General features: G+C 44.3%; 1 long non-coding RNA gene across 1 annotated transcript; it reads right to left on the bottom strand.

Moving 5' to 3' along the window:
* Positions 1–13,290: 13,290 nt before the first annotated feature.
* Positions 13,291–22,736, bottom strand: LOC107966948 (uncharacterized). The gene is made up of 4 exons (XR_010147019.1): positions 22,181–22,736; positions 20,259–20,330; positions 18,211–18,439; positions 13,291–13,551 (listed from the first exon to the last, which is right to left on the bottom strand). It is a non-coding gene; the product is annotated as an uncharacterized LOC107966948 (long non-coding RNA).
* Positions 22,737–67,310: the final 44,574 nt, after the last annotated feature.

The following is a 67,310-nucleotide window of genomic DNA, read 5'->3' as shown; positions in this document are numbered from 1 at the left end:
CCTCTCGAGAAGCTAGGACTACAGGTGCGTGCCACCACACCTGGCTAATTTTTGTATTTTTAGTAGAGATAGGGTTTCACCATGTTGGCCAGGCTGGTCTCAAACTCTTGACCTCAGGTGATCCCCCCACCTCAGCCTCCCAAAGTGCTGGGATTACAGGCTTGAGCCACCATGCCCGGCCTCCTTTGCACTTTGAATAAAATCCCCATTTCTTATGGAGACCCTGCTTGATCTGACCTCTGTTTACTTTTCCAGCCTCATTTTGTGCCCTCATCACTCATGTGCTGTTCTTCATAAGGCCAGGGACCATGTCAGTCATGTCCATTGCCCGATTTTTATGTCCTCACTCAGGACCTGGTGCAGAGTAAGCATCAGTAGCTGGGATTACAGGCATGTGCCACCACATCTGGCTAATTTTGTATTTTTAGTAGAGATGGGGTTCTTCCATGTTGGTCAGGCTGGTCTCAAACTCCCGACCTCAGGTGATCCACCTGCCTTGGCCTCCCAAAGTGCTGGGATTACAGGCATGAGCCACCGCACCTGGCCTCTGATGAGGTTTTTATAAGATAAATGCAACTAGATGGGAGGATGGATTTAATAACAGGCAGAAGCAGAAACAGACAGAGCCAGGAGGGGGCTACCTCAGCAGGTGAGGCAGGAGATGGCATGGGCTTGGACTAAGTCAGAGGCAGCATCAGGGAAGGACAGTGGGCAACCATGTTTGATCAAAAGATAGTAGGCCCAGCACTTTGGAAGGCTGAGGCGGGAGGATAGCTTGAGGCCAGGAATTTGAGACCAGCCTGGGCAACATAGCAAGACCCCATCTCTATGTCAAAATATTAAAAATTAGCGAAGTGTGGTGGTGCACATCTGTAGTCCTGGCTGCTTACAAAACTCCTAGCTGTCCCAAGCAGGACAAGGTGAGGCAAGAGGATTGCTTGAGCCCAGGAGTTGGAGGTTACAGTAAGCTATGATCATGTTACTACATTCCAGCCTGGATGACAGAGTCAGACTCTGTCTCTTAGGAAAAATAAATGAATAAAGACAGACAGAAATCCCTCTCTTGGCTACAGCTCATGGCCAAGCCATGGACTCCAAATTCAGAGGTGCCTCCCTATTTCCATAAGGATCCCTAGCTTTAAGTCATTGGTGGTTCGGACTCCTGTGATCTACGAAGTTTGGAAAGATAGGAGCCATTGATGCAGTACAACTTGCAGCCTCCAAATGTGGCACAGCCCAGTGTGAATTAAACACCTCAGAATCATTGATCTGCCCATTTGTACTTCCTTCCTTTCTTTAATCTTTCAGTGGGGCTTCAATCTTCCCTCTCACATTTTAAATTTCCTCTGTTTAGTGGTTGTCTATGGAGGAGAGTTTATCACACCCGTGCATCTCTCCCATCCCATAATCAGCTCTATGGAAACACAAGTCAGCCTCCTTGGATCTCCAGCCTCACAAACAGCACCTGGGCCATGTGATGCTTCTTGTTCTAAGTGCATCATTGATTTATTAAACATTTTTGCATAAGATTCTGCATGCATTTTGCATGTTGGAAAGCGACCCCCTTCCCTTCTGTGTAATAGAAAACCTGAAAGAGAGCAGGGATCTTGAGATTTGGGTGTCCCTTTCTGTCTCGATTTGTTGGCTTTCTGAATAGAGTATGCTGTGATAGTTTCAAAAGCCTTTTTACTTTTGAGGAAGGCAGACCTCTGAGCACCTCTCTAAAATGTACTTCTAGACACTTCCTGGCATTGCCATCTTCCCTAAGCACATTTGTATGCTAGCTCTGTAGTGTGCTAGCAAGAGCCTGGGTTGGCATCAGACAGAGTCAGCAGAAAAGCCATTTACTAGCTGTGTGATCTTAGGCAAGTCACTTAACCTCTCTGAGCCTGTCTTGAATAAGTTTCGTGTGATGATATATTTCCGATGATATATTTTTGAGATGATATATGTGAAAATGCCTGGCACACAGTAGGTTCTGGATCCATATTCATTTATCTTCCTCTCTTTTCCTATTGCATTGCTTGATTTATTTCAAATTTATTATGAGAACCATACATTTTCCTCCAAATTGGCATGATAATCGAAAGAGCAAATTTTCATAAAAGGAGTTAAACAAAAGTGGAAACAACACCACACACAGAGCTGTGTGGTTCCTCTCCCTGAGTCATGCATTTATTCACTCATTTTAGAAGAATTGATTGAGTGCTGGGTAATACAGAATCCTAAGATGCATAATATACTTCTGTATCTGTTGGCGAAAGCCCAAATAGGCAACTCTGCAGACACTTAGGCAACCAGGCCCTGGCCAAGGCCAACTCCTACCCATGAAGGATGCAAAAGAATTGGAGGTAGGCACGTGGGAAGCATGATAAGTGTGAAATGGCTTCCATCAGTCATGACAGGCTAGCTCTCAGCTGCTACCCATCCTCTACCACACAGTCCAATCTCAGGCCATTCAGTGGAACCAATCGCCATTTTGGTGATTATTACCTATTACCAACAGGTATTTATTTATTGTGTTCCCAGTATCCAGTTTGGCTCTGTGGATAGAGAGGGGAGAACAGACCTCAGCCATGGTCATCTTCTCCATGCCTCAGTTTCCTCACCTGTGACATGAAGATAAAAATAGTACATACCTTATGGGATTGTTATGACAATGACATGGGTTAGGATGTGTAAAGTTCAAAGTGCTTGGAACCATGCCATCACCTAGGGAGTGCTCTGAGAGCATTTGTTAAATGATCCACCTTCTGGAGTATCTATGGCAGGGGCTTCAAATATTGCTATTTAAATGTGCATCCATGGTGCAGTTCATTAGCATAAAGAATGTTAAAAAATGCATTTCATTGACGAAGTGAGCAATACTCAAGGTAGATGGTTAGGGCCGAGTGCTGTGACTCATGTCAGTAATCCCAGCACTTTGGGAGGCCGAAGTGGGCAGATCACTTCAGGTCAGGAGTTCAAGACCAGCCTGGCCAACATGGCAAAACCCCGTCTCTACTAAAAATACGAAAATTAGCCAGGTGTGGTGGCGGGTGCCTGCAATCCCAACTCCTTCGGAGGCTGAGGCAAGAGAATCGCTGAAACCTGGGAGGCAGAGATTGGAGTGAGCCGAGATCGTGCCACTGCTCTCCAGCCTGGGCGACAGAGCAGGTCTCCATCTCAAAAAAAAAAAAAAAAAAAGATAGCAGGTTGGCTAAAATGACTGAACAGACACTTTTGCCCTGGAATGTACAAGATAAAAGAATCTGGCAAAGCTGGCTGCCTGACACTTTCAGAGGAAATTTCTAGGTCTAGACCTCCATTTGGTCTTTCTTCTGACTTCTGGTCCAACCAGAAGGCCAGCTGACCCTGCTGTTGAGCTATGACTGCAAAATGATTCTTTCCTGCAAAATGTGTGTCAGAGTGCTGCAGAGGCAGAGTGGGACTCACTGGGACCCACATGTGGGTGATTTTCTGCCTCTTTGTACATGTGACAGAACGACTTTCATTGTAAAACCACCAGGTAGCAAGGTTGATAGGGGGAGATGTATAGCTCCCACCTTCCTCTAATTATCAGAGACCCCTATTATTTCCAAAAAGAGCCTGACAGCTGTTGAATGGGCAAATTGGCTTAGGTCAGTTCACAACAGCTGAAGTGTTTAGAACAGTTCCTGCCACATAGCATAGCTCTCCCATGTTCAGCCATTACTACCCAGTAGCATAATTAGAGAATGGTCAAGTGTTAGATCACATGGAACAGATGACATTTGAGAAGCCCCAGAATTTGCAAAGAGCAAGGTCAGGAGAGTGTAGCCAGAGTTAAACTTGGCCTCCAGGGACTGGGATTTAGTGCCAGTTCCCTTTCGTATCAGCTTTGCATTCCTGGGCAAATCAGAAACGCCCCTAAGCCTCAGTTTTCTCAACTGTAAAATGTAGTTCATTTGATCCATTTTTGCCAATGTAGTAATTAGGGAGCTGGAATGCTTCCTAAACATAATGCCTGGCCCAAATGTAGGCGTTTCTTATTTCCTTGCCCCTACTGATCTCCCTCTTTCTCAATGTTGATTATTGATCCCTGTGCTGTCACGGTGCTTCGTGTTGAGCAGCCATCCCTGCGATTGTTTGCACAGTCAGTTTGTGCAGTGCTTATCAGTTGGCCTGGAGACAGGTGATTTTGCCCTGAATAGTCCCCTTTCTCCAGAGTTCATTTTCTCCTCCAACCCACCCAGTCTGCAGGATGTCAATCTTCCAGCTCTCAGGCCTGGCTCACCCCCAGGCAGGGATCTCTGCAGAGGACATCTGCGGGACACCTGTTTGGGCACCCACAACATATCCCTTGCATCTGTCCTCTCAGCACTCTCTCACTGCCCTGCCTGTGGCTCAGGGTCTCAACATCTCTGCCTGGACCTTTGCAGTAGCCTCCAATTTCTCAGCCCTGCCCTCAAACCCAGTCTTCATGGTGCCAGAGGAGTCATCTTCTAAAATACCAATCTGGTTGTGTCACTTATCTGCCTAAAACTCATCCTCCATGCCTCATTGCCTATGGGACTAAGTCCAGACTGATTAGGGTGACACAGAATGCCCTGCCAATCTGGCTCCTGGCAACTTTTGCTTCTTCTTCTCTCCACCCAGCTTTATTCCTCACCATCTCCGCTTCCCTGATACATATCCTAAACTCTAGCCTTGTCTGATACCTTCATTTATTTGCACTCTAGAAGAGTCTTCTTCCACCTCTGGTCCTTGGAGAGCTCTACTCTTTTCTCTTTAAAAACACAGCTTGAGGCATGGCGCTGTGGCTCACAACTGTAATCCCAGCACTTTGGAAGACTGAGGCAAGTGGATCTCTTGAGGTCAGGAGTTCGAGACCAGCCTGGCCAACATGGTGAAACCCTGTCTCTACTAAAAATATAAAAATTAGCCGGGCGTGGTGGTGCATGCCTGTAATCCTAGCTACTCGGGAGGCTGAGGCAGGAGAATCACTTGAACCGAGGAGGCAGAAGTTGTAGTGAGCCGAGATTGTGCCACTGCAGTCCAGCCTGGGCAACAGAGTGAAACCATGTCTCACAAAAACCAAAACAAGACACAGCTTGAGGGGCCCCTGTGTGAAGCTTTCTTCCCCTAGAATCAGAGTCAGCTCTCTACTCTGAGGACTCCTCTGGCCTCTTGTGAATTTATGGTCTTGAGACCCTGGTGTGTCACTTCTGAGGACACTTTGAGGCCTTGACTGTGGTTCTCTCATCTTTGGATGCCCAGCACATGTGGCATACAGTAGGTGCTCAATCATTGCTGAATGAAATGGATGTGTTGATATCACCTTAGGGGTGTGTGCGATAACAGGGATCTCAGAGGGGCATTTAGAAGAATAAAAACGGAAGGAGAAGGAGGGGCGTGGGGAGGCAGCCTTAGAAGCCAGGAGATGACGGGCCCACAGATCCAGTTTATCTTTCACCTCTTTAGCCTCGGGGCTAAGTCAATAGAAAAGGCAATGACAGCACATAAGTAAGGGACACATTTGTCAATAGGCTCCTGGGAATTGATTCTTGCAGAAACAGAGGCCTCCCTGGGCTGTCAATACTCTGGTTCCTGCGGGTTCTGGCTCCAGTCTGACTCATCCCCCGGCTCCCACGCAGATCTTTGCTGCGAGCTCCTCTCAAGGGCTGGTGATCACAGGCAGGAACGATGGAGCTGGAGAAGAGAAGAGAAGAAGAGAAGAGAAAAGAAAAGAAGGAGAGATTCCAAGTATGAGAAAGACTAGACTTTGGAGGTAGAGAAAGGAGTTCACGAGCCAAGGACATAGGTGACCTCTAGAAGCCGACAGCCAGCAAGAAAATAGGGATCAGCGACACAGCCCTGCTGACACGTGTGTCTGACTTACAGAACTATAAAAGAACAAATATGTGTTGCTTAAGCCACTAAGTATGATCATTTGTTATGGTAGAAATAAAGAACAACCAATAGGCTAAAATTAGTTGCTAAAGGAGAAATAGGGAAAACAGGCAAGGGTAACGGCATGAGCAAAGGCTTGGAGGTAGGAGGGAAGTGCATGTTTAAAGAATGGAGAGGAAACTCCTCCTCCACACGGAGGTCTCATGAGGAAGCAGAGTGGGAGGGAACTTGGGGAGGGCAGGTCTGGGGCTCTGTGTGGTGCCAGGCGAGCTGGTGGCAAGTGGCAAGGACAGAAACAAGACAGTAGGTGAATGAGACTGGGACCCGCAAATGCAGATGCCTACAGGGCAGGTCATCTGAAATGAGTAGAACGAGGGAGGCAGAGGAACACAGCCTGAGAACTGGGACAAATGACAATTAACTGGAAGGTTGGGGGATCACTAGGGAGTGGTGGAGACTACAGCTAGCTGGGGATCTCAGGCCTGAGGTAAGGAGGCAGCCCCATCCAGTGTCAGCATCTTTGCCCTGCAGGAATGTGAGCCTCATGTGGCCAGACAGCTCATTTTTCTTTCTTTCTTTCTTTTTCTCTTCCTTCTTTCCTTTCTCTCTTTCTTTTCTTTCCTTTCTTTCCTTCTTTCCTTCTTTCTTTCTTTCTCCTTCCTTCCTTCTTTCTCTCTTTTCTTTTCTTTTCTGGCAGAGCCTCACACTGTTGCCCAGGCTGGAGTGCGATGGTGTGATCTTGGCTCACCGCAACCTCTGCTTCCTGGGTTGAAGCAATTCTCTTGCCTCAGCCTTCTTGAGTAGCTGGGATTACAGGCACCTGCCACCACGCTGAGCTAATTTTTTGTATTTTTAGTAGAGATGGGGTTTCACTATGTTGGCCAGGCTGCTCTCAAACTCCTGTCCTCAGGTGATCCACCCGCCTTGGCCTCCCAAAGTGCTGGGATTACAGGCATGAGCCACCGTGCCCGGCCTGACAGTTCACTTTTCAAAAGAAGCCAGAAATTCAAAATGCTCCTGATACCCAAAAGTTGATAACAATTCATTGATGTTTAACCTGTGTGGGGCGACATGGTGTCTGTCACCTGAAGCACATCTGCAGGCCGGCTTCTGACCTGTGTTTTCCGCTCCCAGCTTTCTCTCTTCCTGGTTTCTGGATTCCAGGCTGATTCTCCCTTTGGACTGAGTAAGCCCCCAGGGTGATTACACAATTCAGGAGTGGGAGGCTTGAGGGGTGCAGAGTCTGGACTTCCCACTAGCAAGGGCCCCAGTGATTCATTATTAAAATAAGAGATGAGATCATCCTTCCTCTTCCCAACCCCTCTCCCCAAGCATCCCCCAAAGAAAAGGAAAAGAAAAAAGAAAAACACTTTCTGGCATGCTTGCTCTTAACTTTTGGGGCCAAATGGTGACAGTCAGGGGTGCAGGTGCCAGGTAAGGATGACTGGGCTGCCATTCTCAAAACATGCTTAAGGCTTGCATGGCCTCGGATAAAGCAGTCCCTCTGAGCCTTAGTTTCCTTACCATACAGGGTTTTGGTGAGCATCACATGGGGTAGACCATGCAATATGCTTTGCTGTTGTTTCTTGATGTGTTGTATTTATGAACATGCAACCTAGACTGCATGCTCCCGAAGTGAAGCATGCATATGCATGCATTACTTATTAAAAGTAATGCAAAAACTGCAATTACTTTTGCACCGTCCTAATAAATACCTGCCGACTTCCCTTTAGACCCTGGCCTTTGGTGCTGAGGAAAAACAGGCCCGGGTGGGGGCTTGCTGCCTGGGTTGAGGGAGGGCAGGGACAGGACAGGCAGCCACAGTCTTCCCTCCTGGCCCCGCCCAGACTTACCTGGAGCCTTTGGGAGGGGTGACAGAAAGGGAGGGCAACTGTTTGGATTTCTTGTCGGCAACTAATTTATGCTGCATTTTAATCTGAACTGAATTAAATATTCTTCTTCCCCAAAGCTATCATCTATCCAACTCTCTACCAACTTTCTATCTATTGTAATTAATTCTTTTTACCTTTTGCTTTTGGGATTTTTTTTTTTTTTTTTTTTTTTTTTTTTTTTTTTTGAGACAGAGTCTCACTCTGCCGCCCAGGCTGGAGTGCAATGGGGCAATCTCAGCTCTCTGCAGCCTCTGCCTCCTGGGTTCAAGTGATTCTCCTGCCTCAGCCTCCCAAGTAGCTGGGTGCTCACCACCACGCCCGGCTAATTCTTGTCATTTTAGTAGAGACGGAGTTTCACCTTATTGGCCAGGCTGGTCTTGAACTCCTGACCTCAAGTGATCTGCCCACCTCAGCCTCCCAAAGTACTGGGATTATCGGCGTGAGCCACCACTCCTGGCCTTCTTTTTACCTTTTCTATGTTACTAGGCTGAGTGTCACTGGGGAAGCAAGTCTAAGTGCTAAAGCCTATATATGACAAAAATTCAAGTGGGAGCAGCTACCCTGGGGTATTTGTCTCAGAGTTTGCCCTCCTGAAGGAGCAGATCTGAGTTACTGAGAGTATAGTCACCTTCAGCCACTTCACAATGTGGCAACACCACAGTGTCATTTTTCTTTTTCAACTTTTATTTTAGATTTGGGGGTACATGTGCAGGTTTGTTACACGGGTATACTGTGTGATGCTGAGATTTGGGGTACAAATGATCCCGTCACCCAGGTACCGAGCATAGTACCCAACATGCAACCTAGACTGCATCCCCGCATTTTCAACCCTTGCTCCTCTCATTCCCTCCCACTTCTAGCAGTTCCCAGTGTCTATTGATCCTGTCTTTATGTCCATGAGTACCCATTGTTTAACTCTGAGACTGCAGTTTGACCAAAAGTCTCACTTGAGCTAACTTTCAGGGTCGAATGGGGTCAGTCAGGAGCGCAGGTGCTGGGTAAAACTGGCTGGACTGCCACTCTGGAAACGGGCTCAAAGTCTTGTGTGGCCTCTGATAAAGGATAAAGCAGTCGCTCTGAGCCTTAGTTTCCCTACTTTACAGGGTTTTGGTGAAGATCATATAGGGTAGACCCCCCTCCGCCCCCCTTTTTTTTTTTGAGACAGAGTCTCACTCTGTTGCCCAGGCTGGAGTGCAGTGGCATGATCTGTGCTCACTGCAACCTCCGCCTCCTGGGCTCAAGTAATTCTCCTGCCTCAGCCTCTCGAGTAGCTGGGTTTATAGGTGTGCACCACGATGCCTGGCTAATTTTTGTACTTTTAGAAGAGACAGGGTTTCACTGTGTTGGCCAGGCTGGTTTTGAACTCCTGACCCCAAATGATCCACTTGCCTCAGCTTCCCAAAGTGCTGGGATTACAGGTGTGAGCCACCACGCCTGGCCTTGATGTGTTATATCTATGAACGTGCAACCTAGACTGCATCCCCACAAAGTGAAACATGCACACTGTTACAGCAAACTAAATATGGCCTGAGAAGGACTCTGTACTTCTATATTTGAGTCCTTGCAGATGAACTGTAACCTAGTTTAATAGTCAGACAAAATCGAAAACCTAACTTAATAGTATGCACCCCTAGCAATAGCTGAGTGTTGGCCAATCCCAACAGCCATACTTCAACCACTCATAGACTGCTGAATGTTCAAACTGCGTTCAAATAAGGCAAACGCTGAGCTGTAACCAATCTTGCTATTTTGTAGCTCACTTCTGATTCCTGTATGTCACTTTACCTTTTTTGTCTATAAATTTATTCTGACTATGAGCCACCCCTGGAGCTTCTGTGAATCTGTGATTCTAGGGTCTGCCGATTCGCGATTCATTCATTGTTCAGTTAAACTCCTTTAAATTTAATTCGGCTGAGGTTTATCTTTTATCAACACGCACACACACTGTATGTGACGTCTGCTTCTTCCTGGATCCACTCCCCATTGCTGCCTGTTCCTCTGCTGCCTTACTTTGCACTGGAATGAGCTATTAGGTTGGTGCAAAAGTAATTGTGGTTTTTGTCATTGAAAGTAATGGCAAAAGATTAGACTCTATACTCAAAGGAATATAAATTATTCTACTATAAAGACACATGCACATGTATGTTTATTGGAGCACTGTTTACAATAGCAAAGACTTGGAACCAACCCAAATGCCCATCAATGATAGACTGGATAAAGAAAATGTGGCACATATACACCATGGAATACTATGCAGCCATAAAAAAGAATGAGTTCAGATTCTTTGCAGGACATGGATGAAGCTGGAAGCCATCATTCTCAGCAAACTAACACAGGAACAGAAAGCCAAACACCACATATTTTCACTCATAATTGGGAGTTGAACAATAAGAATACATGGACACAGGGAGCGGAACATCACACACCAGGGCCTGTTGGTGAGTGAGGGACAAGGGGAGGGAGAGCATTAGGACAAATACCTAATGCATGTGGGGCTTATAACCTAGATGACAGGTTGATAGGTGCAGTAAACCACCATGGCACGTGTAGCAGACCTGCACATTCTACACCTGTATCCCAGAACTTAAAAAAAAAAAAGATCAGGCTCTCTTTCTGGCTTCCAGATGGGTTTGGCCACTGAGGGGCACTAATGAAAGACTGGTGGACAGAAGGAAGTGCAAAGTTAGGGGATCCTTCCCCTTCCCTTTGCTTCCTGTGGCATCTCTGGAAACTTCTATGTTTCCATGATCTCAGCTTCCCGAGAATCTGGTGGAATTTTACTGGTTGCTATGACAGGGAACTTCCTTGAATATGTCCACGTGCTAAGTGCTTCACATGCCTCTTAATATTTTTTAATCCCCTTAATAGCCCTATGAAGAGGATGCTACAATCCATATCCCCATTTTACAGATGGGGACACTGAGTCTCAGAGAGGTTAACTTGCCCGCTGTTGTCCCACTGCCAGTCAACAGTGTAGCCAGATGGTGAACTGAAGCAGTGTGACTCCAGAGCCCGTGCTCATTTTACTCACCGAGGCTGTCTGTGTTACAGGTAGTCTGTGCAGCCAGCTCAGGCCTCGCTGTAATCAGCAAACCACATCCCTAACCACCAGGCTGAGCCACCCCCAAAGGCTGTGGCAGTTAAAGTTTTAACAGACACAACTAGCTGGGCCAGAGAAAGACTCTGCAGCTTTGATGGGAGACAGGATCCCATCCAGGCAGTTCCAGGAGATGGCTTTGCTTTGAACAGATAACTCAATATAAAGGAGAAGAGAAAATGGAGGGGTGGAGAGAAGGGAGAGGTAGGGAGGGGGTGTGGAGAGAAAGTCCCCTGTTTCACAGAGCCCAGCCCCGAGGAGACACTCTCTGATGACCAGGGGGAAGGCTTTGAAAAGTGGAGGGGCAGCACCTCAAACCCTGCTCCCTGAAAGTGGGGGTGGATCCCGGCAGAAATCACATGAGGACCCCTGCTGTGGAGCCGGGAGACCGGAAAAGAGTTCAGGTGATAAAAAAAAAAAAAAAAAAAAAAAGATGTTAATAGAGTAATAGAGGACTGAAATGCATCTGTCTGTAATTCCAGTCTTCTAATTCCAGTTTTGAAATCCTGGAGAGAGAGCGTTGGCAAGCTGCTGCATCCTCCAGCCCAGCCAGGCTCTGCTCACCCCAAGATGCTGCTCAAAGCCGGGCACATCTTTTGTTGGTTTATGATGGGAGAGTCGCCACGTTAAATGTGGCCAAGCAAGCATCTGGGTTTGAGCCACTATCTCCCTCCGTCTCCCAGATCCCTGAACTCTTTGCTGGCCACAGATGATAACATCTGGAGGGGACCCCTCTTCCCACAAAAATGGGTTCACAAAAAAGGAACCCCAGCCGGGTGTGATGACTCATGCCTGTAATCCCAGCACTTTGGTAGGCTAAGGTGGGCGGATCACTTGAGGCCAGGAGTTTGAGACCAGCCTGGCCAACATGGCGAAACCCTGTCTCTACTAAAAATTAGTGGTGGCACACACTTGCCATCCCAACCTGGGAGGCTGAGGCATGAGAATTGCTTGAATCCAGGAGGCGGAGAGATTGCAGTGAGTCAAGATGGTGCCACTGCAATCCAGCCAGTGAGACTCAAATGAAAAAAAAAAAAAAAAAAAGGAACCCCAAGGATGCCTCCAGTCCATTCTCCAGAAAGAACATTTTTAAGCACAAAAATTGGTCTTGTCTCTCCCCTGCTGGAATTCTTTGGTGACTTCCTATTCTGCTTAAAAAAAAAATTCAAACTCCTTACTAAGCCAACTAGGCCCTGTGTGATCTTGCCCTTGCCTTCTGGAAACCTCACCTTGGACCACTCTCCCCTTCGTCTACCAAGCTTCAGCTGATCAGCCCCCTCTCCATTCCTTAAACACACCCCACTCCCCATCTCTACCACGGGCCTTTGCACACCCAGCTTCCTCTTCTTGTGCCTCCCTTCCGGCTGCTCCCTGGAAGCCTGGCTCCTTTGCATTCTCCAGCCTCAGCTTACACGCCTGGTGGCATTTCTCTTCAGAGATGAGGTCTATTCTTTTCTGTCTCAACATCCTTTTTAGTAATCCCCCATTACGTGGTTAGTTTATGTATTGCCTGTCCCTTTCCCTGGCCTTGCAGGATTCAGGGAACGTCAGGCTTGTCTGACTTGCACAAGCCCCTCCCTCAGTGCTCAGTGCCTAAGCACAAGGTGGGTGCTCAGTGGATGTTTGATGATTCCATGACTGGCTGAAGGAGGACAGGGAGCAGGAAGCAGAGCTGGAAGCTGCTGCAAGAGGAGTGGGACCTGCCAGAGGTGACCATTCCTGGAGGGGCAGGGACGCAGAGTCAGTAGCCAGGGGTTGGCTGGCAGAGAGGGGACTAGGCAAGAGGCAGCCTCTGCAGATCTGCTTCCAGGGTGCCCAGCCTTTCTGTTGGCATCTTACCCTCCACTGGCAAACCCTGTGTGTGGTTAGATTGGGTGGATGTGGGCTTTGATGCCTTCGTTTTATTTGGGTTGGTTGGGCCGGGGATACTAGCTTCTTACGCATTTCGCTCTTTCCTTCTTTTTGCACATCTATGCAACAGCAATAAAGCTGTGAGTGGTTATTCCCCATCCCACCATAATTTTTCGACTATTCTGAGATCATGTCAGGAAAGCATGACAAGAGACATGATAAGGCCAGGCGTGGTGGCTCACTCTTATAATCCCAGCCCTTTGGGAGGCCAAGGCAGGTGGATTGTCTGAGCTCAGGAGTTCGAGACCAACCTGGGCAACACAGTGAAACCCAGTCTCTACTAAAATACAAAAATTAGCCTGGCATGGCAGCATGCGCCTGTAATCCCTGCTACTCGGGAGGCTGAGACAGGAGAATTGCTTGAACCCCGGGAGGCAGAGGTTACAGTGAGCCCAGATGGCACCACTGCATTCCAGCCTGAGTGACAGAGCGAGACTCCATCTCAAAAAAAAAAAAAAAAAAGAGAGATATGATGAAACACAGAAAAGACACTACAGCATGCACATACAGACATATAAATGTGTGCAAATCATACATGTTCAAAATAATACATATTATTATTTAATATGTATGCTTTATTTACACAAAGGTGACCAGTAGAAGAATTAAGAACTGATTTAGCTATCTTGGGAAGAAGGATGAAAGAGAGGCAGGTGAGTTTTTGGTGAGCTGAGTCTTCATTTATCCCGGTAGAAGGTCAGTAGATAAAGTGCATAGTTGATAAAGCAAGAAGTGGTGGTAGAAACACATTATTTGGAGATATGGAGGTGATCACCAGAACTAAAAACAGAAACAATTTTAACATTTAAAAAGCAGTTGCCTCTGGGTTTGAGAGGGGAGGATTATTTTTCATTATGAGCCAGTTAGTGCTACTTATTTTTGAAATTATGTGTACATATAACTTTGGTACAAAATTTACATTTAAAAAGGATGCAATTCTGTGGTTTTGATAAATTTTAAAAATATTTTATATTTTCTAAAATAGTAATACATGTATTTTGTTTTCTCCAAAAGATAGGACAAGTGAAACTGCAGCAGGAGGATGGAAACAGGTTAGAAGGAAGAAATGCCACTTAAAAATCTGGAAAACAGGCCGGATACAGTGGCTTATGCCTGTAATCCCAGCATTTTGGGAGGCCGAGGCAGGTGGATCACGAGGTCAGGAGATTGAGACCAGCTGGGCCAACACGGTGAAACCCTGTCTTTACTAAAAATACAAAACTTAGCTAGGCGTGGTCCCAGCTACTCAGGAGGCTGAGGCAGGAGAATCGCTGGAACCTGGGAGGCAGAGGTTGCAGTGAGGTGAGATAGCACCACTGCACTTCAGCCTGGCGACAGAACAAGACTCTGTCGCAAAAAAAAAAAAAAAAAAAAAAAAAAAAAAAGTCTGGAAAACAGGTCAGATACAGTGGCTTACACCTAAAATTCCAAAACTTTGGGAGGCCAAGGTGGGTGGATCACTTGAGCCCAAGAGTTTGAGACCAGCCGGGGCAACACAGTGAGCCCTCATCTCTCTCTCTATATATAAAAAAATCTGGAAAACAAGTTAAGACTATGCAACTGTGCATGCTGTGCCTCTCCCAGGCTTTTCGGGCTAGTTGCATGGACTGTTGCTTTTTCTGGCATGTTCTCTCCAGTTCCACTCCATTCTGTGTTTCTAGGAATAACTCAGATCCTGGACAGCCATGCAACCCCAACATCTTTCTTCACCATACAATTGTGGGTAGAGAGAATTAATTACAGAGAAACCCACATTGCCCTGAGCAGCATCAGTAAACAGTACATGAAAATCAAAAGGTCCCTGAGATGTCCAAATCCCTTCAGCAGAGTGTCCTTCCTTGCAGAGCCGAGGGCAGTGCAGATGGGGAGCTCAGGGTCTTCCTGGGGCACCTTCTCCATGTAGCCCCACGTTGTCACCTTCCTGCAGTCTCGCTGAGTCCTGCAGACATTGCTGCCATTTCCCTGCGTTCTTGCTTGGCTCCTGGACTGTCTGAATTCTACGTGGCATTCCTCGAAGCTTTAGACAGAAAGGAGAACGAGCGACTCCAGTTTCTCCTTTAGCCGGGAGCCATCTCCCCCTCCCCTACTGCTCTTTCCCTCTTCTCCCGCGGGTCACTCACACTGCTCTGGGAGCTCCGCTTCTCTGACAGCCCCTCCCTGCAGGGCCCTTCCTGGGCACTGGGTTCTGCCACATCCCTGCTCCTGGCTGCTGGGCCTTGCAAGGCCATGTCTGCAGACACTGTAATTCGGTCTTTACAGGTGTGACTATAAAATCATATGACTGTTAATTTCATTTTTTGACATAGGGTCTTACTTTGTCACCCCACTGGAGTGCAGTGGCGCAATCTCTGCTCACTGTAGTCTCGATGTCCTGGGGTCAAGTGCTATGCCTGCCTCAGCCCTCTGAGTAGCTGGGACTACAAGCATGCACCACCCTGACTGGCTAAGTTTTGTATTTTTTTGTCTTACCATGTTACCCAGGCTGGTCTTGAACTTCTGAGCTCAAGTGATCCACCTCGCAAAGTGCTAGGATTACAGGTGTGAGCCACCACACCTGGCCTGACTGTTATTTTAAGTCATCAACACTTCCAATGTCCCCTTGGAAGCTCTCAGGCCCTTTGGAAAACTCAGAAATTCCAGTCAGGCTGCCATGAATCCTGTGGGGATCCACTTTCAGATCCCATGTCCCAGTAGCTCCTTGGTGCCAATCTTCAGCCTTCAAGCACAAACATGAGTCCTTTGGGGGCTACAGCCTGCTTCTCTCAAAAAGGCCACAGGTTGGAAACCAGGCATGCTCAAGAAAGGGGGTTACCTTGCTCGTGTGGGTGTGACAGTCCTCTGTGAGTGTCCTTGCCTGAGACTGGAAGCAAAGCCGGCCTTCCCAGCACTTGGTCTTTGCATAACCCAATGTGTGTGCTTTCTATGGTGTGAGCCCGGGCAGGTCAGTGGTCCCAAGGCTCGGTGGGGAAGACGCCATGATGCTTTGTCAAAACATGGAGTCATCACCCATGTGGCCTCTGCTCCTTTCCTTTTCCCTCTCCTGTTTCCCTGACCGTCCTTAAGGAAACTCTCACCCTCTATTTGTCCTCCGCGGTCTTGTCTTTCTGTCCTTTGGCGGCAGGGAAAGGACGCAGTCGGCATTTCCACAAACAGCTCAATGCCCAGGCTTTGCCAAGGGGCTTTCTCTTATCTCTCGGCTCTCCTTTCTCAGAACGATGATCAGGGCCGGTTTCAATTTGGGGATTAATCTAACCAAAGTACAGAATCTACTTCTCTGCATGGAGAATGCGCTCCAGTCTTGTTTATCTGTCCTCCTCTTAACCCCTCCCTGTTGCACCCTAATCTTTGGAGCTTAAAAAGGCTTAAAATGCTTCTTAGGCATGGGATAGTTCTAATACAGCAACTATTGATGAGCTAAACAGAAATGACTTCGAAACTTAGTGTGTGAACTTTCCATCGTGACCGTGTCGCTGCACGTCAAGCAAAAGGGGAAGGAAAGAGTCGTCCTGTTGTCTCATTTTGTCAGATATTTTCTTCCTGGGAAAATGGTGATCATCAGGATGTTCAAATCTGGAACCTTGACTCTGCCTTTGAGGCAGTGATGCAGAGCCAGTCCCCTCCCTTCACTCGCTCAGCTGATAAGATGGTGACAATCAGCACAGTGGCCTCACCCCAGCACAGCCTAAGCCCAGGGACTCTGAGCTTACCCTTACAGAGGAGTCATTTCCTTCCATATCACCCACTGTTTCCACTGATACACAGCAAAATGTCATAATATAATGTAAACATCAGGTATTATTATTATTGGAGCAGAATCATTTTTTTTCAAGACAGGGTCTCTGTTGCCCAGGCCAGAGTTCAGCAGGGTGATTACAGCTCACTGCAATCTCGACCTCCCAGGCTCAAGTGACCCTCCTGTCTCAGCCTCCTGAGTAGCCGGGACTACAGGCACACACCACCATACCCAACTAACTTTTTTGATTTTTAGTAGAGATGGGGTCTCACTCTGTTGCCCAGGCTAGTCTTGAACTCCTGAGCTCAAGCAATCCTTCTGCCTCAGCCTCCCTAAGTGTTGGGATTACAGATATGAGCCACCGCATCTGGCCCCAAGTTGCCCCTTGCAGTTTGAAAACTGCTTTCACATGCATTATTTCATTTGCTGCTCAGCACAACCCAGTCAGGTAGGTACAAAGATTCCCATTTGCCAGATGAGGAAACTGAGGCTTATAGAGGGGAAATGATTTTCCCAAGGGATCTAGTTACCAAGCTATTGTGTTAGGATTTGACCCCAAGGTTTTGAATCCTCAGCCCTCCTGTGACCCACTCCCAGTCCAGCTACTTCTGGTAGTGATGGACAAAGTTGCAAGGTCCATGGTGATGGTGGGCAACTGTGGGCAGGGTGCAAGCACTTGGCAGTATCAAGAAAAGTAACCTCCATGATTCATTCTCAAATCAAATCAGTTGCAGGCTCCATTCAATAGGATGGGAAGGGAAAGGACCCAAAAGGTATCTGAGTTGAAATGCTCATGTGAAGAACATCTACCTTGTGAGTTGGGGAATTGGAATCCAGTGACATTCAAATCATGTTGGGTATGTTAAGCTTACCATGCACATGGGAAGGGGGCTGGAGAATGAAGGACAAGGCTAGATGATTGAGAGAGTGTGGATCCTTCTTGGGGAAACAGAGGTTGGGCATCTCTTGATAATTCTATGCCTTTCCCCTCACTCTGCATTTAGACAGGCTGAGCTGGACAAAGAAGGAGAATCTATGAAATGCTATCTTGTCCTGGTAGCCTTCATCAAAGCTGATTTCAGAGAGAAGATGCAGAAACACAAGTTTTGAGGTTGGAAACCTTTGAGGCTGACATTAGCTTCTGAAACTATTGCTTGCATTGTTGAGGAAACAGTAAATACCCCATGCTTTCTTTTGAAATGTTTGTATATTGTACTTATGTGGAAAGACAAAATTGGCATGAGGTGAAAAGAAAGGAATTTAGTAATCAGAAGAGAGGCCAGGACATATTTATGGAAATCTGTGGATATTTTTTCCCCAGTTTTGGAGGAACGAGGCCCCAGGCTGTCTCCTCTAAATCACCCGAGGAACATGTGATATCTACTCTGGGACTCCTGGAATACCCAGTGGTGTCCTAATGAAATAATAATGAGCACATTCCCCCCTCCTCAGCATTTCTAGAGGGAAGACTTACCGTTACCCCAGACAGGGATTAGACCTAATAAATTACACTTCAGGACGCAGGATACACACACAACATCAGGGCTGCGTACACACATGGATGGCCCTGAGCACAGAAAATCCATCATCCTCAGCTTAGACACACAGCAGGCGCCAAGCAGCAGGAAGTGGCCTGGAATATGTCCCAGTGAAGTAGTTCGTGGAGTAGAGAAGGAAATGCCAGCAGTAATGTGGAGGATATTTACCTCTGGGGGATTCTGTGGCCAGAGAGACTTGGGCACTGCATCTGTGAACCGCTGCCATCTTCCTAAGAGCCTTTTGCCCATCCTTGGGTCTACACAAGGGCTTCTTAACCTTGGCACTGTTGACACTTTAGGCCAAACAATTCTTCCACCAGGGCCCAACTCTGTATGGGACTAAGAGCTTGGCTTGGGGTCTAACTGATCTGTGTTCAAATTCCTGCTGTGGGTCCTGCTGAAAGAGTCACACACACACTGGCTGTTAGATCTTTGGTAAGGTGCTTACTTCTCTAAGTCTCAGTTTTCACATGGAGGAAATGGAGACAACAGTGGTCCTTTCCTGGCAGAGTTGCTGGGAGGAAACCATGAGATGATGCCTACAAAATGCTTAGCACGTCCCAGGTGCAATAATAGTGACCCTTGGTTATATATCAAGGTGTGAGACACAGGGCTGATCCGCAACGAACTTTGAGTCTCATTTCATTAGAGACTAGCAGAAGTCAAAAATAGAACCATTTGGAAATCTTCAATGTCAAAGAGGGGCTAGAAGGCCTCAGAGGAGAGGAGGAAGCACTGGGTGGCAGGTGGTGCTCACCACAGAGGTGGGACGGAGGAAGCTGCAGGAACAATTGGCTCATAATCATCTCCACTTACACTGCACTTGATCTACAAAACTCTTCCTCATCTGTTGCCTCATTTGATCCTTACAGCACAGTAGGGCAGACCCCAAGAGACCCCTTTCTTTTCCCTATAACCAGGAAAAAGAGGCTCCCAGATTCTAAGCCAGTTTTTCTAACTCCAAATTCACTCCAGTTTTCAAAGAATTAGAGTATGGTTTTAAAAAAAGTACTTAATACTGTTATGATAATAGCTACCATTTGTTGCAGGCTGCAATGTACCAGGTGCTATGCCAAAAGCCTTGAAGACATCACTGCATTTCACTGTCTGCAGAGCCCTACTAGGGAGGCCCTCTTATCATCTACTCTTTGCAGTTAGGGAAGTGGAAGCTCAGAAAGATTAAGACACTTGCTCAAGGGCGCAAAGCTGGGATTTGAATCAAGATGGATCTGTCTTCAAATCTGAATGTCTGAGCTCTGATATTCTGCCTGCCCCTCCAAAGAGAAGCATCTCAGAGCTCCCTGTCCCCTTTCTCCCCATGGCCCAGTGCTGCTTGTATAGGTTGGGTGATGGTGGGGAACAGAGGAGAGAGGAATAAGTGTCTTTATGCCTTCAACTCGGACAAGCCCCGCCAACTCCAAGGCTCCCTGAGGATGAACCAAGAAGCAGGTGTTAGCCGAGTGTAGGGTCCAGGGTCAGTGAGCACCCCATTCAGTGGGGAACCCCGAGGGGTGCCTGCTGCCACCTACCTCCTCCTAGCCCTAAATAAGGTCACTTTGCTAATGTGTCTTCCCAGTGGGGTCAGAAGTGAAAGCTCCCATGGGTCTCTGAGCTTCCAAACAGCGACTTGGGGCTGTGTGATCCTCCAGCCGGGTGCCTGGGTCTCTCTAACTAAGAGCAGGCTCCTTGGGGAGCATGTCTATTTGGACTTTGCACCCCCAGCTCGCGGCAGTGTTCTAGGCCCAGAGAAAGCTCCCAGTGAATGTTCCTGGAATAAATGAGTGAATCCCTGAATAAGTGAATGTTGGTCTTTTATTTCATAGCATTCCTGGCCTCACTTGTGCTCAGGATCCAGGGATAGAACAGCATCAGAGGTCCCTATGCACCATCCTCCAAAGACCTGTGTGACCTGAGATACCTCTTCATAGTACTCTTTATACTAGTGCTACCTGAGATTCATCCTGAGACGCTAAGACGCGTCATCGTACCTTCATGCCAATGGCTTCAAGAGACCACTGTGCAAATCTCATGTCCCCTCCCCTGGCATGAACCCTTCAAGCTCCTACTCCTGGAGCAGGGGATCCTGGGAGCAGAAGTCCCTTCCTGCCACTCCAGCCTTGCCCTCCCATTCTCAGGGTCTTCTTTAGAGTGGATAGGGAGGTGGGGACAAGTTGGCACATCCCTCGGTTACACTTTCAACAACGAGAGCCACTCACCTCCACTGGGGCCATCTCCAGCTCCTCATCAGTTGGGAGGAGAATGATGTCACAGGGATGTTTTTACCTTTCCTATTAAGATGTTTGGGGATGAGAAGAATATCTGAGTAAATATAGGAATCAGAGAAATTCTCTCCGTATCCTATTTATTCCCAGGAAGAGGACAAGGAGATGAAAGGACAGGAGCCCTGAGAAGAGTCAGTGGCTTCCTGAGGATGACTCATCTCTGGGAACAGCTAAGGGAACAGCTCTTTATCTGGGCTCAGGCTCTAGGAACTCAGGACTTAACGGGCAACTCCTTTACCAGCAGAGCCTCTCTTCAGAAGCTCAGGACCCCCACGACAGCCCTTCCCCTTCAAGTCTGAAGCCCAGCCCTGGCATAGGGCTACAGCACAGTAGTTAAGAGTGCAGGCTCTGCAATCAGACTCCCTGGGTTCAAATGTTGCATCTGCCCCTTAGTAACTGTGAAAGCTGAGGCAAGCTATTTAACATCTCTGAGCATCAGTCACCCATCTGTACAATGGGGATGGTTATTCCCTGATAGGTCTTAGTGAGGATGGAGTAAAGTTGGAACATACTTAGAATAGTTCCTGGCACATAGTAATTGCTCAGTAAATGTTAGGTATTATTATATAGCACACTTAACCCTTCCGCAATACATTGTCTTTCTAGCCTAAACTGGAACCTTCCAGAACCTTCCAGATTTTTAATTTTACCACTGATGCTGGCCATCAGTGGTAAACATTCTCCAAAGATCTCCTCAAAAATAGGCCTGAGGCAAGAAGACCTTCTCTGTTTACTGGCCATGGCTTAGAGATGTCTCCTTTGGTTTGGTAGAGCATCCCCACCTACAGGTCAAGGGGCCCATAGCACAGGTCCACGTGACCCCTCAGGAATGCCTGCGTCCTGTAAACCGGTAGAAATGGCAAAGACGCAGGAGACCAGACAATGGAACCCTCCAGCCCCTCCCAGAAGAACACACTGATGGACCATGGCCAGCTGCTGTTAATCTATGGATTCCTGAAGCCCCTCCTACTTTGTCCCTTACTGGAGGACTTAGACAAAAGAAATGCACCCTGTTGGTTCATGTCAGGGTAGATTTTCTCTGTGTCCCTCAGAGGACTTCCCAGAAATCATGTCAGTGATGAAAATATGCACTGTCTGTTTAAAATCTTTTAAAATGTTAGGTATTGGATAGAAGACAATTCTCATGCACTCAATGCTTGTTATGTGTCCAGTACTAGACTAGACTTTTATATGCATTATTTCATTTGGTTACCACCACAGCCCTGTGAATTAGGTACTCTATTATCTCCACTTTATGGATGAAGGAACCAAGGTTCAGAGAGGTTAAGTATCTTGCCCAAGGTCACACAGCAAGGAAGTAGTGGAGCTGAGGTTCAAATCTAGGTCTGTTTGACCTTAGAGTCCAAGTGACTTTATTACCCATTAGGAAATGGAGTCTTCTAATAAAGGAATTGTCCCTCTGACCTCCCTTCTGATTGTTCGGGTATTTCAGTGAAAGATGTACTTTCTTTCTTAGCAACAGGGACATTAGGAGTCCTGTGCAAGAGACTTACTGTTCCCTGTTACCAAAAAAAATTTTTCCTACTCATTTTAGGTGTTATTGTGAAAAGGATACTTGACCCAGATATGCAGTGTCTTTTGGAATAACCATATCGCAGTGAATGCCTCTTAATTAAGCCATGACCTTCGCCCAGTTCGTCTTTTTCCTGAATGTGCTCTTTCTTTTCCTACCCAAACTGCTTTGAGTAAAAGCGAGGCTGGGCCCAGAAAGCATGAACTATTTTTCTCTCTTTTCTTTCTAATATCTGTAGCTCTAGCTCTGGCTCCAGTCTCCCATTTACAGCTGCCCACAGGAAATTGCATAGATGTCCCAAAGGCTCTCCAAATCCACATGCCTGAAACAAAGCACATTCTCTCCTCGGTGCCCAACCACACTTCCTGGTGGAGGTGCTGTTATTCTCCCAGCCTGTGGAGGTCAAGGTCGGAGAAACCATTTGGATGGCACCACTTTCTTCATTCTTAATGTGCCAGGAGTCAGCGCGTCCACCAAGCTTTCCTTTCCAGCATCCCTCAGCACCTTGTCCTGAGTTCCAGCCCTCCTACTCAGTCCCTTTGCAATCCACCTGGCACTGGCTGCCAGAGACATCTTGCCCCCATAGGACCGTTACCACGGTTACTTGCCCAGCAGCCTTTGGCGATTCCCTGTTGCCTACTGCTTTAAGTCAGCCTGAAGTCAAGGCGCTCCATAACCCAGCCTGTCTTTAATTTCCTTCCTTTTCCTATCAGATCTATCTCTCACTCATAATTCAACTTCCTTTACTGCCTCCAGCTAAAATGCTCTCCTCCTTCCTCTATACATCTTTAATCTACCCATGTGCCAAGAGCTGGAAAGGTAAATTAGATTGTATGCCATTTTCCCATTCTGCTTAACTGTTATAACTGCCTGGAGCTGTATTATGAGAATAATTCTGAAATTATATTCATGATCTATGTGAAAGAGATCTGTAATCGATTAGTGATGTCTGCCATGCGTAAGGCGGGAAAGAGTGAAGCAAACAGACTCTGGCTAGAGCCAACTGATAGCAGCCTGCCTCCTCCATGCAGCCTGGGACAATGGCAGCCCTATGGATCACCTTGCCCATGACCAATTTATCATATTAATAATAAACACAGGATTGCAATGGGCTCTGAGAAGAAAAATACCTGAGATATCTGCCTTTAAAAAAGCCATGGTGGTGCTGGGCTCCGTGGTTTATGCCTGTAATTCTAGCACTTTGGGAGGCTGAGGCAGGTGGATCGCTTGAGGCCAGGAGTTCAAAACCAGCCTGGTCAACATGGCAAAACCCTGGCTCTACTAAAAATACAAAAATCAGCTGGGCATGATGGCACATGCCTGTAGTCCCGGCTACTTGAGAGGCTGAGGCAGGAGAATTGCTTGAACCCAGGAGGTGGAGGCTGTAGTGAGCCGAGATCGCACCACTGCACTCCAGCCTGGGTGACAGAGCAAAACGCTGTCTCAAAACAAAACGAAACAAAACAAAACAAAACAAAAAACGAAAAACAAACAAACAAAAAAACAAACCATGTTGAAGAGTCTATTTACCCATGTTTTTATCACATCTCACCCGGTTCTCTCTCTGCATCAGACAATTAAAAACCTTACTTGTAACAATAATGGCTAGCTTTTATGAGAACTTACTCTGTGCTGGCACCATGCTAAGGCTTGACACATATCATCTCAGTTAATCATTATAGTTTTGCGAAGGAGGAAGGGGGTACACCTAAAAGGCCATCTTGCAGATGAGGAAACGACATTCAGAGCAATGAAGTGACTCCTTCGAGGTCACCTAGGCAATCAGTGGTGGGGCCAGGATACACATCCAGGGCCATTTGATTCCAAACCTTGGCTACTAGATGAATGGGTATTTTTGTTTATTAGTGTATGGTATTGTTCACTTTTGATGAAGTTGTTAGAAATAGACAGCAAAGTCTCTGAGTGCATAAATTTGTCACACACTTTGTTATATTTTTCCCTTCCACACCCAAGTACCTAACACAGGCCTAAGTCAGAGTTGATGGAGTCTCTAATGCTCTTTTTGCGGCTGCTCAGGCCCTATCAATTGCTGTTTATTATTTATTTTAACATATTTTCAAGGCCTGAGAAGGAGGATCACATTACATACAGTCTATGGGGAACTGGGCTCAAAATGACTCAGGGATCCCAAAAAGATTGTGCTCCAATAGGTAAAAATATCCCCCTGTGGCCTCATTGAAATTGCCAGCTTTTCCAGATGCAGCAGCAACTTTTGGCCACAAGAGGACAGTAAAGACAAGGCTACCAGGACCAAGTCCGCCCAGCCTCTCCATCCAGGCTTCACAAGCGAGCAGAGACCTTGGCAGCAATTATTGTTTCTTTTATTATGACCACTGTCATACAATCTTCAGATGAAACGCACTTCAACAGGCTGATGCAAAGATCTAATGACTTCCCTGCAACTTCCAGCATAAACGAAGCTAAAATGGCCATTTATGCATGCATGCATTTGTTCCACCTGCATTTATTGAGCACCTACTGTATTACAAGCACTGTACTATCTAGGGGAGATGATGGGCAAGTACACTGAGAGCCCTAGTACAGGTTTCCAAGAGGCATCAGAAGCACCAGAGGAGGCACTGTGCTCTAAGAGAGTCAGGAGGGCATCTCTGAGGAGGTGACATTTGCACAGGGTCTTGGAGAAGGTCTGGGAGCTCACTAAATAGAGATGGCAGGGGCCAGTGCGGGGGCAGGGGCAGGAATCCCAGACAAAGGGAGGAGGGAATGGCAGCCAGAGACATCACGGGAGCGGATATGAATCTTTGTACTGCTTGCTGTGGGCTGGAATTTGAAATTTGATGGCTATTTTTGGAATGAGATTCCTGAAACTCTCCCCTGTCTTCTTTGGTCAGGTTTATAACCATCCATGGGAGTGGAGCTCTAGGCTCTGGCTAAAAGGGAGCAATGGGGACCTCCTTTTCTAGAAAGTTCTTGTGATGATAGCCTTCCTGAGCAGATCTGTGGGAGTTTCCAGCCAGGCCATTCAGGATCTTCCTCTGGAGCAAGCCCAAAGGGGCCTGTGCAAGGCTGGGTAGGAACATGAGGGGCCCTCCCAGCCCCCTCCTGCACTGGGCTGGAGGCGGGCTGAGGGCCCAGCTCTGTCCTCAGAAAAGCAGCCACAGTCCCCGAGCAGGCAGGTTTCCAGCCCTGCTTTTTCTCCCTGAGCTCTTTTCCCCAAATGGCCCTTTCCCCTTTTCTGCTGCTTAAGCCTTGCCCAGATTCTATGGCAAACAACAGCTATCCTGCCAGTTCACCTGAGTCACTGGGTATAGGAAGGGGCCAGAGCTCACATGGCCATTCAAATCTAGGCTTTGTCTGCATCTTGGCTGTGTGAACTTGGACTTGACACTTAACCTCTCTGGGTCTCTGTTGGCTTGTGGTGAGGTTGACAGAATACAGAGGTAACTGTCTGTATACTTGGGTCCCAAGTAGGGGCCTAAGTTGTGGACTCCAACTTGCATGAGTGTCTTGGGGGCACATTAGGTATGTCGGGGTGCTGGGAGCACCTGGGCAAAGGGCTACAACTTAACCTCCCAAGGACCCCATGGGGGAAGCTGAGTGCCCTCCATCCCTCAGTAGGAAACCCCAGTGTGTGAACAACACCCAGACACTATTGGGCAAGGCTGTCACTGCTGTTTCCTCTGGTGCTGCCCCTTAACCCACAAAAGCTGGGAGTTGAGAGGCCCGAAATGAACGAAGGAGGAAGTGCCATGTGGGAGCCGGCCCCTGGGGGCGTTAAAGGTACCGTCACGGCCCCTCTCAGCCACCTCTTCACAGAAGGGGCCATTCTCAAAGGGAGCCAGAGCCTGGGCATGCTGGGCCTGTAGAGGGTTTGCCTGGATCGCAGTCAGGGCTGCACCTCCGTCCAGGAGGGTGAGAGGGAGGACATCCACCCAGCAACTGGGGAGCAAAGTGGACAGGGGTGGCCAAGCCCCAGGAGGGGAGAGTGTCAGAGATGTGTGACAACTGAGAGAAGGCCCTGCTGGGTCCATTCATCCTCATCATCTTCTTCATCATCATCATCATCCTCAGGATAAGATATAAGAACAACAGTAAAATAGTAACTTTGATTAACAGGCACCTACCATGCCCCGGACATTTTCCACACACAAAATCTTCACAGCAGTACTTCCAGGTAGGTGGCGTCATTGTTCCCATCTTACAGATGAAAACACCGAGGCTCAGAGAGTCTAGGCAACTTGCCAGCTTGCTTTTAGCAGCAAGAATCAGGATTCAAACCCGGACGTACCAAACTTCAATCTTTGGCCTCTTTCCAGTTCCACACTGCCTCCCTGAAAGAATTAGTCACTCTTGATCCAAAAGATTCCCATTATTTTTTTCTTTGATAATGTGGTTACTCTGAGTTAAAGTGACTCTAACTCAGAGGCAGATTCTGAAAACTAACAGATGCTTAAGAGCTAAGCAGTGACAAAAACAGAATCTTGTGTGCAGGAAACGGAGACCAGCCCTGTGCTGCCGGTGTCCCATCACCGCACTTCCCATTCAGTAGCCCAGCAGGCTGGGCCAGATTTGCAAGCCCCCCGTCCCTCCTCATGCTTGCCTGGAGAGTGGACATTCCCTTTCCTGCAAGGATGGGACCTCCAGCTCTAGTCCCACTGAAAGCCAGTGACTGAGAGCCAGATACACCTTGTTTCAAGTCCAAATAGTGGCTGTGTGGCCTTGGGCAGGTTTCCTAACCTCTCCAGGTCTCATATGTAAGATAGGGTATAGTCCGACTTGCAGAAATCAAAGGTGCCACAGGTGATAAAATGCACTATTATTTTAAATACCACTGGAAAAAGTAAAAAAAAAAAAATGTTGTGAATTAAACTAGGATTTAACGCTGACATGCCATGAATTGTAAGAGACATCCAAATGTTGGTGATATCAGAATATGAAGTGGAGTCTTGTTTTAGAATTGATAACAAAGCATAATGTTCCCCACACTCAGCCTCAGCACAGGGCCTGGCTCAGAGCCATTGGGGGCCAGGGTGGGGTTTTGTTATCTGCATCATCCCTTGTTTATAGGGTCCTCATCAGAATTCCCTCTGCCCCTGGGGGCATCTTCCCAAGCACACGCTCTCTCTGCACTCCCTGAGCTCTCAGGAGCAATTTTTCTCTGGGCAAGAACTTGGACCCAAGTCCCTTCAGAAATGGAGAGAAGAAAGTAACTTTAAAAGTTCTCAGGGAAGATTTGATTTTTCTGTCTCTTTTCTCCGTGAGCATGTCAGACTCCTACCTGGTTCTTTGAAAGTTAGAACATTAGCTGGGTCAGCGGGGGAGCCAAGTAAACTACAGAACTTCTGCAGTTCAGCAAAAGTTTTCTTTCTGCCTAGGCGTGATTGAGCTTGCTTGCTCTTCTATCCCTAGCTCTCTCGGCCACTCGCTTTCCGAATAGTGAAGCTTTTTTACCTTCTTGAAAGGCAGCCACGAGCTGTCTGAAGAGGCAGAAGTCAAATTTGGTGGTTCCCCAACTCTCTGCAGCCCCACAGAGCCACCAGCAAGGGCCCACAAACCCCTGTTAGCTGGTAATTGGTGATTCATTGAGGAGCCAGCAGTCATCCATCACCGTGCAGAACAGCATCCCAGCCAGAGCAGGGAGGGCCACCATGCCCAGCCCCGCACACCCACCTAATTCCTCCATAGCTTTGACCTCCTGGTTCTGGACCACTCACTTCCCCTTGGCTAGAAATTAGGAAAGAGAGGGCATCAACAATCACAGATGCTTCTGGTTTTGAGCAGGAGCTGATGTGGACTCTGCCATCCCCTACTCTCAGCCACCCACACTCCCTCCCATGGGTGAAGGGACCCAACTCACCATCTTACCACCTGCTGCCTGCATGCAGGGTTCACCTGGGCCTCACCTGCAAATACTTCTTCCCTGCATGTACCCATGTGCAACTCATAGTCATGGCAAGGCCCACCCGCCTCTATTACGACCATTTGACTCCTTTATTCTCTGAACCACCTGCAAGCCAGTGTTTCTTACGTATGTGTGCATTTGGACAGAGCGCCTTCCCTGCTCCTTCAAAACATTTACTGTCTGACAGATGCAGAATGTTCTGGAGACACCAGTAACAGCTCCCAACCCATGGTGGGAGTCCCAGGCAGGGGAGTCCATAAGTGTTTCATTTTAGTAAAAGTGAACCATATTTTTGCCTTTTGTTTGCCCAGAGATGTTCCTTTTTGAGGAGACAAGGAGAAAGAACTAGGTTTAGATCAAGGGAGAGAGGAAGGCAAGTCCCCATGTCGATGGGTGGGGAACCCAGCTGGGCACTGGAGACAGCCACAGCAGCCGGCTGGTGAGTCCAGGGAGAAGGACTGGCAGGGGCTGGGCCAAAGCCTGGAGTGGCTAAACTCAGATTCAAAAAAGATTTGAGTATTGGCCCAAAAGAGATGGAGTAAATCTTGAAACAGTTGCTGAAAATTAGAAGACAGCGAGATATAGCAAATAATGGACACATTCAATCTCAGTTTCCTGATCTGTTGACTGGGCATTAATGATAATACAGGTTCAAAATTCCTTCCTGTCATTCTGAAATCCAAAAAGTTCTGAAAACAGAAAAGGCCTTCTTCTTTTTTTTTTTTTTCAAAAGTTTGGCACTAAAACTCATTTAGTGGTGAAGTCTGACCTGAACTGATATAATACAAATTAGAATTATTTGTCACACCAAATGTAAATATTTATAGTTTTCATGCAAAATACGAATGTGTTTGATCCAAGGATGCTACCGCAGACCCTATGGGTGGCTGGTGGTGTTACATAATGTATGGTCCATGCCCCGTATTGTTCCTTTTCTAAAATCTGAAGGGGATAAAGGTCAATTTTTAATGTTTATTTTTATTTCAATAGTTTTTGGGGTACACGTGGCTTTTGGTTATATGGATATGTTCTTTAGTGATTTCTGAGATTCTAGTACCCCCATTACCTGAGTAGTGTACACTGTACCCAATATGCAGTCTTTTATCCCTCACCTTTCCCAACACCCCCCACCTGAGTCCCCAAAGTCTATTATATCATTCTTATGCCAAAAGATCAATTTTATTATTTTATTTAGAGAGATGGGATTTCGTCAGGTTGCCCAGGCTAGTCTCAAACTCCTGAGCTCAAGTGATCCGCTGGCCTTGGCCTCCCAAAGTACTGGGATTGCAGGTGGGAGCTACCACACCCAGCCTAGAAGGTCAATTTTAAAACACATGAGGCCTCAAGCATTTTTGGATAAGGGCCTAGGACCTGCAATACCTTTCCCAAAAGATCATTCTGAAAATCAAACGACATAACACATGTAGAGCATAGCACGAGACTTGGCACCTAGTAATCCTACGCGCAGATTCTATCTCCAAATTGTGTTCCTGCCAGGTTTGGGCCCCTGACAAAAAACACAGCTGGGCACTAATTTAAAGAGGGACCTCTTCTGTCAGGGACAAAAAGGGACTTCTCCTAACACCAGGAGAAACTCCAAGATGTCCCCATCTCACACCCCCAAACCATATTTCTCCCAGTGAATCAAAATATACACCCTCAATGGCTCCCAGTTTGCCTATTAAAATAAAAGTCAGTTTCTAGAAAGAACGTTGTATTATACACAGCTTTCTTCCCCAGCTGCTTAGGTTGCAATACTCCCTGTTGGTTATGAAGTTGAAAATACATTCACATCTGTCCTTGATCTGGTAAGTCAAGAACATAAAAACTCCGCAGCACAAAGGCATTCTTCCGTACCCCTTCCAAAAGGGCAGTTCCCATCAACTGCGTGGGTTAGTAACAGCTTCTTTACATATGTTTTTGATGCCGAAACTGTAACATTTGACTTTTTTGCTGCTGCTCCAAAGTGTTATCCAAATAAATAAGAATTAGATGATGTTTGTTTAAACTTAGATACATGACCTAAGATTCTTGTTTTTCTTCTGACTTCAGCATAAGGCTTAGCTACTTAATCCCTACACTTTAAAGCATGCGATCTATTTATTTATTTTTATCAAATTCATTTATGCTGTGAATCGCCTCTTCTTTGGCAAATATACAAGCGAGGATGTTATGTATTCTCAGCAAGGTGGAATGAAATCTACATTGAAGTCTTATGACTAAGTGTGGACCACTTTACTTCCTTATCTGGAGCAGTGTATATTCTTTCTGTAACTCCTAACCCTGGCCACCTGACTTCCAGCCACCGGCCACAGGAGAAATAGGTGTTGAGAGACCAAGAAATTTGAATAGCCTAACCCCAAAGGACTTCCCAGGCATGGAACTTCCACTTTTAAAACCGGAAATTCCTGGGCAGACTGGAACAAAGTAGTTATCCTAGCATGGGCGTGAGCATGGGGTGCATCAAAGCAACCCATCCGAATGACTGGATCGGAATGCAGGGACCACGTCTGATGGTCCAACCTTAACTCCCAAGAGTTTGGCTTATCACATGGTCATGAAACCAGAGGCAGGGAGGGAAGGGAGAGAAAGGAGGCTAGAGAGTGTGAGGACTGGCAGGAACCAGGGGGCCCAGCTTCACCTCAGCAGGTACCAGCCACCAGGGACCAGGGATTGGAAACATCTCTGGAAAGGTTGGTGAGAGCAAGGAGTGACATAAGGAGGAGAAGCCCATTGGACGTGCCTGTCCCATCATGCCAGGGTGAAACAGAGCCCCGCCACAACAAACAAACAGCTACCACAACAATGACAGGCTAGGCTGTCGCAGGGAGAAGGGCTGAAGATGGGCTGAGAAAAACCCAGAATTAACTGAGATCACATTCTGAAAAGACCAAATATTTGCCCCAAAGAATTAACCTTAAAGAGATTCTTTTAAATTCAATTTAAATTAAGAATGTCAAGTATGAGTTTTTTGCTGCTGTTGTTGTTGTTGTTGTTTTTTATTCCCCTGCAGTGGAGGGACAAGGTAAGTTGACATTAGTTACAGGAAAAAAGTTACATTCTGAGACACATTGGAGTCTCAGAGTATAAGTGTGGACAGCCTTCTCCCACTGGGGATTATGATTATTACAGCTTCCATTGCTTTTAGGGTAAAGTCCAAATCTGTACCTCAAGACCCCAGATGGAGGCTGGGTGTGGTGGCTCAGGTCTGTAATTCCAGCACTTTGGGAGGCTGAGGTGGGTGGATCACCTGAGGTCAGGAGTTCGAGACCAGCCTGGCCAACATGGCGAAACCCCATCTCTACTAAAAATACAAAAATTAGCCGGGCGTGATGGCACATGCTTGTACTCCCAGCTACTCGGAAGGCTGAGGCAGGAGAATTGCTTGAACCTGGGAAGTGAAGGTTGCAGTGAGCCAAGATCATGCCACTGTACTCCAGCCCGGGAACCACAGCAAGACTCCATCTCAAAAAAAAAAAAAAAAAAAACCCTGGATGGCACGGGCCTGCTCTGTTCCTTTTTAACTCCCACCTTGTACCATTGCCTCCCTTCCCTCTCAGCGCCCAGTGCACTGGCCTGCTTTCCATGGCCCTCTCTCACGTTTACTCCTGTCCCACGGCCTTTGCATATCTCCTGGTCCTTCCTCCTGAACGCTCCCCTTACTTCTTCTCTTGAATAAGTCTTATTTCCCTTTCTTAATCTACATTAAATGTTTTTGTTTGTTTGTTTTTTTGAGACAGAGTCTTTTTTGTCACCCAGGCTGGAGTGCAGTGGCGTGATCTTGGCTCACTGCAACCTCCACCTCCTGGGTTCAAGCAACTGTCCTGCCTGAGCCTCCCAAGTAGCTGGGATTACAGGCATGCACCACCACGCCTGGCTAATTTTTGTATTTTTAATAGAGATGGGGTTTCACCATGTTGGCTAGGCTGGTCTTGAACTCCTGACCTCGGGTCATCCACCCACCTCAGCTTTCCAAAGTGCTGGGATTACAGGCGTGAGCCGCTGTGCCTGGCCAAGTGTTTATTTTTTTTTTTTTCTTTAAGGATACAATTCATGACCTCTGAGTTTAGATCATAAGCTTCTGTTATTACCTAGATTCAATGGTAATTCATCATTTGTGAATGCTTTTGAATTTCTGACTCAACCACTAGATTGTAAGTCTCTTAAGAGTAAAAACCAAGTCTGTTTTGTTTAGTGCTGTATTTTCATTGTGTAGACAGTGCCTAGCACATCTTACATTTGTGGAAGGAGAGAAGGAAGTGGGGGAGGGAGGATGGGGGAAGGAAGAGAGAGGAGGGCAGAAAGTCTGAAAGGCAGAAGGAAGGGTGTAATATTTTACTGTTATGTAGAAGCAGAAGATTTTGTTAAGAATTTCCATTCATCCTAAGTATTGTGACCTCCTTAGGGCAAAGGACCTTCTCTTATACTTCTATATTTTGTCACTGCTATCAGTTGGGGCAAACAATAGACTAACCAAAACCAAGCTAGGCAATAAAATGCTTTGGTAAATAAGGGGTTTGGAAAGTTCTGAAACTTTCTTCAGAATCTAGAAAACCATATGCATGCCCAAGGCTAGTCATATGCTCAGGAAAGACCTGAGGAGGGCCTAAGTTCTTACCTCTGGCTGACCTTCAAATGGGGCATAAGTAGGGAATAAAGGCTGAGGTAGAGTTGTCAGCTGCCTAGCTGAGTGCTGAGGGTATCCTCCAACACACACACAAAGCTCCTTTTCAAAGACCAGAAGATTTATTTTGTTTATTCATTTGTTTGTTTCAGACATTTCTCTCTCTCTCTCTTTTGAGGTAAGGCTCACTCTTCTGCTCAGGCTTGACTGCAGTGGAGCAATCATAGCTCACTGCAGCCTCAACTTCCAGGCTCAAGTGATTCCGTCACCTCAGCCTCCTGCATAGCTGGGACTACAGGCGTGTGCCCCCATTCCTGGCTATTTTGGGTTTTGTTTGTTTGTTTGTTTTGTAGAGACAGGGTCTTACTATGTTGCCCAGGCTGGTCTTGAACTCCCGGACCCAAGCAATCTTCCCACCGTGGCCTCCGAAATGTCGAGATTACAGGCATAAACCACTCCACCTGGCGTGTTCCAGACATTTAAGAAAACCTCTGCTCAATCACTAGCTGACTACTAAGCTAATAGAACAGAGACTTCAGTAGTCAGAAATGACAGAAAATGCAGACTTTACAAAATTACTTCAGAGACATCATTAAACAAACAAGTAGTAACCAAGCAGCAATTTAAAAAATAAAAAAATAAAAATAAATAAAAAACACCTCTGGAAGGGAGGGGAATCTGATTTCCAGAGTTGCCACACTGTAATGTCCAGTTTTCAACCACAAAAGCAAAAATTGTGAGGCATGCAAAGAAACAAGAAAGTATGGCCCATACACAGGAAGAAGAGCAATCAGTAGTTCCTGAGGACACCTAAATGTTGGACTTACTGGACCAAGACTTTAAATCAACTATTGTAAACATGCTGAAAGAGCTAAAGGAAATCATGTACAGAAAACACACACACACACACACACACACACACACACACACACACACACACACAAACATCAGAATTACATATTACCAAAGAGAGAATGTCAGTAAGGGATAGAAATTTTAGAAAGGAGCCAGATAGAAATTCTGGAGTTTAAAAGTACAATAATCAAGATGAAAAATTCACTAGATGCACTCAAAAGCATATGTGAGCAGACAAAAGAAAGAATCAACAAATTTAAAAATAGGGTAATTAAGACAATCCAGCCTGAGGTACAGAAAGGAAAAAAGAAGAAGAATAAAAGTGAACCACCTAAGAAAACTGTGGAACACCATCAAGAAAACTAACATATGCATAATGGGAATCCCAGGAGAGAAGAGAGAGACAGATAGAAGGAATATTTAAGAAATAATAACTGAGAATTTCCCAATTTTGATGATAATATTAATCTACACACCAAGAAGTTCAACAAACTCCAGATAGGATAAATTCAAAGAGATCCACTCTGAGACAGAGTATAATCAAATTGTATAATCAAAGACGAGAATATTGAAAGCAACAAGAGAGAAGCAACTCACCATATGCAATTGTTAATAAGATTAACAGCTGATTTTTTTGTCAGAAACAATGGAGGCCAGAAGGCCCTGGGAAGATACATGTAAAATACTGAAAGAGGAAAAAAAAAAAAACTATCCCAAGAATTCTATATCTGGCAAAACTATGCTCCAAAAATGAAGGAGAAATTAAGATATTCCCACATAAACAAAAATGAAAAGAATTAGTCACTAGTAGATCTTCCCTAGAAGAAATACTAAATAGAGCCTGTTGAGCTGAAATGTCTTTCAGATAATAACTCAAATCCATTCAATGAAATAAAGAAAACTGTTAGAGGTAATTTCATAGGTAAATATAAAACATATTAATAGTATCAATCTATTTTTGGTTTGTAACTCCTCTTTTTCCTATATAATTTAAAAAACAAACAATTGCACAAAATAATAGCTATGAACCTATGTTGATAGGCACACAATGCACAAAGATGTAATTTGTGCAATAACAACATAAAAAAGGAGCAGACCAATATAGAATCAAAGACTTTGAATACTGTTGAAGCTAAGTTGGTATAAATCTGAACTAGAATGTTATAAATTAAGATGTTAATTATAAAATCCATGGCAACCACTAAGAAAAAATATATACCAAAAGATATACCAAAAGAAACAAAGCAGTATCCTGGAAAATATCTACTTAACACAAAAGAAGGCAGTGATGATAGAACTGAGGAACAAAAGAGATATAAGACTTAGAGAACAAATAGCAAAATGAAAGCCTTTCCATAACAATAACTTTGAAAGAAAATTGGTTTAAGTCTCCATTTAGAAGACAAGGTTTGGTAGAACTATATGCTGTTTATGAGATATTTACTTTACATTAAAAGAAGCAAATAGGTTGAAAGTGGGAAGACAGAAAAAGATATTATAGAAAACGGTAACCAAAAGAGAACTGGAATAGCTATGCTAACATCAGATAAAATAGACTTTAAGGCAAAAATTGTTGTAAGAGACAAAGAAGGAGATTATATAATGATAAAAGGGTCAATCTTATGAGAAGATTGTAACAGTTATAAATAATATACATCTAACAGAGCCCCAAAATATAGAAAGCAAAAACTGACAGAATAGAGGGGAGAAATGTACAGTTCAATGAACTAGAAATACAAGGGAACCTCCTCAACCTTAAGGGCATGTATGGAAATCCATAGTTAACAATATAGTCAGTGGTGAAAGACTAAAAGCTTCCTCCCAAATCAGAAACCAGATAAGAATGCCTGCTCTCAGTACTTCCATCTAACATGGTACTGGAAGTTCTAGCCAGGGCAATTAGGCAAGAAAAAGGAATAAAAGCCATGCAGATTGTAAAAGAAGGCATAAAATTTCCTCTATTTGAAAATGACATGATCTTAATATGTAGAAAACCCCAAAGAAGCCATGCACAAAATAAACTATTAGAGCTAACAAACAAGTTTAGCAAAGTTGCAGAATATGTATTATATATGATATATAGATATAAAATATATGATATATATATATGTTGGTACAAAAGTAATTGTGGTTTTGGACTGTGAATTTTAAATGATTATAACTAGGCTCAAACACATCTTCATTAATCAAAATAGGAACCATTACACATTTTTGCCAATGAGAAATGTTTGTTTATTCCCGCAGCATAAAGATTTGTGCTTTGGGATTAAACGAACTCTTGGAAAGCATTTTCTGCATCCTGCTGGTTGTGCAAGCATTTTCCCGCAAAAAGTTGTCAAAATGCTTGAAGAAGTAGTAGTCAGTTGGTGAGAGGTCAGGTGAATATGGCAGATGAGGCAAAACTTCATAGCCCAGTTCATTCAACTTTTGAACGTTGGTTGTGCAACGTGTGGTCAGGCATTGTTGTGGAGAATAATTGGACCCTTTCTGTGGACCAATGCTGGCTTGCAGGCATTGCAGTTTTCAATGCATCTCATTGATTTGCTGAGCGTACTTCTCAGATGTAATGGTTTTGCCAGGATTCAGAAAGCTGTAGTAGATGAGACCAGCAGCAGACCACCAAACAGTGACCACGACTTTTTTTTGGTGCAATTTGGCTTTGGGAAGTGCTTTGGAGCTTCTTCTCAGTTCAAACACTGAGCTGGTCATTGCCAGTTGTTGTATATAATCCACTTTTCTTTTACTTTTTTTTTTTTTTTTTGAGATGGAGTCTTGCTCTGTCTCCCAGGCTGGAGTGCAGTGGTGCGATTTCGACTCACTGCAACCTCCACTTCCCGAATTCAAGTGAATCTCCTGCCTCAGCCACCTGAGTAGCTGGAATTACAAGTGTGCACCACCACACCTGGCTCATTTTTGTATTTTTAGTAGAGATGGGGTTTCACCATGTTGGCCAGGCTGGTCTTGAACTCCTGACCTCAGGTGATCTGCCCCCCTCAGCCTCCAAAAGTGCTGGGATTATAGGCATGAGCCACAGTGCCCGGCCTAAAATCCACTTTTCATTGCACATCACAATCCGATCAAGAAATGGTTCTTTGTTGTTGCATGGAATAAGAGAAGATGACACTCCAAAATGATAATTTTTTAAATTTTCACTCAGCTCACGAGGCATCCACTTATCAAGCTTTTTCTCCTTTCCAATTTGCTTCAAATGCCCAGCAACCGTAGAATGGTTGATGTTGAGTTCTTCAGCAATCTCTCATGTAGTTGTAAGAGGATCAGCTTCGACGATTGCCCTCAATTGGTCGTTGTCAACTTCCAATGACTGGCCACTACACTTCTCATCTTCAAGGTTCTCCTCTCCTTTGCAAAACTTCTTGAACCACTACTGCACGGTACATTTGTTAGCAGTTCCTGGGCCGAATGCGTCATTGATGTTGTGAGTTGTCTCTGCTGCTTTAAGACCCATTTTGAACTCAAATAAGATCACTCAAATTTGTTTTTTGTCTAATATCATTTCCATAGTCTAAAATAAATATAAAATAGCAAGTAATAAGTCATTAGCAAAAACATAAAGTGAGAAATGTGCATTAAAATGTTGTATAACATAACCACATTTATTTAAGAATAGTATTCCGGTATCAAAGGGCAAATTTCAACAATGGAAAAACCGCAATTACTTTTGCACCGATATACAAAATCAGTAGTATTTCTATACTCTAGCAATGAACAATCTGGAAATAAAATTAAGAAAATAATTCCATTTACAATAATATCAAAAAGAATGAGATACTTAGGAATAAATTTAATTAAGGAAACCTAAGACTTGTACACTAAAACTATAAAGCATTGTTTAAAGAAATTAAAAATGCCTAAATAAATGCAAAGACATCCTGTTTTCATAGATTGGAAGACAATATTGTTAACATGGAAATACTACTCAAACCAATCTACAGATTTAATGCAATGCCTATTTTCTTAGTTCATCTGAGCTGCTATAACAAAATACCATAAACTGGGTCACTAATAAACAACAGAAATTTATTTCTCACAATTCTGGAGACTGGGAAGTCCAAAATCAAGGCACATTCAATGTCTGGTGAGGGCTCACTTTCTGGCTCATAGATGGGGCCTTCTTGCGGTGTCCTCAGTGGAAAGGAAGAGCTAGCTCTGGGAGTTATCTTTTTTAAGAGCACTAATACCAGTCATGAGGACAGAGGCTTCGTGGCCTAATCAGCTCCCAAAGGCTCCATCTCTGAATACCATCATTTGGAGGTTAGAATTTCAATAAATGAACTGCAGGGGAGGTGGGGTGGAGGGTGGATGAAGGAGAGGACAGAAACCTTCAGATCATAGCACCTATCAGAATTCCAGTGACATTTTTTTCTTTGCAGAAATAAACAAGCTGATCTTAAAATTTATGTGGAATTTTAAGGGACACAAAATAGCTAAAACAATACTGGGAGGAAAACCTCATATTTGCTGATTTCAAAACTTACTACAGAGCTATAGTCATGAAAACGGTGAGGTATGGGTGTAATGCTAGCCTCATGGATAAATGGGATGGGATTGAGAGTCCAGAATTATACCCATACATCTCTGGTGAATTGATTTTCAACAAAGGTGCCAAGACTATTCAATGGGGAAGAATAGTCTTTTCAACAAATGGGCTTGGGTACAGTGGCTCACATCTGTAATCTCAGCACTTTGGGAGGCCAAAGTGGGAGGACTGCTTGAGCCCAGGAGGTTGAGGCTGCAGTGTCACACCACTACCTTCCAGCCTAGGCAACAGAGCAAGACCTTGTTTCAAAGAAAACAAAGCAAAACAAATCAAAGACAAATGGCACTGAGGCAAATGAATATCCACATGAAAAAGAATTAATTTGTAGTAACTCAAAATGGATCAAAGACCTACAAATAAAAGTTAAAATTATAAAACTCTCAGAAGAAAACATAGGTATAAAACCTCATGACCTTGGATTTCTTAAATGTGACATCAGAAGTACAAGTCACAAAAGAAAAAAATAGAAAATTGGATGAACTTCATCAAAATTAAAAACTTCCATGCACCAAAAGAAAATATTAAGAAAGTGAAAAGACAAAAAACAGAATGAGACAAAACACTGGCAAATCATATATTGGATTCAATATCCAGAATATAAAAAATCCCCTAAAACTCAATTAGAAAAAGACAACCCAATTTAAAATTCAGCAAATGACTAGAATTGACATCTCTCCAAAGAAAATATGCAAATGTCCATATTGCACTTGAGAACAACGTTCAACATCATTAGACATAGGGAAAGGCCAATCAAAACTACAATGAGATACCACTTCACACCCACTAGGGTGGCTAAAATTTAAAAAGGGAAATAACAAGTGTTGATGAGGATGTGAAGCAATTGGAACCTTCATACATTGTTGTTAGGATTGTAAGATAATGCAACTGCTGCAGAAAATAGCTTGGCTGTTCCTCAAAAAAATTAAACATAGCATTGCTATACAACCCAGCAATTACATTCCTAGATTCCCAAGATCATTGAAAACATATGTTCAAACAAAAACTTGTACACAAGGGCTCATAGCAGCCTCCATTTTAATAGCACCCAAAGTGGAAACAACCCATATGCCCATCAACTGATGAATGACTCAACCTGATCCGATATGTCCATACAATAGATTCTTCAGCCCTATAAAGGACAGACACAGATGCTTCTCGACTTATGGTAGAGCTACCTCCTGATAAACTCATCATAAATGAAAATATCTTAAGTCCAAAAGGCATTTAATATACCTAACCTACAGAATATTATAGCTTAGCCTACCTTACCTTGATGTACAGTTTCTACTGAATGCATATCACTTTCCCACCACTGTAAAGTGAAAAATCATATGCCAAATCATTGTAAGTTGAGTAGATGTGACATCATGGATAAACTTTGGAAACATTATGCTAATTATAAAAAGCCAGACACAAAAGGTCACATATTACATGATTCCATTTATATGCAATGTCCAGAATAGGCAAGCCTATAAAGGACAGGGAAATTAGTGGCTGCCAAGGGCTGGGTTGGGTGTGGGGAAATAGGATGTGACTGCTTAATGGATTTGGGTTTCTTTTTGGAATGATGAAAATGTTCTGCAATTACACAGTGGTAATGGATGTACAGCATTGTGAATGTACTAAAAACAACAGAATTGTACATTTTAAAATGGGTAAAATGATGAATTTACTGTTATGTGTTTTATCTGAAAAAAATATTTACCTATTTATTGATCAAATCTGTACAATGTTCCTACTGTCCTGGTAACAGTTAATGTATTAAGAGCTTAATAGGACAAGTATCCCTAAAAGAACCTTTATCCGTTAGGAATGCTTATGGCTACATGTAAAAGAAATCCAACCAATAATGTCATAGCCATAAGGACATTTACTACAGGTTGAGTATCCCTAATCCAAAAGTCCAAAATCCAAAATTCTAAAAAAAATTTGAAACTTTCTGAGCTCTGACTTGATACTCAAAGAAAATGCTTATTGGAGCATTTTGCACTTTAGATTTTAGGATTAGGGATACTCAATCAATAAGTATAATGCAAATACTTCAAAATCTGAAAATGTTCAAAAAGAACATTTCTGGTCCCAAGGATTTTGGGTAAGGGATACTCAACCTCTATTTACTTTACAAGCAATCTGAAGGTAAGTGATCTTAGAACTGGTATGAAAGCATGATACTGTCATCAAATAGCAACTTAGTTTTTTGTATTCATGCTTATTACCTTAGAGTTAAAAGATTAAGAGGGTCATCCACACAAAGAGGGAAAGTTGATCACTTTGCTTTCTTCATGGTAAAGTCTCATGGAAGACTCTTCTCTTCTTTTGAGGCCCAAGGTTTTGTAATAATGGAAGACCTGGCCTTCTTCTGGTGTGGAAGTTAAGATTAATTCTCCCATCACTTTCTGTGTGACTTTGACCTGGTTATTTCCCTTCTCTAGATGTCGGTTATCACCCTCTCCCAAAGAAAAGATGGTGTTGGACTACAAGGTCTCTGAGGCCACTTTGAGCTATACAGTTATTACTTCTTTAACTTTTGTTTCAAAGGTAATAAGAATAAACCTCATTAAAGGCTTCTGGCTCATTCTATATGGAAGTACCCCTGGTTATTCTTTTGGAAACAGACTCCCCTTGTGTGGCAGAAACCTCTGCAAGTTCTTCCTGCTTTCCACTTCTACTGAGCTTTTCAGCTTCTGGGAACTCTGCATTGGGCTAACCAATGACCCAGAATGGAGCCCCTAATCATTTCTTCTATTCGTCCTCACACGTATCAATGTTTGTAAATGCTTTATTTTTTAATACCTCATTGCCTGTATTCTCCCACTAGATTGTAAGCTTCTTAAGGGCTGGGGGCTATTTAAGGGCTGGGGGCCATTCCCACCAGAGGCTGCATCCTCAGCCCTGACACATACACACATAGTAGGCACTTACCAAATAGTCACCAATGGATAAGTGAGTGAATAGTGCTAAATGTAGCTATTGGCAGCCAAGTTGCACAAGGCCAGATGACTCAAAGTTCAGGACCACATGCAAGGTGTGTGAGGTCAGCCAGACACTGATGCTGGAGAGCTCCACTGGCCCTCAGCGGGATGATACCTCTGAAATGGGGAATACTCATTTGCATTAGGAGCTCAGGACCCTCTGGGAAGGATGGTATTAGAACCTTACACATTGCTCCCTGAGATTCGAAGACCTGGCCAAAGTTCTCCAGCAAGAAAGAAAGCAAGGGGCTCTGTAAAAGAATTTCTTGGTCGTAGAGATCAGAAAAGGGAATGTCATCCTGAGCTCATGACCCAGGCTCATCCCAAGGTCCCAGGAGTTTTGCTGGGGTAGGGAGACTGGCCCAGCATGGTGTGTGCTGATGGCTGGTACCCTGGCTTTTGTCATGCTTTGAGAATGAATTGGCAATTCATGATAGTGAATTAAAAGAACAAACATGAGGTCCTTGGTGGAACACGCCGAGATCCTGGCAGGGATCTTGAACACAGCAGTTTTCTGTGGAGGACCAGCAGGGACACCCCATGGCAGTGGCCACAACAACAACTCAGCATACCAGTCAGCCACCACAATTCTCTGTTTATTCAGCATTTAGAGGAAGGATTAAAAATGCTCACTTCTTCATTTAAATGCTAAGGATTCAGGAATGAGGAAGCCGTCAAGATGGACATTCTGCTAGTAGCAAGTGCATGGTGTTCAAATAATGAACTGAAAAAAATAGAAGAGATGATACCATATCTATGCCTATGCCCTAAGCTGGAGAAGCATACCATTACACAAATCATACATGTATTCCTACATAATATAGCAAGAACAATTAAAAACAGGTGAAAAAAGGAAGGCAATGAAAACTAAAGCTAGAAGACTTCTCTGTGACTGGAGAGGGCGGTTAACTCACAAATTTGGGGCTGTGGCACTCTTGCCATGTGCTAGAGGTGGGAAAGACATTTGTCTCTAAGTTCCTGAGAGTTGATGTGAAGTGGAAAAGACTACAGGTGTCCATAAGGTGCATCCATACCTATTGGTTGGATGTTACACCTGAAACCACTTTCTCCCATGAATCCTCATGCAGTAGTCACTGGGTTACATCAAGGACAAAGCCCCAGCGACATATTTACAATACCAAGTGACAAAATGATACAGCTACTTTATCTTCAGCTACAGCATCCTCAGTGAATGTTGATGGCCCACCTGCCCCAAGTGCAGTTCAGTAAAACAACCAGGAAAAACCAAGGTCCATGCTTTTCCGATGATCCAAGGCATTTCCTTAACCCAAGCACAGATTGCATGCGTGTGTGTGTGTGTGTGTGTGTGTGTGAATGAAGGAATGAATGAATGAAGGGACCATGCATCCTTTGGAGCTCAGCTGGCCTTTTGGTAGCTGGAAAGGAGCCAGGGGCTGTAGATGATACTTTTTGTCAGAAACTCAGAGGGAAGCTTCTGGTACCCAGTGGTTCAGAGCACCAACTCAGAAGCAGACTGCCTGAGTCTAAATCCGGCTCCCTGACTCACCAGCTGTGTGATCTTGGGGAGCTTAACGTTTCTGTATCTGCTCTCTCATGAGTAAGATGAAGTCAATAATGGTACCTCTTATACAGGGCTATTGCAAATGAGGTACTGCACATGACATGCTCATCATGCACCCAGCACTTAGTAGACACTCAATCGATGTTAGTATTATTGCCGGATGGAGCCAGAAAATGGAAGGGTCACGTGTGTTACAATGTTCAGCCATGGAGAAGGTTGGCATTGTCCTCCAGCAGAAGCGGATGAGACTCTGGGGTCTTATTTTAGAAGTGAGCACCACTCTGTGTCTGTGTAAAAGTGCCCAAGAGAATCTTCTAAAATCTGAAAGGAAGTCATGATCCCAATTTATCTTCCAGCAAATCTGTCCCACTCCCTCCCTCCCTTACAGAGTTCCTGCTGCTCGGTGGCAAGGACAACCCAAAGCCTTGTTGTTCAAACAAGATGAGGATTAAATAAGAAAACAGTCACATGATGGAAGCTTTTATTCTGATGAAGTCTTTTTTTCTTTATCCAGGAAAACTTAGATCATTAATTAGAGAGTGTTTGAGTTCACCAAAGTAGTCAATAATTTAGAGACTTGCTTTTGAAATATAGGACAAAAGGCAAGCAAAGCCAATCTACCTCAGTAATGACAGCTGAAAAGTCAAAATGTATCAGTCATTATCTCAATCATCTCCTGCATAATCTATGCTTTACCTTTCTTTGTTTGCCTTGTACCTTCCAGTTACTCCAGTTAGTCTTAGGTAATGCCTTTTTCTTTATCTAACATTGGTAACTGTATCAAAAGTGCATTTGACAGAGATACCTTTGGTACCTGTCCCTTTCAAGTCTAGTCACTTGGAAGAAAAGGGTGGAGAGATGTATAGTGAAATCTTGGACAGTCTTGACCACTAGAAAGCTCTTAATGAGTGCATTAGTCAGCTATTACTGCAACAATGCTGAGTAACAAACAATACAAAATCTCAACAACAAATGTGCTTTTTTCACTCATGGTTTTGTGGGTTGGCTGGGGCAGTTCTGCTTCAAGCTGTGGACTAGATTCAGGTCTCCTCCTTGGGGCTTTCATTCTTGATTTGACGGCTCTTCAGGCTCTTCTCATGTTGGGTGTTAGAACCTCAAGAAGGGAAGGTAGAAAAAAAAATTGCTTCTTCTGAAGGCCTAGGGTCAGAGCTGGCACACTGTCACTTCTGTCCCTATTATATGGCCAAAGCAAGTCCCACAGCCAAGTATAACATCAATGGTATGGGAACTCATAGTGAACAATGAAAGAGCAGGAGGAGAGAAAGTATTGTGAGTAACACAATCTATCCCAGTGAGCCTGAGTTGGAAGCCCAGAGTGTGGCTGGGGGGTACTGCTACTATTCACTGCAAAGGGGAAGACAGGAACTGAGGCTGCCTATTTTAGTCTACTTCTGTGAACAACATAACAATATCCCTTTTCCTTCTCTGACAACTTAGACTAGTAGAATCTAGTGAAATGATCGATATTCTGGCAAAAAGTCTGGATACCACTTTCTGCTAAAATAGATCAAAAGTGAGAAGGACCCACACAAGGCAACTTTGAAGGTTCTACTCAGCCAGCTGCTAGAGGGCAAGGTCTCTGTCATCCACATCTACTTTTAGTTTATAATCACATCCTTTCAGTACGATACGTGGGCCATATTCGTGTTTCAGTTATAGCAAAGAAAGGGCTGGTCCCCTTAAATATCCCCCAAGAGCACATGTCTTCAGAAGCTGCCTTAGAATGTGGTCTGAGAAGAGTTCCAGCTAAACTGGTATGTGTGGGGATTTTTGTTCAAATTCAGTTAAATAAACTTTTTTTTTTTTTTTTTGAGACAGAGTTTCACTCTTGTTGCCCAGGCAGGAGTACAATGGAGCGGTCTTGGCTCACTGCAACCTCCGCCTCATGGGTTCAAGCAATTCTGCCTCAACCTTCCGAGTACCTGGGATTATAAGTGCCTGCCACCACGCCTGGCTAATTTTTGTATTTTTTAGTAGAGATGGGGTTTCACCATGTCGGCCAGGCTGGTCATGAACTCCTGACCTCAGGTGATCTGCCTGCCTCAGCCTCCCAAAGTGCTGGGATTACAGAAGTGAGCCACCACGCCTGGCCCAAACTTTTTTTTTTTTTTTTGACACCAGCTACAGACCAAGCACTGTGCTGAGTTCTGGTACTGTTGCATGAACAAAACAAAGTCTTCTCTCTCATGAAGCTTCATTTAGTGGAGAAGGTAGACAATAAACACATAAACAAGTGAACAGAATGGGAACAGAATGTTTACATAGTGATAAACACTTTGCAGAAAAATCTCTAGGGGGTTGGGAGGAGGGAGTGAGGCCTTGGGGAGAGGAGGCTGTTGCATTTTGTACAGGATGCTCAGGGACAGCTTGACAATGAACATGCCTTTGAGCAGAGACCTGAAGGAAGTGAGTGGGGAGCTATGAAGCTCTCTGGGGGATGAGTGTTCCAGGTAGTGAGAAGAGTAAGTGGGAAGGTCTTGGGGCAGGAGCAAAGCTTGTGTGCAGAACAGCAAGAAGGCCAGTGGCTGGATCAGAGTGAACAGATGGTAGAACCGTAGGAATCAAGGCCAGTGAAGTGGCAGGGTTGGACCAAATGAGGCCTGTGGACAAGTCTAAGAACATTGAACTTGGGCTCCTGGACTCACTGGCTCAGCGATTGAACCAAATGAACTTGTCTGCCACAAAATTGTTTTCTTCCTGGATGTAAAACATCTAGGTGTGCAGAGAGTCTATTGGAGATTAGGCCTAGGGGTGTCCTGGTCCATGTGGCCAGATGATCCAATGAGCAGCGCGGTACTAAGCTACCACAGCCCTGCCTAATTGGGTCATTCCAAAATCATGAAGAAGCAAGCCAGCTGCTGGAAAGAAATCAATGGAAAGTCCACACAGGTGTGCGGAACACCGGCCTCAGCTCTCCTCTGGAAATAGCAAGACTCAATTCTCCCTTAGCTGTATGGCTTCCTTCTGCTCCCTGTGCTCAGAACCCCTCCTTCCAGGAAGTTCCTTCTGGAACTCATGTGGCCTTCGTTGCCTCTCTGTGCACAAGCTCCCTCTTCTGCATGCTCTCCTACAGTCATCCTGGCCTTGCTGAACACTCGTGGTTGATAAATTCTAGGGGGAAGAGCTACAGGCTAAAGATCAGCCTCACGGTCTGGGGCATAGCTGCTCATGAATCATTCAGAAGGAAGAAAAGCCTTACTAAGGGCCTTTGTATCTGGGCGTAGGTTGGGGCTATTTCTTGGCTTCAATGTACATATTTAGGGTCTAGAAAGAAGGGCTGTATTTGGCTTTCACACTTGAGAATTCCCTTTATTGGGAGTCACTGTGTCATCAGAACATTCTTAGTATCCATCCAGGATGAGATGATGACTGCTCTCAACTGAGTCCACGGCAGTCCACACAGGGTTAATCCAAATTTGCCTCTTCTCTCCTCATCGGTAAAAAGCTGGAAGCATTTCTGTTTCATTTCTCTTTCCTCTGTTTAACCGTTTTCTTAAGTTGCTCATTTTTCAAGAAGTAATTCTTTTGTCCTTTTAGAAAGATTAAGTCGTTTTCGTCTCATTGTATTTACCAAAATCCTTATCACCAAGGGCTTTGTAAGTGAGGCCTGCTATACCTTAGCTTCCAGGTATAATTAGTGCCCATTATAATCATCCAACTGACCAATGATGGGAGGCTCCCAAGAGGACCAGGACTGGGAGAGAGACTATTAACAAAATCATACTTCATAGAGTCTTATCTTGCCAGGGGTTAAAAACAGCCATCCGTCTGGCATTGCACAATCCAGCACTATACAGGTACTCCAGCCCTCCTTGAGGTGCAACTCTCACCAAAGGGTGCAGCAAACAAGCTTCAAAAGGAAAAAAACCACACACAGGAAATGCCTGCACTGCAACGTTTATGAACATTGCCAAAGAGAAGTTGCCAAGTGCTGTAAGTGGACAAATGCACCTCCCAGAACAGAAAACAGAAAAGGATGGAAAGAGGAAGAAGGACCGGCTCTTTTGCATCTCTTTGCCATTGCAGCTGTGAACAGAGGTGGCTGTTTTTCCCTCTCCTAAAGGTTTTCCTTAAAACTGCCACAAAAAAAGCATTGCCAGCAAGTTAATGAGTCCCATCCCATCCGTTTCTCGTATCCCCTCCCAAAGAGGCATAACAGGCCTGTTTACATAGGTCGGCATCCGAAGGTAATTAAAAATGTAATCCTATATTTGCAGCAGGCTCTCTCTCATCTAGAGCAAATTCCCACCACCCAATAATGCTCCTACTCTACCTCTGTGGTGCACTTTAAGCTTCTTTTTTTCCCTCCCCTCACTTACGCATTGGGTTTAGATCCTCATGGCAATCTGCCCCAACTGGGTGTGGAGAAAAGAAATCAGTTTCCCCATTGAACAGATGAGGAAACTGAGGTGCAGACAGATTCCATGCCACACCCAAGTTCAACAGCTCTCTGTTCCAGTGAAGCCATGTTTTTGTTGTTGTCGTTGTTTTGTTTTGTTTTTTGGTTTCTGTGAAGACTTATTTCTACTGTATCATGAAGATGGTAAGAAATGGTTTATTCCGGTGCATCAATGGCTTTGGTCAACTCAGTTTCCATACGTGCCATCCTAGGTGGCAAAATGTTCAAAAAATAAATTGAATGGAAAATATCACTGAATAGGATTTTGTATAGAATTTTATGCAGAATTTTGGACTTAGAAGTTGACTTGAAGGATGTGTAGATTGTCAGAGAGAATCAGAACTGGACAGTAATTCAAGTGGTAAAAATGAATTTTATTCAGAACCCTGTTGGGGTAGGGGAAAAGAGACCTCAGCATGGAACGAGAGCCATACCGAATACAACAGCAACAGAGCAAGTGGAGATTGATAGTCAGGGAGTAGGTTTGTGGGGTGGAGGTGTGGAGTCAGTGGATGGAAAATTGCTAAGGGGATTCATCCAATGTTGGGAGAGATTCTTGCTAAATGGACTAAGAGGATTCTTGCTGAAGCCAGCCTATGATGAACAGATATCAAGGGTAGGAGATTTTCTCTAAACCAACTCAGCAGGGTTTTCTCTAAAACTGGGATGTGCAGGCCCAGCAAGGACTGGGGCTGAGGTGGATGCATATTTGAGCAGAGGGCGAGGAGCCTGGCTGAAATGTGGTCAAGGACTTTGTCACGACCACTCCTCACCTCCTGGACAGAAGCCCAGAAGGGGCAGCTTCTGCCAAGCCCATCACACCAGAGAAGTGGTAGTACAGAGCTGGGAGCAAGGGCCCCCAACTCCCAGAAGATGGGTTCAATTGTCTTCTTATGGATTCGGAAGTTATTTCCAAATCCTAATCCTGTAATACCCTTGCCTACTCATTGTCAGGGGTCAGCATTGAGAAAGCACATGTGATTGAGTGAGAGTTCTGGTTGGGTTCTGAATGAAGTTAGTATGTTAAAACCAGACGAATGCATGCTGGAATACTCCACCAGCAGGCAGCAGAACGTGGGAGATAGAGCACTCTATAAGGAATCAAATTGCCTCTTTTCTGATCTAAGCTCTGTTAATGGTGTCCGGCTCCACCTCAGGGAAGGGGTTGGAGGCCCCGGGTCTGGTCCCCTATCTGCTGCTAACTGGATGTCTGATTCCAATTTCTCTGACTTTTAGTTTTGTCATCTATGAAATGGGGGGGAAAATTAATTCTGAAGGGCCCTTTGGCCTTGAGAAACCTTTAGTTCTAGAGTATACACGTAGCACTGTCTCTCCCCACCCCAGCAACTGGGAGATCATCTTGTAATTAGCGAATAATTTAGGAGTGCAAGTCAAATTTTCACTGAACTTCCAAAGGAGCTTCGATTTTACTTACATTGTACTTGAGTTCAGGAAGTACCACTGGGGGTGGGGAGGGAGGGGAAGTTAGGAATCTTTAGTTCCATGGCTGTTTTTGTTCCATTTTAATGGTACTTGTTCTCTAGGATTGGATCTGTCTGTGTGCACATTTAAGTTCCCTTAACAAAACATCTCCTCTTCCTTTAGACCAGGGGGCTTTTTCTTCCAGCAAATCCAGGAGCAACCCCCTTCTTATGGTGGAGGTGACAGCCAGGTGACAATGCGGCATCTGGGAGAGTTTTCAGTCCAACTCATCACTGTTCAGACAAGGGGGTCAATGGCAGCTTTAAGATCTCAGCTTGCCACGACCTCCCCAGCTAGTGACCCAGAAAACAGAAAAGAGAGAAGCACACGGAAAGGAGTGGTCAGCAGTTTTCTGACTGCTTTTCCTTCCCCTAAACCCATTAGAGAAGTTCAATCGCAGGTCTGTAGGGAAGACACCTCCATTGCAGACGCCCTGCCAGCTCAGGGGCCTGGCAGAGGTACGGCAGGAGAGCATCTTCTCCCACCTCCGAAAACAAGAGGAAACCAAAGCTGGCCTCCCCCACGCCAGCTTCTTCAGGCTGCGTTTGCACATCGCCTCCCCCGCCCCCGCCCCAACACACAATATTGAATAAATATGCCTGGCCCTGGCCCATGTGGGAATGCTGGAGAGCTACGATTGTTATTTCCAGGAATGCACAGACACCAGCAAAAATTCATTTCCCAAACGCATGGCTATTTTGAGAACCAAATCTCCTGCTCTGTAGCAATCAAATTGGGGGCTTTTCAAGTGTTGCTTTGCAATAGAAACCTGTTCTGCCTTCAGCTGCCTTTTACCTACAAGAATTCAATAAGAGAGAGAGAGGCCATTAGAGTTTCCTCTCCTCATCTCTGCTTTGGCACGACGTACATCCCTCGCCAACTTTCCTGACTCTACATCTTAGTAAATCCTTCCTGACAATAGTTAGTGACAAGCGTGTCAGAAACAACAAACTCCGTCATCTATATGGCTTATCAATAATTTAGTCTTTTCCCCCTCGTGAGAGCCTGTGTGTTTTGCAATAATGAAATATATGATTTTAAAAATAAATAATAGGCTGTTGTCAGCTCGATTGTAGCTGCAAGTTATGAACGTGATTGATTGATTGAACATTTGACTTCATCCGCTCGAGCAGGATCAAAGGGAGACTCTTCCACCCGCCTAAGGCCACTAGCAATTTATTTAGAGACTGTGTTCATATCCCAGCAGGTAGCAATATTGGACTGAGGTACACAGAAAATCAGCTCTTTGAGGTTTTTTCCAAGTCCAAGGGAAGCAACAAATGAGATTTTTTTTTAGTTCATTAAATCATTAACCACTTAATCACTAAAAACAAGACATTATAAGTGGTCCCCTTAGCTGGGTTACCTAGGAAAGAGAAGGATGCTGCTCTGCCGAGATCTGGCATTGGGAGGTGGGCCCTTTTTAAACAATGTGACAGTCTCTAATTTTTTATTTATATGCCACTGCATTTTTTTCTTCATCTTAACTAATCAGTGTGGCAACAGCCACACTGACATCCGAAAGTGACAGGTGTCTGAATAGCAATGAGGTGTCTATACAACAGCCAATGTGGGAGAAGGAAAAAACAAAGGTATGGAGGAAATGTTTGGAAAACAAATATTGCAACTGCCAAGCTGGTTGAATGGAGAAAGCAAAAGAGAGAGAGAGAGACACAGAAAAGAAAATGTGGTTTAGAAAAGAGCTGGTTGGTGCAGAATGCAACCCCCCAAATTCAGCCACAGCAAAGCTCCTCCTTTGTTTTGGTGTCCAGCTGGCACAGGAGAAACTGCCCCTTCTTTCTCAAGAAGGATCTCACGGTCAAGTGAAAATGTCTGTCTCTCACACGACAGTTTCCCTGAGCTTCTAAAAACCCAGCAAACCAGAGCTCTCCCCAAGAACGAGGGAGCTGTCTGGCATTCCAATGAGCAGGCTGGTGAGGAGCCAGAGCCTGGTCCTAACCAGGGTGCTGGGAATAAAAGAGACAGGATGTGAGGCCCGAGGACATCCACCCACAGAGGGACAGCCCATCTTAACAAGAACAGGTTACGGTCTTAGTTGTTCCAGCAGGGGAATGGAAGAAAGGAAACGAGTCTTCCCTTTCTAGCTCCCCTAGTCCTGCGCTGTCTGACCTCAGGCAAGGCAATTTAATAATCATCCCAACGCTTTTGACTTCATAGGGCCTTTCATCCACAGATCTCAAAGCACTTCACAAATACCAATTCATTAACCTTCGCAACCCACCCTGGGGGACAAGGGGTGGGCATGTTTCCCTTGTGGTGGAAACACTCTGCTGGAGGCACGGGAAATGCAGTTCTCCCTTCAAGGTCACTTGAAAGTTGACCAGGAAACTCAAGAGTGAGATCCAGAGGAGCTGGTATCAAAACCGGGTGCTGCTGATGACTGGCATCTCAGTTTACCTTCCTTTATGTCGTTGGGCTAGGCCTGCACCTCCAACTCTGCTCACATAAAGCAAAGGAGTCACAAGTTCAGAAAGGGCAGAAAAAACATTGCTTACTGCTGGGTATATGCAAACTACGTTCACATACCACATCTCATTTACTCCCCACCACAATCCTGAGAAGGTCAATAAACCCCATTTTACAAGGCAGGAGATTGAGGCTAAGGGATGGTGAAGAATTTACCCAAGATTGCCTAACTCACAAGCAGTGGAGTTGACAATCTGTGATCCAAAAAAAGTAATGGTAATAATGTGTAAATATTTATAGCCACTCCCTCAACACACCCCTAAGAAGAATCTGTTTTCATTTTTGGACCTTTCTGGGTCTATGATCAACTCACGAATTGAGCCTATGAGTCGTAACAGGAAATGTTAAGTCCAGGCAGGCCAGAAAGTCCGGCTTGATTTGCAGAGGAGAAGGTGGAGAGTTATTTACTGGGACAAAAGAGTAGTTGGGAAAAGGCAGGAAGAGGTGGAGAAGTTTAGAATAACAGCTTGGAATGGGTTTAGGGAGAGGTTTAAGGGGGTGGGTTTGGCATAGAGGAGAAGAGAGGCTTGGGAAGCAGCCGAGGGTGTGCACTATATCTCAGAAGAAGGGGAAAAGAACTGTAAATTTTGCTTTGCATTATGATGGGACTGCAATACAGATTCCAACTGCTTCTGGGTTGCTAATGGATGCCAGGCTGATGCTTCCTTAAGTGCAAAGATAGTCCAAAAGTTAGTCTGGGGTTCTATGGGTTGCACATCTGATTGGAGTCACTACCCTCCTCATGCCATGTGGCCTCTCATCCCTGTGGTCACAGTTGAACTGAACACTTCCACTCCTGTGCACTCATGATATTGAGAACATGCTTTGATTGCATGCTGTTCACATGCCCTTCTCACTGTTTTGTGACTGAAGGATCCTTCATGCAAATAGCTTTGGTAAGCTTGGTGGGACAGACAGCAGAATTGACTCTGCCATGTAGGTGAACTTATACACACGCCAAGAGGCAACAGATACTTGCAATATGTATGAGTCAGAGTAGATTCATTGCAATAACAAATAACTCCAAAAGTCAATGCCTTCACATGATGAAAGACTATTTCTCAGTCATGTGATGTCTCGTGTTGATGTCTCTGGCCAGGAGTTCTCTTATGTGGGTCACTCCTGTGCCATGACTTAAGGACCAGTCTTTTGCCATCATTTTCCCTCATCCCATGCGGCCTGGGAGCGCTGCACAGCCAGTTGTAAGAGTGGTGGAAAGACAGAGTGTGAAGGGGTGGAGAAGACAGAGCCAGGGCTGGAAATGACATAGATCTTCCCTCTGCCAATCACGTGGTCCACGGAACAGTGATGGCGGCTGGGATGCATTGTCTAGCTGTGCATCCTAGAAGGAAAAAGAAGTCAAGTTTGGTAAACATGAAGCCGTCTCTGCCACATAGGCTCCTCCACCACAACATGGGGTGCTCCCACATCAGCCCAACCTAGAACTCTGCTGGAGTTGTTCCTGCAGGCAGCCAAGCATCCAGTTTGTGGGTGTGGTGTGATTCCCTTCCCCCAAAAAATGGATGTATGAGTAAGCTAGAATTTTCAAGAGTGGGGAAGAGCTTGGGGAAGTTTTAGAAAGGATGCATGGACTCAGGACAATTGGGAGGCATCTGACATTTTCCATTTTCTGGTTGGAGGAAGGGCACGTCTAAGTTAACAACTGACTTTAAGCTGACCTTGACCAAGGCATCCTTCTCTTCATTCTGTAAACAACAAAAACAAAAGAAAAAATCTCCATCACATGTAATGTGCAAAAACTAGGTAGATAAGGATTTTGTGTACCTGGACACAAAAGGTAAGTGCTCAACTGTCTATTTTCCATGTCCATCCAGCAAAGATTGACCAGGCTTTCTTGGAATGTCCAGGCAACCTTAGGAAAAAGGGTAATTTGTCTCTCATTTCTGGAAAAACAGGCTCAGTCCTTTTTCTGTGTGCAGCCATGGCTTTAGCGGTAAAGCTGTTAGGAAACTTCATTCCTATGTCTCCCTGGAGAAACTGTGATTTCTAGGTCACTATGACAATCCCCAAACATGCAGCTTTATTTTGGAACACAACAGTGCATACTCTTCATAGATTGCAAGGGTTTAATGATGACAAAAACCTGTTTATAGCACAGTCTATTTCTTTCATTTTCCTTGAAAATACCAAACTGGTTGTTACAGAGACCCAAGGCTGAAATATTCCAAAGCAACGTTTCACTCATCCTTCCTCCCAGATTCTTTTCTCTGCTGCAGTCAATTCCCCCTTTTTCCATTTGTAGAGACAAAAGGGAACATTCTATAACCACTGGCCTCTGTCCAGGAACACAGGAGAAAATGAAGCAAGGCAAACAACAGAGAAAAGTGAACAACAAAAGAACAAACTCAAACGAAACTGCTTAACAATCCTACAGTGCAGACCTGGCAGGTAAGTGCTTTGACTTCTTTTCCTCCTCTTCCTGAGGGTCTAGTTCAGGGTCTAGATTCTTTGAGTATAACCAGAGATTAGTAAAAGAGCTCTGAAAACCCCCATATGGAAATTACTTGCCAATCTATATGTGTTCCGAATCTTTAAGGAATCCATCTGGTTTAACTTAGTAATTCTGCTTCTGAGACTCTATCCAACGTTAATAATATTTAGCTGGGGGTCCCCTGAAGTAGAGCCTGAGACAAAGGTTTGGTGCAAGCAGTTTCTTTGGGAGGTGATCCCAGGAAGCATGATGAGGGAATGGAGAATGTGGAAAGCAAGGATGAGAGGAAAGCCAATATATGGACACGCTAATGAGTTGGACACTGTGACTAGTTGGGGCTTCCATCTTTCTAGAACCACTTGACAGACTGTGTAGAACACACCTTACAGTTGTCACCCTGAGAAGCAAGGAAGCTGGAATGTTTACCCAGTAACTCCCACTCCCATTGGCTGAGGGTTGCTCAGGGACATTAACATGAGCACATTCAGGCTATTCCACATGTCCATAGACCAAGTATGCTTCAACCGACAGAGAACAAACTCAGACAGGTGACACAGGAAGCCAGCAGACTGCCCATGGACTGTCTGCAGGTGCCCCTCAGAAAGGTTGAGGGAAAACAGCTAGATGCTGACAGTATCTGCTCTAGGTAATAATCTCAACATAGAAAAAGAAAATAAGCATAACAAAATTTAAGCATTGCCTAATACAGCAAACAATTGGAGGCACTTTCATGTCTGCATTGGAAGCCAGGTTACATAAATTCTGGTATATCCACTTCATGACCTACTCTTCACTTTTATTTTGTTCAACAACATTTACTGTGTGCCAAGGTCTGTACTAGGTCCTCGTGTCACTATGATGAGTAAGAGCTGACCCCATCCTTGCCTTCAAGAGTATATGGTGTCATTTGTTAATGTGGAGTTTGAAAAGAAACATGGGCATATGCCTAGGTTGTACCACAATATCTTGGAATCAGGATTGTACATACAGTGTGACTGTAATCCTGTTTTTTAAAATGCATAGAAAAAAGACTGGAGGGAAATACATCAAATTGTTAATAGTGATTCTCTTTGGATCATGGGAGTTTCTTTGCTTCTTGCATTTCTATTTTTGCCAAATTTTCTATAATAAGAATATATTCTTCTCATAGAGGAGGAAATAATAAACTTTGTTTGAAAATAAGAGAAAAAGAAGACACCTGCCAAGTAGAAGGGAACTCAAAGCTGGCCCTTCTCACCTCCTCCCTATGCCCAACTTTTATGTGCATCTAACATTTCTGGTTCCCTGCTGAACTTGGAACCAGCATCTAATGCAAAGTAATTTGGGGCACTTCTTAGGCATGAGTGGGGCCTGGAGGTAGCAGGCATCTCATGATTAAATGTGAAATTCTTAGAGCACCACAAAGAGAACAAGAAATAACTATTCCTTTTATTTTTCTTAAATTAATTCACAGAAATATAAAGCCCACAGTCATGTCCTCCAGACTAGCTCTTCTGTCTGCTGATTAGCTTTGATACCATCTTCAATAGTTAGCCAGTGACTCCAGTGTCAGCAAATTTCCTTCTTCTGTTAGAGACTCACCATTCCACCAGAGGAGGGACCTCTGCATTGGGGAATTTACTTGCCAATCATCTCTCAAGTAGATCCTGGAGACTTGGGGATGAAAGATGTTACCTAAATACAAAGTGTTCTCATCAAATGCTTTTATAATGTAAAATTAGCTAGGCTCAAAGGAGCAGGAATATGACTACATTTAATGTAATTGTATTTATTGGCTTAGTTATAATTGGCAAAGTTCATCCTGAAATATTTTCCATGAAGTTAAGAGAGTTAAATATCTTAGAAACCCTCTCCTTAGACTCCCCCATGCCCCTGGATTCTAAATTATTTCTGATAGATGGAAACATTTTAGTTCCTTTGCCTTTCATTAATCCAATATTTGATGATAGGCCCATACTTCAGGGTTGCCCAACTCCGGGGGACCCTGTTCACAGGGCTGTCCCATGGAATTGTGCAACACAGGGTTCTGTATGGATCCAAAAGAGACTTTTTAAAACAATTCTGTATGATGTTTCTCAATTTTTGATATGGCTATTGGAATTTAATTCTGATTAAATATGCTCAAGCTATAGGGTCATCTACAGTTGAGGATCATAGTGATCAACACTTCAAAGTGTGCTAGACATTACTAGTTGCTTGGGATATCAACAGGTATTTTGTAAAAGAAAAGATTCATGACGTCAGCCTTGGCAAATAATTTATGGCTAAGTCCTCAAAAGCAATTGCAACAAAACCAAAAATTGACAAGTGGGACCTAATTAAACTAAAGAGCTTCTGCACAGCAAAATAAACTATCAACAGAGTAAACAGACAACCCACAGAATGGGAGGGAACGTTCTCAAACTATGCATCCAACAAAGGTCTAACATCCAGAATCTATAAATAAACAATTCAACAAGCAAAAAATAATCCCATTAAAAAGTGGGCAAAGGACATAAACAGACTCTCCTCAAAAGAAGACACACAAGTGGGCAACAGACATTTGAAAAAATCCTCAGCATCACTGATCATCAGTGAAAGGCAAATCAAAACCACAATGGCATATACTGTCTCATACCCATCAGAATGGCTATTATTTAAAAGTCAAAAAATAACAGCTACTGGCAAGGCTTCGAAGAAAAGGGAACACTTACACACTGTGTGTGGGAATGTAAATTAGTTTAGCCGCTGTGGAAAGCAGTTTGGAGATTTCTCAAAGAACTCAGAACTACTATTTAACCCAGCATCCTATTACTGGGTTTATATCCAAAGGATAATACATTGTTCTATCAAAAAGACACTTGAACTTGAATGTTCATCGCAGTATTATTCACAATAGCAAAGACATGTAATTGACCCAGGTGCTGATCAACGGTGGACTAGATAAAGAAAATCTGGTACATACACACCACGAAATACTACACAACCATAAAAAAGAATGAAATCATGTCCTTTGCAGCAATATAGATGCAGCTGGAAGCCATTATTCTAAGCAAATTAATGCAGAAACAGAAAATCAAATACCACATGTTCTCACAAGTGGGAGCTAAACATTGGGTACACGTGGACATAAAGATGGGAACACAGACATTGGGGGTTACTAGAGGGTGAGGGTTGAAAAACTACATATTGGGTACTATGCCCAGTACCTGGGTGACAGGATCATTTGTACCTCAAACCTCAGCACCATGCAGTATACCTGTGTAACAAACCTGCACATGTATCCCCTGAAAAGTTGAAATTATAAAAAAGTAGAAAAACTCCATAATTAAAATTAAAACTCAATTTAGGAGATAGTGATTGAGTCAAGTTAAGCAGCTCTTCCTATTGCAAGACTCTTTCTGGTCTTAAGCATGCCAATATCTTTAAGAATTTCCAAGGGGGAAGCAGAATATGCAATGTTCACACATTTTTGAACACAGAAGTGCCACCCTCACTGTCTTTGTTGTCCCTTGTCAGGATATCTTATAGAGCCAGCAGTCTGTGGTAAGTGCACACTACTGTGCTATTATTGAAGTACCTGAGGCATCCCATCTAGGCCAGTGGTTCTCAACCTTCAGCATGCATCAGTGCCACCTGGAGAACTTATTAAAACACAATTCCTGAGCCTATCCTGAGAGATTCTGATTCAGTAGGTCCAGGGTGGGGCCCCCAAATTTACTTATTTCTAATAAGTTCATAGGTGCTGCTGCTGCTGCTAGTGCAGAGACTATACTTTGAGAAGCAGGGGCGTAGTAGGATTTAGTGATTCCCCAGAAAGAATAATGACCTGGAGGGAAAGGAGTGGTTTTCTAGTCATAAGGCCTGTTCTTTTGGAATAATGAATGCACTATTTCCCCACCAAAGCATCATGGTGACAGGATACTTGATTTTTTAAAGGCCAGGGTTGAGGGCTTGAAGGAGAAGATGAGATCTGACCTGGGAGCACAATTAACTGGGTAGTGACAGAAGCTATGGTAGAAGCTGGGTAGTTACAGAAGCTATGGGAGTCTGTTTAGCACAGGAGTTGGGAGGACTAGCTTTGTTGTCAGGCAAATCATCTCTCAAGCTTCAATTTCCCCATCTGTCTTATGGGTATCATACCTGCTGTATTAGTCCATTCTTGCACTGCTATAAATAAATACATGAAACTGGGTAATTTATAAAGAAAAGAGGTTTAATTGGCTCATGGTTCCACAGGCTGTACAGGAGGCTGGGGAGGCCTCAGGAAACTTACAATCATGGCAGAAGGCAAAGGGGAAGCTGGCACGTCTTATATGGCTGGAGCAGGAGGAAGAGAGAAAACAAGGACATGCTACACACTTTTAAACAACCAGATCTCTTGAGAACTCACTCACGAACATGAGAACAGTCCCAAGGGAGAAATCTGCCCCAATAATCCAATCACCTCCCACTAGTCCCCTTCTCTCACAATAGAGATTACAATTCAACATGAGATTTGGGTGGGGACACAAATCCAAACCATATCACCTGCTATGATTGTGGGAGGATCAATCAAATCAGCCAGCAGGTGGGAAGCACTTAGCACAGTGTTATGTGGCAGGCACTTAATAAATGCTCGCTGGAACTAAGGCAAGAATTAGGTACAGGAAGTGAGACATCAAGGCCAGACAACAAACCTGTTTTGCTGAGCATTTGGTCCAAGTGCTCTTAAAATACTTTTGTCTGGGATTGGTTTCTTTGTGCAGGACTGGGATTAGAACTAAGAGGCCCCTCCATGGGGAACTGCAGGCTCCAGGAGCCAGGCTGCCATCTCAGAAACCACCGGGTCTTTTGACTCTCCCAAAGCTATCTATAGCCCACAATGACACACAGTAGGTGCTCATTAAGTATCTGTTGAAGCATCAATGCACTTAACAGAGGGATGTGAACAACCTGACTCCCAGGAGCTACTGAACAGTAAAACACTGAGGTTTGCTTTAGTCAGACAAGCTTTGTCTTCTCCGAACAAACAAAAAAACAATAAAAATAAATCAGACAAGGCTTTGGTTCTGAAAGACACTGAACAAATACACTTGAGGTATTATCTCAAGAAAAATCAATGACTTTCCCATCCACCGGTGTACGTGCCTTCGGCATTGACTTGGAAACACTGAAACCCTCCTGGCCCAGTGCTCTCTTGAGTCCACAGGCTGAGAATACCAGTTCCAGCATTCCCAGCTGGCCAAGCCGATGAGAACTCATTTCCTTCTTGGAGTGCAGAGCCATCACTGCAGGTACTAACATGTCTTCGTGCTCTCTGCCTTCCGGCTAACAAAGCAAGCAGACAAAGAAAAGAGGAAGCAATGCAGGCAACTGTGGGGCTAGGAGTTTTGAAGAGTGGAGTTTGGGAACTATTACAGAGAGGTTAAGTGGAGGAGGCTGGCCTAGAACTAAGAAGATACTTGGCTGGGCCACGGAATCACCTGGGGACTATTAATTTATTTATTTGTGAGATAGGGTTTCGCTGTGTTGCCCAGGCTAGAGCGTAGTGATACGACCATAGCTCACTGCAGGCTGTAACTCCTGGGTTCAAATGATCCTCCCACTTCAGCTTCCCAAGTAGCTAGGACTATACAGTCCTGGGGCATTTTAAATAATGACAGTTTCCTAGGTCCTACCCAAGACCAGATTCTCCATCTTAAAATGCTCCTTAGGAGATTCTATGATGAAAAAAAAAATGCAGAAATCAAGTTCTGCTTAGACACCATTACTCTGAGTGACCTCCAACTTTTTGAAGCTTACCAAGGGGGTCTCAGGCTGGAGATAACTTCTCCCCAAGTGTTCCCCTGGGAGGACTTAGCTGACAATATTGAAAAGGAGAGATTTTTTTTTAAGAACATACAGAGGTGTCTAAAATAGTCGAACTCATGGAAGCAAAGAATAGAATTGTGGTTGCCAGGCACTAGGGGGAGAGAGGAAAAGAGTTGGTATTTAACAAGAATAAAATTTCAGTTATGCAAGATGAATAAGTTCTAAAGATATGCTCTACAACACTGTGCCTAGAGATAACAATACTATATTGTACACTTAAATATCTGTTAAGAATGTAGATCTCATGTAAAGCGTTTTACCACAATAAAATGTTTTAAAAATGAATGGAAGAATAAAAAAGAACATAGAGCATGGAAAAGAAGAGCTGGAAAGTTCTCAATGGTGTGTCTCATGGTTGCAGCCATGTGTCTGTAAATATATCTTGGAAAGAATTCATCCTCAGAAATAATTACACAGAATGACTAATATAGAAGAGAAATGTTTCATTATAACTGTTTAATAGAGCCTCAAAATTCCTCCTTTTGGTACTTTGGCTCCTAGGAAGAAAAAGTGGATGAGGAAGACCCTTTGGACATCGTCAAAAGAGGCATTGTTAGCAAATGAGGGGGGGCCAGTCCTGAAAGCCTGCGAGGCTGTGAACAACTCTCCCACCTGCTCTTCTCTGTCTGTCCTACTCCTCATGACAATGACTCTTATCCTGGAGGGCCTGCAATAGCGTTTGACACACATACCTCATTTAATTCTCACAAGAGTTCTATGAAACAGGCTAGGATTTGGCAAACCATTGTCAGCTACCTGTTTTTGTAAATATAGTTTTATTGGAACATAACCACCACAATTTATTTACATATTGTCTATAGCTGCTTTTACTCTACAATGGCAGAGTTGAGTAGTTGTGACCAAAGCTCTAGGCCCTGAAAAGTGCAAAATATTTATTTTACTATGTGGCCCTTTACAGCAAAGGTGTGTTGACCCCTCAGATAAATGGGACATTGCTCCCACTTTACATATGAGGCACAGAAAAGCTAAGCGCATTGACTAAGATCATTTGGGTTATAAATTATAGTGTCAGAGATGTCTCGGACCCAGAGACAACTGTTCCCTATGCTTTTCTCCTCCCTACCTTGTAGCGTCTCCTACTCTTTCATATTCATTTGTTCCTACTAAATGTGTCAGCCAAAAAGAACACATTCATTTGCACTGAACAAGACGTCTCAGGTTGACCATCACACAGAAGTCAACAGGAGGTTCTGGAGACTTGCAGAAAGTGATCATCCAGCATATCCTCTCCTCTCCTCTCCTAGCCCCTAAGGACTGATTCGTAGTCTGCCCAGAGTTTATAAGAGAGACAGTCATCCAACATGAATAGAGATGGCCTGAGCAGGCATAGGCTCTTTGAAATTCGGAGAGATCAGCTCAAAGATACACTGGGAAGAACCAGGTTGCCCCAAGCAAAAGGCAACAACTGCCCTTGGTTGAGCAAGATTCCTTGGGAAGCTTATTGGAGGCCCCACCTCTAAGGACAGGCCCACATTTGCCTTGTCTGCCATTCTTCCCTTACTGATGTATTCTGACCCTGTCTTGGCTTGATTTATCGTTGATGTTGCTCATGACCATGCTGCCTTCTTCCTGGGAGTTCCCATCTGGTCCTGGTTTCTGCTTCTCTTGCCTCAGCTCATACTCAAACCCTGTGGGTAACAGCCCACGTGCAACAGTGGTCTGCAGCTCCTGAGGGCTGTTGAAAAGATTGCTTCATTCAATGCCATAAAAATATCCAAGAATACAGCAATTGTTATAGAAATTATGGTAAATCTGCACAATGAAATACTATGCAGCCACTAAAACGGACATCAATTCAGATTTCTAAATGACACAATGTAGCAGAGAGGGCCAGGTTCATGGGTGTGGGTCCTACACAGTCATACAGGGCTCCACACTTACAAGGGCCCTACACTTGGTTTAATGCTCCATGGCTGCCACCTTGAAATTCTTAATAGTTTTATAACAAGAGCCCTCCACATTTACATTTCACATTGAGCCTATAAATTGTTAGCTAGTCCTGAGCAGAGATGACTCTGAGTGCCCATTTTCTCCTGCCTTTTAGTAATAGAACCTCCTCCCTTTGCTTCATACATACACCCTGACTAGTGTTTCCACGCTGGAATTCCTTCCCAGTATTTCCTGAGAATTTTTTATGTTTCTCCAAATCTCGAAAGAAAAATCAGTCAAGAAATTGGGAAAAAGTATTGTAATTATCCTGCAGGAATCAAGGCTTAATGATCAACATAAAGACATCACTGGTTTGAATCCGTCAATGTCAAATGAAAAGCAAGAGCAGGAAAGGCTGGCAGGTGGAAGAGCATATAGCACATAGGAGAGCACATAGGTCAAGAGCTGATCAGTCAATCTTGCTTGTAGCCATTGTCCTGTTCTAAGTGTGTGTTCTTGGCCCTGACTGACGCTAATGGCAAGTCATTCTTGGAAATAAAATAAACAGTATTAGGTTTATATGTGTGTATACTTTATTCAAATTGTGCTAGTGATGCTCTAGGAAATAACAAATTTGGGAAGCAAAATACGCCCTTAATTGGCAATTTCAATGTGTGATTCTGTGTAGTGCTTTAACCTTGCTAGGAGATCTGAATGTCACATTCTTTGAATATTACCCAAAAATGTTCACTGGTATTTTCTAATGTTTGATTTTTTTTAATCTCAGGCTATAGTTGTTTATAAATTTGCTAAATGTAATATTTCTTATTTATTAAACCAATTTCTTTTAGATATCCACAGTAATGACTAAAGAGTATAAAAATTGCTGGAAGTCTTTTATTTTCTTCTTGTTACTTAGTTTTCATTTTGTAATTATAAACTTAACTCTGCGATCCAGCTAGACATGGAAGAGGATAAGGAAAATATGGAACCCAAAGGACTGTGCAAAGATTATAGGATGCTGTGAGCAAATGGGGTGGAAGCATGCTTTCCTGAGCTATAGAAGGAATGGTCTGGTGGTTCAGATAAAACAATCAAATTTATTAGAGTTGTCCACAGTCAGCAGCTGTGATCTTCTTGCTGGTCTTACCATTCCTGGACCCACAGCGTTCCAGGGCTTCCACAATACTCATGCCATCTTTCACCTTGCCAAAGACCACATGCTGTCATCCATCCTCTGTCTTGGCAGTACAGATGAAAAACTGGGAACCATTTGTGGTGGGTCCAGCATTTGCCGTGGACAAGACACCAGGAGCTGTATGCTTAGGATGAAGTTCTCATCATCAAATTCCTTGCTGTAGAGGGACTTGCCACCAGTGCCATTATGGTGTGTGAAGTCACCACCCTGACACACACCCCGGAATAATTCTGTAAAAGCAGGGACCTTTATCACCAAATACTTTCTCTCCAGTGTTCAGAGCACAAAAATTTTCTTCCATCTTTAGAACTTTGTCTGCAAATAGCTTGAAGGAGAGAGATGCAGCCCAAGGACTCACTATCAATGGCAATGTTGAAGAACACAGTGGGGTTGGCCATGGCTGGTGGCAGGGAGCTCTGGGCAGCAGCGATGTCTGCAAATGGAAGTCTTTTCAGAATAACACGAGTTTACCTTTGTAACAAACCTATACATGTATCCCTGAACCTAAAATAAAAGTTTTTTTTTTTTTTTAAAAAGGATAACTTATTATTTCAGAAATTTCTAAGAATTCCCAGGAATTCCAACTTTTCATTTGTATATCCTGATGAATATCCATTGGGTATTTGGAAATGCCAATTTCTGACATATGATTGCTTAGCTAGAGACTGCATTTCCAGCCTCCTTTGCAGGTAACTATAGCCAGGTTCTAAGTTTTGGCCAATGAGATGTGAGCAGAAGTGAAATGTGTGCCTTCTGGATTTTATTTTTATGAGAAATTTGCCTGTCTTCTATTCTTTTTCCCTCTTCTCTCTGGCTTGGAAATGATGAAAAGTACAGGACTCACTGGGACCAAAATTCAGAAATTACATGTTAAGGAAGAGAGGGCTGCTCCTCTAGCCTGTTCTCCTTATGACCTTGTGGAACGGAATTGCCTACCTGCCCTGGACTATCCTAAGATTGTCGTATGGAGAGAAATACATTCTATTTTATTTAAACCTCTGTGTTTTGTGGCCTCTTTGTTACAGCAGCTTAGTCTATACTAACACAGATGGGAACATACTATCCTAAAATGCTACTTGACAAAGCATACACGATTTCATATCGAGTAGAGCATCAGTCACTGAAAAAAAAAAAACACAAAGAAAATGTCTAGGAGAAACTATGTCAAAGTACAGCAAAAGGTAAGGGAGAAGCCAAGTCGGATGCTGTTCCAGAAAGAAACTAAATGCTATTACCTACATAACCAAGAAGTAAACTGAGCACTGCTTATGTTCTGGGCAAAGGGCTATAACAGGGAGTAATAATGACATTTTCCTATTGGTATGGAGTTTATAGTGAAACTGGAAAGGAAGATGTTTGTAAAACTTACTAGTATGGATGACATAAATAATTTATTCTCCTTTCAGTAGGCCTTTCTCCAGGGACTGGAATATTGGTGAGGTTTGGGGTTTAGGATAATTTCACCTCCTTCAAGGATTGATAATTTCCAGCACACCTAGTAGAAGCTGGTGGTTTCAGCAGGGGGGGATCCACCCCTTCAGCAAGTTTGTCAAGAGGAACAACAGGCAGAAGCAGCCCACGGGCTCCCATTTCACTGTCCTGCCTCTCCTCTTCAGAAACCTCAATCCAGCTTCCCTAGCCCTGGGAAAAGAAAACTGGAAAATATCCCAACCCCGTTAAACTCTTTGTGTCAAGGGAGCCCTTCTTATCTGAGAACACCTGGCTAGCTGTTAGGTTGCCATCTTGGGAAAATTGATAGCGTCTATTTTGCTATGGTTTGGGAGAAAAGCAAAGAAAGCTGAACAAACATATGAGTGGAAATTTGGCACTCATTTTACACAGTAGCTTTCATTTTTGTAGACTTTTTAAAAAGTGAGAAACTCTAGTGTTTTGTTTAGCAGAAGTCATTAAGTATCCTGCAAGAGCTGGTTTGAGTCAGCAAGAGGTGGTAAATTTGCTGTTGAGTAATGCTCCATGTATACCGAAGACTTTATCCATCTATTTGTCCATCTACCTGCCTGGCTAACACAGCCAGTTCTGCCCACCCCTGCAGGGCATTTCTGTCCACATACCTGTCAGACTCCATTTTTCACCAGAGGCTTCATTACACAAAATAGAGGATGAGTGTTCTTAGAGGCACTTTAAACAGCTGAAAATAATGAAGGAGAAGTCCATGCAATTAACCAAGCCCTTGGCAGGAGGATTTGAATAGTCAAGGAACTAATTAAGTGCCCCAGGCTCCGATGCCTTATATTTGCCACATTATCAGGTCACAATAAAGAATGTCCCAAACCTGTGCATCTCAGAGGACAGGAGTGAAACAAGTGTTGTGTTGCTGAATTCCTTTCCTTCTCCTTCTCCATCAAGAAGACCCAATCTTGCAAAGCAGAGCCTGCAGTTTTTTACCCATGATTTATTCTTCCCTTCTTCCTTACTAACAGAAGCAAGATTTTACTCAGATTGAGAATGTGCCCAGACAAGAGAATATATTTCCTAATATCCCTCAAAATTAGAAGTGGCCAATGAAATGTTGGTGGAGGTCAATGGAGCCTTCTAGAAAGGCTGTCTTTCTCCCCATTCTCCTTCTTCCTACCTAAAACATGGATGTAATCAATGGAGTTCCAGTAGTTATCTTGTTACCGTCAGGCAATCTTGGGGTTGGAATTCATGAGTTTAAGACCAAAGAGCAGAAAGATAAAAGAAGGCTGGGTCCCTGATGGATGTGAAGATGCCATACTGCCATAGATTCTTAACCTCCAGACACTGTTATATGGTAGAAAAATAAACCTCTAATTATTTATTGCAACTGTTAATTCAGATGTCTGTTACTAGCACCAAGTTTAATTTTAACAGATACAACATACACTTAATTTCCTCCTCTCCCACAAGTCCTTCCAAAAGCCCCTAAAAATTCAATTATGGACTGAAGCAGTCATTGATCCACAAACATTTACTTAACTGCCACTAAAGGCCCAGCTCTGTGATTCACATGGGGCATAGGAAAGATGAATACACATGATCCCTGACCCTGGGTGCACATTTCCCAATTAGAATGACTTGCTGTCACTCACTGAAGTTTGAGTTTCTTCTAGAGCTGGCTCCCCAAAGAGGAATTGTGTAAGTGGCTAGAGAGAGAACCTGCCTGTCCACCTTGGTCTCTCCCACGGTCCCCGGCACAATGCCTCCCCCCTTAGGTGCTCAATGTCTATGGGAAGGGGTATATAAAAGCTGAGCCTTCAGCCCAGCTCAGCTTGTTTAAGCAGCTGCCAACATCTGACAGTCACTACATAGTCACCTAGCCCCAACTTCGTAGTCACTGATGGTCTCCAGTCATACACTTCAGAGTTCAGCCTCCCCGTTCCACCCTCCCAACCGTCTCCAGATAAGACACAGAGGAAGACGTGGCTTCTCTCAGTTCTGACCTTCTGTCCATCCGGGCCTTGCTTCAGGCATGGCCACATCAGCTTAGTCAGACCCCAGCACCCTCAGGCAGTGAGCACGTTCAGTGTCCCATGGCTTGGCTACAGGTATTTAGGCTGGAAAAAAATCACCCTGAGGCCAGGCTCAGTGGCTCATGTCTGTAATCCCAGCACTTTGGGAGGCTGAGGAGGGCAGATTGCTTCAGCCCAGGAGTTTGAGACCAGCCTGGGCAACATGGTGAAACTCTGTCTTTACAAAAAATGCAAAAATTAGCCAGGCTTAGTAGCAGGCACCTGCAGTCCCAGCTACTCAGGAGGCTGAGGTGGGGGGATTGTTTGAGCCTGGGAGGTTGAGGCTGCAGTGAGCTGAGATCGTGCCATTACACTCCAGCCTGGGTGACAGAGTGAGACCGTGTCTTATTAAACAACAACAACAAAACTCACCTGAATTGCCCAGGCTGTGGCCCATTCTATCAAATAGCCTAGAGTGGGGCTAATCTCCAAAGGTCCAAGTTTTCATCAGAGAGGAGAGGAGCCACTGGTCCTCTCATGGCAGTGCCTCTCATGGCACATCCCTGAGGGTCACTTTTAGCAGTGGAATTGTGGGCCAAATATGCCATTTGTCTCCCTCAGGCTCTCCACTGTGCCAGTCCCCAAGCCAGTCATGACCAAGGTGGGCTGTCTGTCAGATTCTTACTCCAGCCAGCTGGCAAGGAGGGTACCCATTCTGCTGTCCCAGCCCAGGATACACTGGAGGGCAGCATGGGTTTAAATGCCAGCTCTATCCCTTTCCACCTCTCGGGCTTTGGTCAAATTACATAATCATGTTAAGCGTCAGTTTTCCTGCCTGTAAAATGGGTATATGAGATATCACTTTTATGGAGTTGTTGTAAGGATTAAAGGAGTCAATATGTAAATGGTAACTGTCATCATCCGTGTTATTAAAGCCTGGCATCACCTGTTGTTAAAACTGTCTCAGAAACTGGTGAATATTAAACCTACTGAAAGCTCTGATTTTGATAAAGAATCCCAGCTGGATTTGGGGAGAGGGGTAATTTTGATAGTGACCTTTTTCACATATTTTCCCAAACTCTCTATTTTATGTCCCATTTTTCTGTCTAGTGATATTATTTGTCTGTTAGATCACAAGGAAACAACAAAATTCCAATCCAAACTCTCATTCTAACACCTTTTCTTGGAAGCATCTTTATCTCTTACTATCCAACTGGGTCAACTTGCTGATGTTTTTTCTCTCCTGAAGTTTACAGTAGAAGCTCAAGTTACCTGCCCCTTTTCTCTCCAGGACGTTCCCATCCACACACATGTGTGAGGTGTGAGGAGACAGGCAGAAACACAAAGATGCATGTGGGAATAAATGTGTAAATGTATTTAGACTTTATTTGGGGGGAACTGGGCTTTCAGCACTATCCAAGTTCAACAGAAATGGCTGTGCAGACCAAACAGTGGTTAGTCATTGACACCAAAAACCGCTTGCAGCCCAAATTAGACACAACAAATCTGGGAAAGAATTTTTTAAAATCCAAATCTTGCAAACTACTCCTCACCCCAGAATACTTTAGGTGTCAGAGGAAAGGAAATATGTATTCCAGGAGGAGGTGGGTGGGGGCAGAGAGAACCCCTCGGGCTCTAGCAGGTGAAAAAATGCATTTGCTTTATTTGGGACAGAAAAGTTGGGAGGGCTTGTGAGTCAGGGCCCTCAGTCTTGCCTCCTCTCTATCCCCACTATGAAAAGTTGTCACAGCTGAGGGTTTGGACACCCTTATACCAATGCTATGGATAACAAAGTGGAAAAACTCAGGGACTGTCTATGAGCCC

This window comes from Pan troglodytes, chromosome 8 (assembly GCF_028858775.2).
Source record: "Pan troglodytes isolate AG18354 chromosome 8, NHGRI_mPanTro3-v2.0_pri, whole genome shotgun sequence".
Taxonomy (NCBI): Eukaryota; Metazoa; Chordata; class Mammalia; order Primates; family Hominidae; genus Pan; species Pan troglodytes.
This window is presented reverse-complemented; position numbering and strand designations above follow the sequence as displayed.